Source organism: Zophobas morio, unplaced genomic scaffold (assembly GCF_036711695.1).
Source record: "Zophobas morio isolate AGI-343-1 ecotype UQ-CSIRO unplaced genomic scaffold, CSIRO_AGI_Zmor_V1 ptg000017l, whole genome shotgun sequence".
NCBI classification, from domain to species: domain Eukaryota; kingdom Metazoa; phylum Arthropoda; class Insecta; order Coleoptera; family Tenebrionidae; genus Zophobas; species Zophobas morio.
In genome coordinates this window covers 11,362,828-11,434,916 of record NW_026972122.1, presented here as the reverse complement: position 1 = coordinate 11,434,916, position 72,089 = coordinate 11,362,828, and the positions used below count along the sequence as shown (strand labels likewise).

The 72,089-nt window shown below is 35.3% G+C and overlaps 2 protein-coding genes across 2 annotated transcripts; both read right to left on the bottom strand.

The window, feature by feature from the left end:
• Positions 1 to 17,552: 17,552 nt before the first annotated feature.
• LOC135129847 (repetitive organellar protein-like) lies at positions 17,553 to 29,079 on the bottom strand. Its single transcript, XM_064057115.1, has 17 exons — positions 28,782 to 29,079; positions 28,491 to 28,688; positions 27,628 to 27,771; positions 27,419 to 27,574; positions 27,095 to 27,371; positions 26,858 to 27,042; positions 24,228 to 24,422; positions 23,920 to 24,129; positions 23,629 to 23,838; positions 23,282 to 23,491; positions 22,437 to 22,640; positions 21,876 to 22,079; positions 21,541 to 21,744; positions 20,293 to 20,496; positions 19,848 to 20,051; positions 17,989 to 18,192; positions 17,553 to 17,931 (listed from the first exon to the last, which is right to left on the bottom strand). Exons 1-17 carry the CDS (start codon positions 28,842 to 28,844, stop codon positions 17,668 to 17,670), a joined length of 3,336 nt encoding a protein of 1,111 aa, XP_063913185.1. The 5' UTR covers positions 28,845 to 29,079; the 3' UTR covers positions 17,553 to 17,667.
• A 17,407-nt stretch (positions 29,080 to 46,486) lies between these two features.
• Positions 46,487 to 58,777, bottom strand: LOC135129846 (uncharacterized). The gene is made up of 21 exons (XM_064057113.1): positions 58,511 to 58,777; positions 58,153 to 58,350; positions 57,317 to 57,460; positions 57,108 to 57,263; positions 56,784 to 57,060; positions 56,547 to 56,731; positions 56,304 to 56,498; positions 55,997 to 56,206; positions 54,391 to 54,600; positions 54,043 to 54,252; positions 53,702 to 53,905; positions 53,137 to 53,340; positions 52,812 to 53,015; positions 52,462 to 52,665; positions 51,897 to 52,100; positions 51,332 to 51,535; positions 51,007 to 51,210; positions 50,657 to 50,860; positions 47,263 to 47,466; positions 46,920 to 47,123; positions 46,487 to 46,862 (listed from the first exon to the last, which is right to left on the bottom strand). Exons 1-21 carry the CDS (start codon positions 58,571 to 58,573, stop codon positions 46,614 to 46,616), a joined length of 4,137 nt encoding a protein of 1,378 aa, XP_063913183.1. The 5' UTR covers positions 58,574 to 58,777; the 3' UTR covers positions 46,487 to 46,613.
• Between the last annotated feature and the right edge of the window lie 13,312 nt (positions 58,778 to 72,089).

Sequence of the window (72,089 nt, the reverse complement as noted above, 5' to 3'; positions counted from 1 at the left end):
GATAGGTAGACAAGTTAATAAAATGCTAGAGCAAGGGCTGATTGAAGCAGCTAGTGCAGAGTGGTCAGCTCCACTTCTGATAGTACCGAAAAAATGCGATCCCACGGGTAATAAAAAATGGAGGATTGTTATCGATTATAGACAGCTTAATAAAAAAAATCGAACATGATAGATTTCCGTTGCCATGCATTGAAGAAATATTAGATGCTTTGTCGGGTGCCATTTATTTCACTCATCTGGATTTGTATCAAGGATACTATCAAGTTGAGTTGGATCCAGATTCGAGGCCGTGTACTGCCTTTACAACAGATCGAGGGCAATATCAAATGACTAGATTGCCAATGGGATTAAAAATTAGTCCAAATTCATTTTCACGTGCCATGACGATTGCTATGTCAGGATTGAATTACCAAAACTGGTTCATTTATCTTGATGATCTTATTGTTTTCGGAAATAATCTTCAAAATCATAACAAAAATTTAATCAAAATTTTAGATCGTTTGAGGAAAGTAAATTTAAAGTTAAATCCAGCAAAGTGCGAATTTTTGAAAAAAGAAATTTTATATTTGGGTCATTTAATTTCGGCTAAGGGAGTCTCTCCAGATCCCGAGAACGTACGTGTTATGCGGGCGTATCCCGTACCGAAGGATTCCAGTGAGACGAAGCGATTCGTGGCGTTTGCAAATTATTATCGTAAATTCATAAAAAATTTTGCAGAAATCGCGAAGCCATTAAATAATTTATCCAAAAAAAGAGTTAAATTCGTATCATCTGAAGAATGCCAACAGGCTTTCGAAATACTCAAAACAGCTCTGATTAATCCACCTATTTTAGATTTTCCAGATTTTAGGTGCAGTTTTGTGTAATAGCAACGGTAGACCAGTCGCATTTGCTAGCAGAGTTTTAAATAATGCGGAGCAGAGATATTGTACGAGTACAATAGAGAAAGAGTTATTAGCTATTGTCTGGGCTATTACTCGTTTTAGGCCATATTTATTCGGTAGACATTTCCAAATTTTCACCGATCATCGGCCTTTAGTCTATTTATTTGGCATGAATAACCCTTCAAGTCGATTAACAAAATTCAGATTGAAATTAGAAGAATACGATTTTACCGTAACACATGTGAAAGGAAAAGACAATGTTGTAGCGGACGCATTATCTCGTGTAGAAATACATTCGAAAGATTTGGTCAGTTTATCTAACGATATAAACCAAAAAATGTTTGTAACCACCCGAGCTCAAACGAAAGCGCTACAAAACGAACAGAATTCGTCCGAAAGGTTGCCGAGTGCTAGGCTTGATCACCCTGGTATTGCGACGAAATTCCGGATGTGGAACGGACGGTCGGTCCGGTGACGGTCCGGAATCTCGCCGATAACGTATGGGGTGGCGGCGTACTTGAGTGCCAAGCTTTGGGTCGACTAGTATCGCTGATGTCAGAAACACGTCTGGTCGACCAAGCTTATGCGGCTACCTTCACGCCGCCGGGGGTGGCGCCTTCGCTCAGGAGCGACGGTCGCTCGGGCGCCAGCTCCCTCTCCGGGGGAGGGAGCGCCAGGGTGCTCTAAAGCCGGAGACACGGAATTCAGGTGATGAGCCGCCGCGAAAACCCGAGAATAAATAAAATAAAACGGCAAGAGATATTTTACAATAAAATAGGGTTTATTCCCTGGCACCAGCTACACGGTCTAAAATAATAAATCTTACGGCTAATCTTAATTTAACTACAAGACAAATAAATAAAAATAATTAAATGCCCGGCACGGTCGTTCCTCCTGGGCGGCGACTTCCTTCAGGCCGGGCTCCTCCGGGCTCTGGGGGCGGCGACCTTGAACCTGGAAATCGCGCGAAGACGGTACGGCGACCCGGGAGGGGAGCGCGGTGACGGTAACGACGCGTGCACGACGGTGTCGACTTTCGACGGTGACAAAAAAAACGCGGTGACGGTGACACGGTTTCTCGCTCGGGGGCGGCGGTTCCAAAACCGACGACCCAAAAAGGTACTTACGGTGGTCGGAGGGTCGAACTGCTCACTTCTCACTTCTCAAAAATACTCTTCTTCACTCAGAAAATCACCCCAGCACTTCCGCACTCCTTGGAGTTTTAGGCAAGAATCCTCTTCCTCCGCCGCGGCGGCGCGGCAAGCGCGAATTTACCCCCGGCTCTCGCGGTACGCGTCACGGTTTCCGGCCCGCGAAAATTCGCTTCGTTACAGTATGGTAGAACTTTTGAAGATGCCTGAGCGTTACATAGAGCTTCAGTTTGTTGATGAAATAACGTTTAACAAAATCTACAAAAAGTATCGCGATACGAGTACAAAAACAAATGCCAGTACAAATATAAATACAAGTTCAAGGTTGAATAAAAATAAAAGTGAAAGAAAAGCAACTGTAATATTTGATGACGAATCAAATATAGTTTATTGCAACTATCGGGATCCTCGATCGACGACGTACTTAGGTAACACGTTGAGAGAACTGATTAAGACTTGCAAATTAAATAAAATTCCGGAATTATTAATAATTAAGGGTAATATTGAAAAACAGTTGTTTGATTATATAGTAGGAAAGTTATACGTTTTTCGTGAAGGTGGAGTAAAAATTAATGTTATCAGAAACCAAATAAACGTGACAAATAAAGAAACTAGAGTATTAATTTTAAACGATTTTCACATGCTACCAACAGGTGGACACGCGGGAGTCAACAGAATGTATAATAATATCAAAAAATATTATTTTTGGTCAGGTTTAAAGAAAGATGTTGAGAAGTTCGTAGCAAAATGCGATGTGTGAAAGAGACATAAACATGCTGTCATAAAGAAACAACCACTAGAAATTACTACAACAGCATCCACTGCTTTTCAAAAAGTTTTTCTTGACTTGGTAGGTCCTTTACGTCCTGATAGTAATAATAATATATACATCTTAACTATTCAGTGCGAATTAACCAAATATGTAGAGTGCTATCCGATTCGAAATAAAGAAGCAGAGACCGTAGCCAAAGCTTTTGTTGAAAATTTTATTTTGCGAATTTATGTCGGGAATATTCAAAGAAACTTGTAGGTTACTTTGTATGCAGCAATTAAGCGCTACAGCTTATCACCATCAAACGCTAGGTGCTTTGGAAAACTCTCATAAACATCTAGGCGCGTATTTGAGAATTCAAGCATCAGAAAATTGGGACACTTGGGGTTCTTGGGAGCCATATTGGTGCTTTGCCTATAATAATACAGTTCACACAGAAACTCGTTACACGCCATACGAACTGGTATTTGGTAAAATCGCTCAACTGCCGTCTAATGTTACAACCAAAGTTGATCCTATCTATAATTTTGACGACTATCCGAAAGAATTAAAGTACAGGTTACAAGTTGCTTGGGATGATGCACGATACAATTTAATACAGTCGAAGAGTCGTAGAAAAGAAAAATGTGATTTAGTTAGGGCGGAATTTAGTTTTAAGGAAGGTGATAAAGTGTTAATGCGGAACCCTTTGAGTGACAAAAGTGATGCGGTATACAAGGGACCATATGAAGTGATCAGTGACGAAGGTTCTAATGCCATAGTGAAAGTGAAAGACAAACCAGTGCGTATTCACAAAGACAGACTGAAACTGTATCGTAGTTAAGAACTGTAAAAAGCAAGGAACTATATAGTCATTAGCAAATTTCAAAATAATGTTATCAAAAGAAAAAAAATTGTTTTGTAATTCTAATAATAGCTTCATGTTAAATAGTTAATAAGATTTAGCATAGGTTAGCTGGGTAGGTTAGGTTACTATTATTAGTAAACAAAATTTTTTTTTTTCGCCCACCGGGAGAGGTGTAAGGAATGCGGTAGTGTCGAAAACACAAACGAAATGTTGCAATGTTAGCAAACTGCCAACTTCCGTACATCCCTCTGGCGAAATCAGGTCGCATAATGTTTAGGTTAATGAAATAGTAGAGTTAGCAATATTTATATCATTATAAACGTAAGCATAAAAATAAAAGTAGAAATTGTATTTTTCTGTCTTTATATTAAGCATTAAGCTTATATACTTCCAATTTTTGTTCATATGTACCTACTTATTTTTGTATATATCTGCTCATTATTACTATCTATATCACAAATATGTTCCCTGCCTCCCCTGAATTTGTGAAATCCTCCCCTGAAATTTATTTCTGGCTACGGCTCTGTCTGCAAGGATTCCGGAAGTTGGCATCTTAGTAGTGCTAAAAGAAGACAATTTATCACCGTTGCAGTGGCAGTTGGGTAGAATTACTCAATTGCACCCCGGTGTCGGTGAAGTGCAAAAGTGGTTTGATAAAAAGAGCAATTTCGAAAGTGTGCGCTTTACCAATGGACTAATTGCGCTAAACTTAAAGACTGTGGTGGTGATCTTTCGAACTCTTAACTAGTTTTACGGTTTCATATCAATATTTCTTGTTTTTTTTTTACTTTCCATGTATACATATATTGGACATTCTTCTTTTAGTGTAAATTGTAACGCATTTATTTATTAATTTTTTTATCTTAAACCAATGTGATTGTTTCAAGGCAGGGGCTTATGTTAGCGCTCCTGGCGGGGACATCTGTTTCGTCCCGTCCACCCGCAAGGATGGGCCAGAGCCACCACCCACTTTGAAATAAGGGTGGTGAGAACCACCAGGTAGATTCAGGAATTCAATATTCAAAATTAAAATAGAGCACTGACTCAAACAGCTCTAGACCGTGAGGTCAAATATTCTCTTATTCTTTTTTGTATATACACTTATTACTATCAATACACTTCTATCCTACATGATCGCTGGTCTTATCATTATACAAAATCGACAATGTTATATTTAACTTTAATCACTGCTGATGTCATAAGTAAAAATCAAGGTCTAGATTACATGACACCACAGGCTTTTGGATGCTATAATAGTTATTTACGTGGCAAGCTTAGTAAATTAGCCTTTACGGGCGAGCCGGAATGTTTGCAGGACGAGCGACGTAGGAGCGAGCCCTGTAATCCGGTGAGCCCCAGTAAAGGCTAATTGCAAGCGAGCCGCGTACAACGTTTTACTTCCTCTTACTCAAAATTCTGAAAATTAACAACTTTGGCATAGAAATTTTACTTAAAATTACAGTCATAGAAATTATAAATGGTAACTATGGAAAATTAAATTGTTTGAAAATAACGCGACTGTCAATTCGTAAATTCGATTAATAATTTCAATAGTTTAATTTTGTTTTTGAGCTCTATTAATTATGGAATTTCGATGAAGATGAAGAGTTTGAAGCTCATTTTAACGTTAGTATTAGTAAGATTAAGAAAAAGGTGCTTGTAAAGCTGTCATGATAACGTTTTACAGGCACGGTGCCTGTAAAACTGCCATGGTAACGTTTTACAGGCAGGGTGCGTGTAAAGACTAATTTACCGGGTTAGTTCAAACGACAGTAAATGAGCTTTAACAAGACAAGAGGAAGTAAACGACATTTACACAGAACTTCGTCACATTTTTCATAATTAAATGCGTTTTACATTACTAGTTGAAAATAGGAAGCTTTTATCAAACTTATCTTAGGACTGCAATGGCCAATACATTAAAAGTAATCTTAAAATATTATCCTTTGAAAAATACAAAAATCGTACTATTAAGTAATAGGAAACTTTCTATAAGGTGTATTTTTTTGTTATCAAATTGCTATAAACTTCTTGGGAAGCACTAAGAAAACTACGTTTAGTAAGTAGAAAACATGTTATCATCATATAAAAAATTTAAAATTAACATATTCTTAAAAGTGCATTTTATGCATTCGCACCTTGATTTTTTCCCCAAAAATTGTGACGACGTGAGTGACGAACATGGAGAATGCTTTCATCTAGGCATTTTCTCGATAGAAAAACGTTACCAAGATCGATGGAACACCTAAATGCTCGCAGAATACTGCGGGACCATCAAGCGAGAGATCTCCAATGAAATCTATAGGAGGCAACCGAAAAAACGTCGGTCTTAGCTGTTTCTTTTGTTTTTTCGTTTTTTAAACTACAATCGTTGTTTTTACTTCCCGAGCGTAAGCAAAGGAAGTATTGTAATCGAGTCCGTCGGCCGACTCTCTACTTTTACGTTTCCTCGATCTTTCATGACTCCTAGAATACGAAAAAATAGATCTCCCATTTCCGTCTGTCTGTCCGTCCGTCTGTCCGTCCGTCTGTCCGTCTGCCGTCCCGGATTTTTATTAGACAGATAATCTCCGAAAGTACTGGACCGATTGTTGTGAAATTTTGTACTTATATTAGGAATATCATGTAGATGGTAAAACGCTAACCAAAATTTGTCTAATCATCCCCACCACTAATGCGATGACGTCACTTCAAAATTGTACATAGTAAATGGGTCTTAAATTATATAAAATAACATAGTCCTACACATATAGTTTACGACTCCGAATTCAGTTTTTACCGGAAACGTCCAGATTTTTGGAAAAAAAATCAAAATCATAAAACAACATTTTGCAATTTAATTTTGAATCTGCTAACCCGAATGTTTTAAAATGTTGCAGAAGTTTTAAGGCTCTAAAGAGCATCATAAATCTTTAGTCAAAATATATTTGGTTATCCCCTCCACAAACTTGATGACGTCAGCTCAAAAGTTTGCCGAATAAATCCTTTCTAAAATGTACAAAATATGATATCACTCCATTCATATTTTTTGGATTTGCATATACAGGGTGACTCAAAAAAATTAATGAATGCGCAAAATTTATTTTACTGATTTACTCAGGAACTACAAAACCGAATGCTTTGAAATCTTGAAGATGTTTTAAAATTATCATAAGCATGGTAAATTTTTGATCAAAATGTATTTGGTCGTCCCCTCCTAAAAAATTTATGACGTCACCACAAAATTTTGCTGAATAAATCCTATCTAAAATGTACAAAATATGGTGAGTCTCTTGTTGTGATTTATCATTCCATTCAAATTTTTTCGATTTGCATATACAGGGTGACTCAAAAAAATTAATGAATGCGTCAATTTATTTTATTGATTTAATCAGGAATTACACAACCGAATGCTTTGAAATCTTGGAGATGTTTTAAAGTTATCATAAACATGGTAAATTTTTTATCAAAATGTATTTGCTCATCCCAACTAAAAAATTGATGACGTCACCCCAAAATTTTGCTGAATAAATCCTATCTAAATTGTACAAAATATGGTGAGTCTCTTCTTGTGATTTATCATTCCATTCAAATTTTTTCGATTTGCATATACAGGGTGACCGAAAAAAATTAATGAATGCGTCAATTTATTTTATTGATTTAATCAGGAATTACAGAACCGAATGCTTTGAAATCTTGGAGATGTTTTAAAGTTATCATAAGCATGGTAAATTTTTTATCAAAATGTATTTGCTCATCCCCCTAAAAAATTGATGACGTCACCCCAAAATTTTGCTGAATAAATCCTATCTAAAATGTACAAAATATGATGAGTCTGTACTTGTGATTTATCATTCCATTCAAATTTTTTCGATTTGCATATACAGAGTGACTCAAAAAATTAATGAATGCGTGAATTTATTTTATTGAGTTAATCAGGAACAACAAAACCGAATGCTTTGAAACATAGGAGATGTATTAAAGCTATCATAAGCACGTTAACTTGTTTATCAAAATGTATTTGCTAATCCCCCCTCAAAAAATTTGATGACGTCAGCTCGAAAGTTTGCCCAATAAATCCTATCTAAAGCGTAAAAATATGATGAGTCTGTACTTGTGATTTATCACTTCATTCATATTGTTTAGATTTTCTTAAGAGGTGGCTCAAAAAAATTAATGAAGTCAATTTATTTTATTGATTAAATTAAAGGGAACACTTATTATTAGTATTACATTGGACCAACCCAATTTGGTAGACACAAAATTTTTTAAAGTAAAAACTCGGTTGAAACATAAGGGTAGCACGCTTATTTACATCGACTTTAACATTACAGACGTGTGCGCTGTCTAGGTTCCGCGAATGTGGAATAGACATGTTTATAATCAACCAATTGTGAATTTCACCGTCAAGAATTAAAATAAAACCCAACGTTTTATATAATAAGCGGAAGTCGAAGCAATAAAACCGATGGTCGTTTTGTTTACAGTTTCTCTGTTTGACTCTCACGTATGCTGTTACGCTTGTCATCTTAAATTAAGAATGTTTATACATAAACGATTTTCAGTTGCCTTTCATATTACTAGACAGCGGATTTTTGTCGGGCTACGTCACGATTATAGGTGGGGACGCGCTGGATCGCCGGGACTCAGTAGCGGGTGATAGCTAATCACTGAATTTAATTGGTACTAATTCCATAAATATAATTAACGATTTATTAATCAAACGGCTAAGTAAATGAGAACGGGAATTAACAGCAGAGTGCAACGAAACAGCGTTATTCTAATCTCAAATAAACGAAGTACAGTCCGTAACCGCAATGAATTCGCATCCCGTACGAGCCGTACCCAGTTTGGCCTTGCCTAGCCCGACAGAAATCCGCTCTCTAGATATTACACACCGGCGCCGTATACGTGAGTAAATTGTTTCGTTATTTTATTGATTATAAGAAATCAATATTCAAAACGACCCAATTCATTTTCCCGAAAATTTGGGAATACAATATTTTATTCTTAGTATTACACTACATCTATCCCAACTGATATACGTGTCCTTGCAAAAATGGTGATGACGTCATCACATTTTTTTTTAAATTCCCACTACAAAAATGTAATGAGAAAAAAAAACACAATAGGCATGCAGTCGTCAAGTTTCCGACAGCGAGGGAAGTACTGTCTAAACTCTTTAGACCAATTTTTTTCGTAATTATGGTTGTTCTTTTGTTAATACATCACTTTTTGCCGTTAAAGATACAAAAAGTAATTGTTTTACCTCATTTTGTGTTTCTAACATCAAATATGCGTATTTTTTTTAATTGAGCTAAATTATAAGATTTATGCTCTTTGTTACAAATACAGAGACAAATTAAACGAAAACATTACAATTATGTCAAAGTTAGAGAGAAAAAATTAAATTTTGTTGACCAGTGTTATTGCCATATTTTATATGTATATTAGAAATATCATGTAGATGGTTAAACGCTAACTAAAATTTGGCAAATCATCTCCACCACCAAGGGGATGACGTCATCTCCAAAATTTATAATACAAAGTTTTTTAAATTTGATAAAATAAAAAACTCCTGCTCTTGTGGTGTATAAATCCGTGTAGAATTTTCACCCTAGAGATCTAGAATTTTTGGAATAAGTTTTAACTTGTCCGGGTTCTTATAAAAAAATAAAATTCGCATAATCAAATTTTATAATTTTTCGAAAAAGCTGGGTTTGTTTTATTGTATTTCAGAGACGAGAGAAGTTCTGTCGAAATAACCTTCGACCATTTTGCTTCATTCAAAATACATTCCGAGAGGTAACTAGGTATGTACCTAGACTGGACTCAAACATATAAGGCGTTTATGACTTCACACCAATTTGACTCCCATTATAATTCAATAGGCCGTCACAACCGGATGTCTTAAACCCTCTCACCGATACCTACCTGCAAAGACCTTTTCTGGTAAAAGCACAGGGCAGGACTGAGTTTTGCATTTACCGACAACTGCGCCTTTCGATTTTTTATTTTAAGTCAAAACAAAGTAACTTTGTACTCAATCATTTTTTATTACGGCAAATTAGTTAGAATTTTGACATACACAACTATTTACTTATTAACTACTACTGCTTATTTATTGATCGAAATAGTCACTGTCATCATCACTCGACTCTTCTAAATTAACAATTAACGGTTTTATCAACCGTGTCCTGTACTGGTCTTTTCCTGAATTTATTCTTCAAGAAGGCACTGTGTTTTGTAGCTTCTGCTACAAACCGCATTTCTATTTACAAATATGTTTTCGGATCATCGTCAAAATTTTTTGCTACAATATTTCGAAAAGTATTTAAAAATAAATTGCTACAAAAATACTAATTAAATGGCCTATCATTATTAATTTTTATTTATTTGTCACTATTTAGTGTAAGACAATAATTTTTAAAAATTTTATTTATCTATGTATTTTTTATACCTTGATAAACCTGTTTTTATAATTTGTAAATAAATTTAGTTGTGTTATTACACTTCTTTTCAATTTTTGGAGGATATGCAACTGCATATCTCTGCATATATTAATAAAGTTACAGCATATTTGCATAAATTTCATGCATATTACATGATCATATTTCTCAAAATTTTGCTGCATACTTTTCGCTCTCTAGTCATGTATTATTTTTAATATAACAGCAATATGAATGTACCCTCTGGATTTGAAACAAAGGACGGTGACATCGTCAAAATTATTTGATTTATCAAAAAACTTTGTGGACCAGTTTTCTACGATTGCGATCGTACTTATTAAAGATTTTATGTTTTTTGCTTTCATTATCTTAATAATATTTTCAAATGTGCAGAATAATGATTAAATAATTAAGGTACGGAAGAAACGTTAAAAACAAAATTACTCTTAGTCCGGTCCTTCGCGTCTCGGCTGTCCCTGGCACGTGGCATGGTTTACATTTACTAAGCTTTATGAAGGGTCGGCTGTAAAGTACTTTAAACGCCAAAGCCATAAACGCCTTATAGGTTTGAGGAAACTATAGTTGGGTACAATAATCCTTTTTTCTAGAAAATCTTCAACGGTCTTGCCGCAAAATGCCGAAAAAGAACATCTGGTTAAAAGCTTTAATTCATTATCAACGGAAGTAAGGATTTAAAGTCATAAAATCTATGGAGTATTTTTCCAATCCTATAATAAAATTTTATTACCCAAACGACCGAAACCTATTCACAGAAAGGGTCTTGAGTAAGTGTACTTCAATGGTCAAGTCCAGGTAAAATGCATACGATCCGATACGCCTAACTAACAAGTATTTGTCATCCCGACAAGGCCGGCATTTGAAGAAAATATGCATTAAAACTCATATTCGTCGAAAAAAGCATTAAATAAGCATATACGTTTTAATATGCATAAAACTGAAAAAAAAGTAAATAAGCATTAAAAAAATGTGTCAAATAACTCCAAATTGTATCATAGTTACAGATATAAAAAAGTTTTGAAGTGCTTACATTTTTCACAAAAAGCATTAAACCTAGAAATCCGCTCTCTAAATATTACTTTAAATTTAAACCCAAGAAACAAAAATTAGAAAATATTTTTAAAAGTTGTTTTAATCGTACAATACTTCATCTTCTTCCTAAGACAATGCAAAAAGAAATTGAGAAGAAAAGATTTGCCGGTTCTGTTTTTAGTAACTCTAGTTGATCTTCGTAAAGTATCATTTTTCCCGTCTTTGTATCGATTTTGAATATTCGGATGGCATCTTGTCCGTTACTCTGAAAATAATCCAAAAAATCGTGGTGTGTTGATTTTATAAATGTCTGATAAAGCTGTTTTAATTTAAGTCGGTCCCTGATTGGACGACTGTTATCAAAGATAATTTATTTGTGTAATCTTTGGACTTCTGTTATTTTAAATCATAAGGATACCTCTTAATACTTACATTTTTTGGACGGATGGACACACTTTTAAATGAACGCTTTATAATAGCTGAACGTGAAGCCATTCTGAAGCACTTTATTTACATTTGCTCATTAAATTTATTAGTTACTGCAAGAAATACAGTACATGGGAACGACCTGACTATAATTTTAAATTTGTTGTACTATTTACATCTTGCATCGAATGTTGCTGCTGGTCTCTTTTCTTTCGGACTTTCCAGCAACATAGAAATCAGACGTAATTATAAATACACTAATGTGGTATTTTGCCTTAAAATTTTTTTTTTGTGGAGGGGAAATGTCTACGCAGACCACCGTAATGGTTCTTGGCCTCTTCTGCGGCCTACGGTGGTACTGGGGGAATGGTTACCGCCCTAAAACCCCTCCTTCTTCTGCTCGGGTACCAGGACATTGTCCCTTACACCCATGACGCGCATCTCGGTAGACACAGCGGGAGCTGCGCTACCGAGCTCGGTTGAGCTATTGATTGCCTAGGAGTTGGCCCCCATCATCGGCTCTTCCTCGCGGTCCTGCGGCCGGTGGAGATCTGAAACAGAAAAAATGCGCTATGCTCTGGCGTTAGATGTGCAACACCTTGGAGGCGATGCGGTCGGGCAGTTGGGAAGGCTGGGAAGGGCCGGTCGGTGGAGACGGCAGGTGGTGTTACTTGCCGACTTGGTCTTCAAGCAGCGCCCTACGGGGCCGCTTGCGACTGGGGGGGGCTTCCTCGTCGAACTCGTAGTCGACGGCTTCTCGCACCAGGGGGTTGGGGTGTTCTTCAGCTTTCCTGAAGGCTCGGAGGGGGATTTCGTGCAGGAACTCCTTCAGCGGCGGGAGGTTGGCCTCTCGGAGCAGTTGGGCGTTTCTGACGAACCATGGGGCTTGGAAAACCTGTCGGAGGGTTTTCGTCTGGATGACTTCCAGACGGTGAAACTGGGTTTTGGAGGGTTCATAGCTCCAGGCCACTGAAGCATAGGACATGGTGGGGCGAATGATGGCGCCATACAGCAACAACTTGTTCCTGATCGACACCTTACTGCGCTTACCGATCAGCGCAGACAACGAACCCTTTATCTTGTTCGTATTGGCCACGATGTAGTCAAAATGAGGGATAAAGGACAGCCGTTTGTCAACGATGACACCTAGGTATTTTGCTTGGCTCCGCCAAGGGATGACCCGGTTAAACATCGTGACGTCTCCTGCTGGCCCTTTTCGAGATAAGAAGCGCAGTGCTCTTTTCTGGATTGACTGTAATGAGCCATCGTTTGCACCACTCCTCCAGCGCATCCACGGCCTCCTGTAAGTAGGAGGTTACGAGATGCGGCATTTTGGAGCGCGTCAGGATAGCCGTGTCGTCTGCGTAGATGGCAAGGCTAGTTCGGGGGGATTTGGGTATGTCCGCGGTGAAAACCGCGTACAGGAGCGGGGAGAGCGCCGAGCCCTGGGGGACTCCAGCGCTAATTGGATGCTCCGCAGATAAAGCGTGCCCAATGCGTGCTTTAAACGTGCGGGAATCCAGGAAGGATTGGATGAGCTGCACCATCGCCAACGGCACGCCTGCTTGGTGAAGCTTGTAAACAAGTCCATCATGCCAGACGGTGTCGACGGCCTTCGCAACACCGCGCCAGTCAATTGTTTCCATTCAATTGATTTTGCGGCGAATTCGACTACTCGGAGGTGTTGTTCGGATGTTGAGTGTTGGGGGCGAAAACCGAACTGTTCATCGGGGACTACGCCTCGTTCGTTGACGAACTCGGCTAGCCGTTTCCGAATCACACGTTCAGCGATCTTCCCCACGGACGAGAGGAGACTGATGGGTCGGTGATTTTCCGGGAAAATGTGATTTTTCCCCGGTTTCGGGATGAAAATGACATGGGCTTCTTTCCACCTAGCTGGAAAAAGTCGGAATTTGAACATTGCATCAATGATACCTGCTAGTGCGACGATGGCTTCGTCGGAGAGGTTCTTCAATGCTTTGTTCGGGATGCCATCTGGGCCTGGGGCTTTCCTGGGCTTGAGGAGTCGGATGATTTCCCGGATTTCGTCAGGCTGGACTTCGCGGATCTGGGCGTCTTCGTCGGGTTCTGCCATTCGAATTTCTTCGACGGTTTCCTCGACGAGGTCCAGATGCTCGTCATCTGCATCAGGGTCGATGTTCGTCTGGCATTGGTTTTCCAGACTGTGAGCGAAGGCGGCGGCTTTGTCCTCTTCTGTGAAGACGATGCCGTTGTTCGCGCTGTGGATCGGTGGAAGTGGCCGCTTGTCGCTTCTCAGCGCTTTGGCCATTTTCCAGGTCGATCCGTCCACGGTGTTCAGGGATTCTAGTCTTTGTTCCCACTGCTCGCTCCTAAGATTGAGCAGTGCTCGCCGGACGTCCCATTGGAGGCGGTTCGCTGCAGTCCGGTCGTCCTGTTCTCCAGTTCGTCGTGCTGTTCGTCTGGCTCTGTTCTTTTCCTTGATGAGATTCGCGATACGCTGTGGTATCGCGGGCCGTTTGAATGGCCGCACAGGGCGTCGAACTGAGGTCACGTCGATGGAGGCCCGGATACGATTTTCGTAGTCCAGGGTTGCTCTTTCGACTTGCTCGCTGTCCTGGAAATTCGTTACGAACTCACCAAAGTTGCCCTTGATATGTTCGGCGAATTTCGTCCAATCCGTGGTCGTGATTATGTTGGCCACGGGATCGTTGGGTTCGTTCCCGATGTGCATAATCACAGGGAGGTGGTCGGAGTGGAGCTCGTCGACGACGTTGACGTCCACTTCGTGTCGGAGGTTTTTGACGAGGGCAATGTCCAAGACATCACCTGGTGCATCTGGTCGGGCTCGGTGGTAGATCGTCGGTTCTTCGGTGGAGATGACGTCTACTTCCGCGGTGTTTTGGAGGAAGGTTAGGAGGCGCCTTCCGTTCGCGTTGTTCTGGCGGCTGTGCCAGTCCGAATGCTTGGCGTTGAAGTCGCCAGCTACGATGGTGGCCTCGTCACCTGCGACGAGGTCAGCGTTGTTGGAGATCGGGGACGTAAGAAGAAGAGTGTTTAATCTCTTTTCTTACGTAGACGGCCGTTCCTCTCCCGTTTCCGTCCCGGCGTTCCGTTCGGTGCAGGGTGTAACCCGGCATCTTGGGATCTCGGGAATTCCACAGGAGGTTCGTCTCGTTGACGAGGATGGCATCGAGTTGGTGGTCTTCCATGAACTCTTCGAGTTCATAACGCCCGCTCCGGAGTCCGTTGGCATTCCAGAAGGCGATCTGTAACTGCCTGAAAAGCGGTCGCGTTGGGCCTTATATAGGCAGGGTTGAGTTGCGTGGGAGTACCTGTATAATGACGTAGCTTCAGGTGGGGTGCGTTCCAGTGGGGGTGAGCTTGGTGGGGTTGATACTGGCGCTGCCGAGGACAGCGCCCTCGAGAGGGTACTAGCGGAGCGCTTTGAAAGCTCCGCTACACTAGTTTCTTTAAAGGACGCTTCTCGTAAACTATTTTTTTACGCTCAAGAGATTTTTTTATCAGCTATTAGTTATCTTTAAATTAAAGTATCATCGTATGAAGCAACTTTTAGGTAACGGTTCCATGTGAAAATAAACGTCAACTCTTCGTTTTAATGCCTGAGCAATATCTAAGGGCAGTTATGTTCGTTAAATACAATTTTTTATGATATTACTTTAAAGTTCAAGAAATCTGTTTTAATGAAACGAAAATGTGTTTTTTGTTATGGAATAATTTTAAAAAACAATTATTTTGAAAATTAAAACTCACTATTCTTAATTCCTACATCTGAAAGTATAGACAGTCGCAATTTGTTAATGGAAGGAAATTTTTCCCATCACAGAATGGTTTCTTTTGTTTTTATGATTTTTTTTTGCAAAATTTTATAAAATTTTTCTTCGGATATCATCAGGTATTTTAGATCGTCACAAAACTAGAACTGCAACAAATATGGTTAATTTCTAATCCAACTTCTTCAACTACTTTCTTCTATATCTTTTGATATTTTGGAATTACATTTTTGTCTAATCCCTGAGAAAAATGTATCCTCTTTTTATTAAAAAGTTTCTTGGGAATTTTTTTATGACTCCCTGTGTGATTGGTTTCTAAGAGAATTCAAAAGTCAGTTTGTCGTCTCGACCTGTTCATTTTTGTATTTTTGTTGTTGATAATGATTAGGCGAGTTGTAACTGAAGTTTTACGATTTTCAAGGTAATGATAAAAAACCATTCGGAATTTCCAAATCAGATAAAAATCATAATTAAACAATTCCTAATTTTAAAAAAGGTCAGATTATTTATTGATACATGATTAAACAACAATAGCGAAGATAAAAATATCTATTAAAATTCTGTTCGCAAATTAAACAAATGTAGGGACTGCTTCATGTAATTTTTGGTAATTTTAGAACTAATGGTAGTTATATTTGTTCCCCACAGTATTTAAAAACTGTGATAATCAAGTCTTCTTATGTTCTTTCATCACGGAAGTATCAAGAGGTACCACAGAAATAATATTATATGGAAGTACCTTAGAGAGAGACGCGCGTTGTCAACACAGTGGGACAGAGATAGGGCTCTCTGGGTGGCAAAACATTGACACGAAACTGTAGAGCACTGTGTTTCTGGAGGTTTCTTTCGTACTGTCGCATAGTGTTTGAAGGTGTATTTTTGCACATGTACGTTTTTTAGGCTCAAGTTACCTTATTTAAATGTCTACAGTCTTCTTAAGTTGTATTTTATGGGACTATTTGTTAAACATCATGAAATCGTGTTGTGCGTATAATTGAATAGAACGTGCAAAGAAAGCAATCCTGTTTCATTTCATAGGTAATAATCACATACACAGACGAAGGATTTCGTAAATAATTTAAAATGTTTGTTAGATTCCCTAAACATTTATATCTATTGATTATTGTTTTAGTTATTTGTACGTGGATTTAGAAAATAGTAGATTTTAGTAGAATATTTCACACAATTTAATATGTTTAATATAATTAGGCACCCTGTCGCTTTTATCGAAAGTTTAATTACTTTTATCCTAAAAATTTCAGAATTACCAATGAACATACACAACTGAATTCGTAATATATTGTAGATTCTCTATTCATTTAATTCTATTAATAGAGTATCTCCACCACTTAACATGATTTTTGTTGTTTCACATTACACATAATTTTAAACTGTAAAAATATAGATTTCATTAACAGACGTTTTTTTATAATTGATTGTTTGAACAAACTCGTAAGAAAACGTATTAATTCCCGTTCAAAAGAAGCGTTTCTTGCCACCCAGCACGTGATACGTGGTCAGCCATTCTTTCCCCACTGATGCACGCTCTACCTATTTCTTTCTTATGTTGATTACACTCACTCACGTATGGAAACGTATACAAGGCTCCATCCATTCCTTTATTAGATCAATGAGAGGTACTTACTTCAAGGCAAAATCAATATTTTATGTATTATGTTACATAACTTTAATCAATGCTGATGTCATAAGTAAAAATCGAGATCTAGATTACACAATTTACACAACACCATAGGCTCTTGGATGCTAAGGTATAATTGTTATATTATTAGGACAATGCATATCATTACTTGGTCTCTGTACTCGTAACGATAGAAGCCTTGCCTGAGTGCTAATCATTTCCGGGTTAGTGTTAGGTCTAAAAAAAAGTAATAATTTGCGCCATAACAAGGGCAGTCTTGAACTCCACACACCCTTAAATCTATCTAATACTAGATATAAGTGGGCTGAAATAAAAACAACTGCACAGAAACTTCTTCAAAGACCTAGATGAAACACACATCAACAAGAAAACATGATTGATTTGGGTCAACAAATCAAGCTTGTGTCCCGAAACAAAAGAGCTTTTGTTTTTGTTTTCTGTAATTTCGTAGCACAAATTGATTACAAAGCTAGACCGCAATAATTATTAGCATTTTTTTCTGCGTCGTAAAAATTCTCCAACTATGGGCAACATGCACCCAAAAAAAATTAAACTCAATACTCTGTGATCTAATGTGTAGTAAACGGTTTAATAATATGTGAGATAATATAACAAATTTCACAAATTAAAAAAGCTGTGAAATATTATTTTATGTCTTATGACTAGAATACGAAGGTTATTCAGGATTATTATTATCCGTGTTTTTTCCTTTAACTATGAGTGTTCCAATTCCACGTGCACCTGCACCGAGTCCATCTCCCACAGCTTTACCGGCTCCTGACAGTAAACTACCCAACGCGGGGCTGCCTCTTATTCCACCAAAAACTCCCCCAGCTGCTCCTAAAATGTTTGAAGTCCATTTACCAATACCTTCAGAAACATCATTGACATGGCTCATTTCAATTTCAGTTTTGTTATTTTCATATATCTGGGAACATTCCTACAATTGCAATTTATTAAATTACTATAACATTTACATTAAAAAAAAATTACTTACTTCCGTCAAATATTCCCCAAATATGTTTCGCAATTCATCCTCGCAGTTCAACTTCTTTTTTTCAAATGTCACCACAATTCCCTGCATCTTTTCCTTCGCATCTGCTAAAGTTCTGCATTCTTTAACAAGCGTGGAGTATTCAACTATCAGTTCATTGACATAGACGCAAGGTATGCGAAAATTACTATACACCTTATGAAGTGCCTGAAAATACAAGTGTCAAGACTATTTGTTATGAAATAAGTACATTCCGTATAATTTTGTTTAACATAAATTCCCTTTATGTCCAACTGCATGATAATATAATCGTTATGGAAATATTTTGCGGCCGAAATTTGTTACATTGCGCTAGATTAAATGAGCACTCATATCAACTCCAGAATTTGCCAAAAAACTAACAGATGTCATGCGGAAACAGCGGCCGGTGAGTAAATCAGAATTAGATAAACCCAAAAATTATTCTTGGTCTTAACACCATGTATTTTCTAATTACAAAATGACAAAGCATTTTCCCTTGGAAGAATGACAAAAAAATTCTCTTTTGTAGACTAGGCGAACTAAAAAATATTTTTTTCACTAGCAGCCTGGACGCATGCAAATGTCAACTCATTTAGTGGTAGCAAATTCAACTTTTGCTACCACGGGTTCAAAAAGAAAAATTGAGGTTATGTACGCAATGTTTGATGTGATTATTTCTTAAAAAATGAACAAATGTGTGCTACAAACATTACTTGAGTATACGCATGGTAGTTGGTAGACGGTAGAAGATAAAATGATTAACTCAGCGACAAGTATAAACGATTTTCTTTGTGTTGAAGATTTAGATCAAGTTTGATTAGAAATCAAAACAAAATCACGTTGCGTCAAAAAATTTAACGTTTATTTTTCAGTTTATTGTCTTATGGTTTCTACTAGTGAAAAAAATAGTATATTAACCACGGTTGCAAAGCCACTTCTAGACCTCGCACTTAGAGCCCTCGACGCTGCGCGTCTCGGGTTCTAATTTGCGCTCGGTCTAGAATGCTTGGCTCTGCAACCTTGGCTAATAATATACTATGTCTTGGTCTTTTACAATGTTAACTGTTAAAGAGACTAATTTCGTACATTTACAGACCTCTGCTAGACCAAAAAGAAGGATAACTTTGAAAATGGAGCTCTTCTGTAATTATTCCATATAATAAAATAAACTTCCTAACATAGAGTAACTCAGATAAAGAATAATGTTGGGAAAATTGGTAAGATCTGTACCTTCTTTTAAATTAATTGTACTTCGCTTCATAGACTAGACAGTTCCAAAGAAGCGAGTTCAGTATTCAGAAAAGCCAATGTAGTATCTTCTGTTGTTTTTTGGATTTTCTGCTTGTAGCAACCATTTTTTACATGCGGCGTAAATTTCTTCGTTTAAATCTCTTTACTTTATTGGGAGGAGTGTTTCTTTTGTTTCCCTGGTTATTATTGTTATTTCCTCCATTATTTTTCACAAATAAAGAACAATTTCACGATTTTCAATACAACTTGCGAAAACAGTTTTTCGAAATAAATGAAAATTTACACAAATTTGTCACGTTTGGCATCCTTATAGAATGACTAGGTGTTTAGTTTTTTTTTGCATTTTTACATTTTTATAAAAGATATAATTGCTGCAGTGGGACATAAAGCTTTGTATGTATAATTCGTACATAAACCGACTTTATTGACTCGCTTACTTTATCGACTGAGTCGCTGCGCTCTCTCGTCTATTAAAATCGGCTGGTCAATTATGCCCTGGTTTTTTTTTTTAATATATATTTATTACATAAATACCTATTCTTCAAATGCTCCAGATAAATTATGTAATTATTTACAGTGAAAAAACTTACTTCATTTAGGCGCTGCTTAAAATGATCTCTTAATTCAATATCGCAGTTCAAGTTCTCTTCTTCCACGGTCTTCAAAATTCTCTGCCTCTCTTCTTCGGCTTCCTCTAAAGTACTACATCCTTTAACGCGTTCGGAGTATTCCTCTACTAGTTGATTTACATGGTTGAAAAGTATACGAAAATCTTTATACACTTTATCAAGTGGCTAAAAATATTTTCGTTATAGTCACTTTATACAAAAAAGTCAAAATTATTTCTTGTGTAAGATTATAATTGAGTGTGCGTTTATGTTGAACATAAATTCCCTTTCTTCAAGTGTTCTAGATTAAATTAAATGAAATTTAACTTGCTAATTAAAAAAAGTTGTTGATTTTGATGAGGTCTATAACTGCTTAAAGTTAATGTACTTATTTCTAAGTATAATTATTTACACTGAAAAAACTTACTGCATTTAGGCGCTTCTTAAAATGATCTCCTAATTCCTTCTCGCCGTTCAAGTTCTCTTCTTCAAATGTCACCAAAATTCTCTGCCTCTCTACCTCGGCTTCCTCTAAAGTTCTGTATTTTTTAACGCATTCCGAGTATTCGTTTATTAGTTGATTTACATGATTGGAATGTAGACAAAAACCATCATAAACCTTATCAAGAAACTAAAAATACTTCTGTTGTGAAAAATTATATATTCTGTATACTTTGATGTTTAACTTAAATTCTTATTTTTTAAGTGTTTTAGATTAAATTATATAAGGTAACTGAACTCAATATGGTCTAGTACCCAATATAGCATATTGGCTGTTTCTCATATGTTTCCAACAAAATGTGCTAGATCCGAACTGGGATATATTCTGGAAAGTTTTTATACCATATAGAAGCAATCAGTAAAGTAATAGGTACACCGTTTCGTTTAGTTATTTGTGAAGTTGATTTGACGAGTCGATATCCGCTCTATTTTATCCCGGTAAGTTTTCTCTGGATAGTTTTAATCTCAATTAAGTTATCAATTTCATATTTCTATAATTGTGTAGCTCCTTTTTTCCGCTTTTAAATGATGTGCATTAGTTGTACTTTCTTAACAGATTTTCAGTTGGAATTACTGATAACATGTTCGCTTGTGATGTCTAATCAATATGGCCTAGGCGGGCTATTGGCCTGTTGGGTACATGCTGCAGTTCCCGTTTGATTGTTTTTGTGAATAAGGTGATTTAAATTACTATGAGGAAAAAGCAAACTCAAGGAAGAAGCAAGAAAATTCTTTTTGCGAAATGTACCAAGAAGATATTGTAAAAGATATGAGAATATGCTCCACATGATGTAAGAAATATATACGTACACGAAGAGTGCGTGGGTCTCACTAAAAATTGATAAAGATATTTTTATTTCTCCTTATTGTGAAAATTAACAATTTGTTTGTAAATAAACTTTTTTGCGTGCTTTTTTTTTCGATTTTTTAAAGCAGGCCATATTGGTATCTAGTACTCAATTTGGCCTAAAGACACGCTTTAACTAAACCGGGTACTGTTGGGCTCTATAATTTTAAAAATGTCTGAAATTTGAAAATTATGTACAAAAATGTAATCTCTTTCAACTTCCACGATTCCATTTCAAGTTCTTACAAAAATTTAAAAAATTCTCAAAACTTAGGCAGGCCATATAGGGTCCAGTTACCTTAATTATTTACCCCCAAAATAACTTACTGCATTTAAACGCTGCTTAAACTGATCTCGTAATTCATTATCACAGCTTAAATTCTCTTCTTCAAATGTCTCCAAAATTCTCTTCTTCTTTTTCTGGGCTTGCTTTAAAGTTCTGCATTCTTCAACATGTTTTGAATATTCCTCTTTTAGTTGATTTGCATGGTTGAAAGGTATGCGAAAATCATTATATCCGTTATCAAGTGGCTAAAAATATTTTTGTTACAGTCGCTTTATGATTGTACAAGTGTATTCCGCATGTTTTTGTGTTTAAAATAAACTCCGTTTCTTCAATTCCAGATTAAATTATATAATTACTTATACTGAAAAAAACTTACTGTACTTAGGCGCTGCTTCAGCTGATTTCGTAATTCCTTGTCGCAGTTCAAGGTCTCTTCTTCAAATGTCACCAAAATTCTCTTAATCCTTCCCTGGACGTCTTCTAAAGTTCTACATTCTTTCACAAGGTTGAAGTACTTGTCTGTTAGTTGATTTACATGGTTGAAAAGTATGCGAAAATCATCGCATACCTTATCAAGCGACTAAAAATACGTTTGTTGCAGTCGCTTTATGCACAATTGTCAAAATTATTTATCATAACAGAGCATACATTTCGCTGTTACGTTTAACAAAAATTCCCTTTCTTCAAGTGTTTCAGGTTAAATTATAATGGATGTTCAATTGAAAAATCACTCCGAGTAGGCGTTGGAATTCCATTTGACACAAACGGCATGTCTGCTCTTCTTAACATCCGTTTGACATAAATATAACATGTTATATGCTATTATGTTATAAGAATAGGCATATCATTAGTGTTGAATGAAATTCCAACGACTACTATGAGTGATTTTCCAATTGAACATCCATTATAAATATATATTTACACTGAAAAAACTTACTGCTTTTAGGCGCTTCTTAAAATGATGTCGTAATTCTTTCTCACAGTTCAAATTCTCTTCCTCAATCGTCACCAAAATTATCTGTATCTCTGCCTGGGCTTCCTCCAAAGTTCTAAATCCTTTAACGCGTTCGGAGTATTCCTCTATTAGTTGATTTACATGATCGAAAAGTATATGAAAATCATTATACACCTTATCAAGTTGCTAAAAATATTTTCGTTATAGTCATTTTAAATACAATTGTGAAATAGTATATTATTAGCCAAGGTTGCAGAGTCAAGCATTCTAGACCGAGCGCAAATTAGAACCCGAGACGCGCAGCGTCGAGGGCTCTGAAGCGCGAGGTCTAGAAGTGGCTTTGCAACCGTGGTTAATATACTATTTTTTTCACTAGTAGAAACCATAAGACAATAAACTGAAAAAATAAACGTTCAATTTTTTGACGCAATATGAATTTGTTTTGATTTCTAATCAAACTTAATCTAAATTTTCAACACAAAGAAAACCGTTTATACGTGTCGCTGAGTTAATCATTTTACCTTCTACCGTCTACCAACTACCATGCGTATACTCAAGTAATGTTTGTAGCACACATTCGTTCATTTTTTAAGAAATAATCACATCAAATATTGCGTACATAACCTCAATTTTTCTTTTTGAACCGGTGGTCGCAAAAATTGAATTTGCTACCTCTAAATGAGTCGACATTTGCATGCGGCATGGCTGCTAGTGAAAAAATTATTTTTTGTGAAAGGTTATGCTTTTATGTTTGAACTAAATTCTTTTTTTTCAAGTTTTTCAAGATTATCTTATAGGTATAATTATTTATACTGACAAAAACTTACTACACTTAACCGTCGCTTGAAATTATCAAGTAGTTCCTTCCCACAATGTATGTCCTCGCCTTTTTCTTGAAATTCACCCAAAATTTCACTCATCACTTCCTGGGCTTGCTTTAAAGTTCGACATTTTTTGACAGCTTTTGTGTATTTCTCTATTAACTGATTCATGAGATCAAAAAGTGTGTAAAACTTCTTACACATTTTATCGAGCAGCTAAAAGCCAGTTTTGTATACAGATATTAAAATTATTTGTTAACGAATATTATACATTCCATCTACTTCTTATTTAAAATAAGTTTCCTTTTTTCAAATGTTAAAAATTAAATTATGTTATTATTTAAAAAACTTACTTTGGTTAACCGCTGCTTAAAACAGTCTCGCAATTGTTCGTTGCAATCCATGTTTTTGGTATTGTACAGAAATTTCTTCAGAATTGTCTCCTTTACTTTCGAGGTCTGCTTTAAAGTTATACATTCCTTAACGTGTTCTATGTATTCCATTTTTAATTCAATCACATGGTCGAAAAGCATGAGAAAATCTGTATACACATTATCAAGCAGCTAAAAGGAGTTTTATACACAGGTGTCAAAACTATCTGTTATGCAATTTATATACATAAATTATAAAATATTATAACTTACTCCTGTTAACCGTTGCTTAGGTACTTCTTGTGCCCCGTTTAGGTAGTTAAAACTTTTGAGCATTTTCAGGAATTTCTTCAAAATTCGATGCTTTATCTTTTCGGCCTGCTCTAAAGTTGAACATTCTTGTAGCTGCTCGATATATTCGTTTCCTAGTTCATCTTCATAGTCTAAAATTGTGTGAAACTCATTGAATAGTGCATCAAGCAGCTAAAAAAAAATTTTGATATCATTTTAAACATATCTCGAAACTATTTGTTGGGTTTTAACGCAGAAATTGGCTTGAAATGTTATTGAAAAATATTTACCTCTACAAGTTGTTGTTTAAAACTTCCTCGCAATTTTTTTGTGCCCAACTTCATCTCCCGTGCCTTTTCAAATTCTTTCAGAATTTTACTTTCTTCATTTTCAGCTTGTGTTAGATCTGTACAGCTGCCTAAACGCTTCTTGTATTCGTCTACCTTTCTATTCACGAGATGTTGAAGAGAAATCTCAGCAGTTGCCTAAAAGTACCTAATGACTAGAGCTTGGATTATATGCAAAATGCATATTAAGTGCATATCAGCATATTTTTGAGGTTTAGAATAAATGCATATGCAAAATAAAAAAATGCATATTTCGCAAGTTTTGCCATGAATCACTGGTAATTTCCGGATCTACCTAAAATAATCCTCTTTTCTAAAGATTAGGTATCCCCAAATTTGTCGGCGACTGTTTACTTCAAGAAAAAGGCACTACCTGGAATTTCTAATCTCTTTAAATATGCGGCATCGTTCAATTTTGTCAGATTTACATAAGTAGTAAATTTTAAAATTGTATATTTATGGTTAAAATTGAGAACCATAAATCAACCTATAACTAAGCTGACCATTTCTTGGGAATGTTTTGGGTTCGACTCCCCCTTCCCCCTTTTCGTTTACTAATATTAAGGAAGCAACTTCGTACCTCGTAACGTATTATTTTATCTGCCTTGAGTTAGTGTTGTTTTGTGTATAACGAGTGGAATTTTTGCGATGCCTAAACAAGCAGCCAATAGGTCGGAACTTTTAAAAAAGTGGATTGCAAATAGAACTGAATTAAAAATAATGGACTCTACTCATATTTACTGTACTATTTGTGAAAAAAGGGTAAGCCAAAAATATTGTGCATGAAACATTTTCTTTAACTTTTATTTTTAGTAAAATTGAATCATTACTTTTTTTATAATTCAATAAGCGTTAATATCGCTTTAATACCAAGATACATATAAATTAGAAAATTATTAAAGATAGTTTTTTTATTCTATTTGTTTCTTGCAGATTACTTGTGAAAAAAAGTTTCAAATTGATCAACATCTGAATACGACCAGTCACAAGAACAAGAAACAAAGTCCTCAACAATTTGTTCAGCAATTAATGACAGATAGAAATGAAAACAGCTCCAATGATAATTTTTCACGGGACTTATGCAAACTTTTTATTGGCTTAAACATTCCTGTGTTTAAATTAGACCAACCACTTTTCCAAACTTTTTTAAAGAGTTACTGCCCAGACGTAACTATCCCAAGTTCGTCAACACTGAGAAAAAAATATGTTGGAATAAATTACGAATCGACACTGAAACACATTCGCGAAGACATTGGTGACTCCCCCATTTGGTTTTCAGTTGATGAAACGACTGATGTGAAAGGACGATATATCGCAAATTTAATCATAGGTAGCTTAAAACAAGACGCACTGGGTAGAGGATATTTGCTAAATGTCAAAGAACTTGAAAAAACGAACAATGTAACAATCGCTAGATTTATTAATGATTGCTTAATGAATTTTTATTTGCCAAAGCAGCTTGTTACAGATAACGTTTTATTAATGGTTACTGACGCTGCTTCTTACATGATTAAAGCAGCAACAAATTTAAAAATTTTTTTCCCAAATTTAATTCATTGTACCTGTTTGGCGCACGGTCTTAATAGAGTAGCGGAAAGTGTCCGAATTCAATTTCCTCTTGTTAACACTCTAGTTACAAATGTTAAAAAGGTATTTGTAAAAGCACCACTTCGTGTGCAAGTTTACAAAGAAAAAATGCCCGGCATACCATTACCACCGGAACCCATTTTAACGAGATGGGGAACATGGTTGGAATCGGCAGAATTTATATGCAAATATTTTGACGAAATCAAAGATGTTGTGTGTCAGTTCGACAGTACTAATTCTACTGCTATTAAAAAATGTATTGACACATTTAATAATCCTCTTGTTAAAAATCAGTTAGCATATATTCAGGGTAATTTTGTTTGCATTGCACATGCAATAAAAAAATTAGAAACCACAGATTTTCTTTTGAGTGAAAGCATAGACGTGGTCAATAATTTATATAACAAAATATCTCTTTCATGTGAAGAATTTGACAAGATAAGATGCAAGTTTGATACAATATTAGAAAAAAATGAAGGTTTTCAAACACTTAAAAAAATTAATAATGTGTTGAAGGGTAGTTTTGAAGAGGAAATTGATTTAGCACCAGGAATTATATCAAGGTTTAAATACGCACCTATTACTTCCTGTGATGTTGAAAGAAGTTTTTCTCAATACAAACTGATTTTAACTGATCGCAGGCAAAGTTTAACGATTGACAACTTGGAAAAATATTTAATTACATATTGTTTTAATTTAAATAAAAATAATTGATGATATTATATTTTAAACATTCTTAGTAACTTATTCAAATAAACAATTATATTGTGTATGTATTTTATTTTTTGTATAAAACTTCGCAATACATCGTAAAAAATATTTATGCATTATGCATAAGAGCATAAATATGTTCATAAAAGCATATTTAAGTGCATATTTTGACATTTTTTACTGCATATTTGCATGCATATTTTGAGAGTTTTTTAGTGCATATTTTCCAAGCTCTACTAATGACTATTGAAAAAGCACTGGTTTCAAACGCAAACCATGTAAATTGATTCAGTGCACAACTCTTCAGTTTCATTAATACATCTCCAGTAACCATCAATAAATCTAAATAGCTCCTCGACCGTAACGAAATTATTATTGATTTTTTTCGGTACCAAATTCTTACAGGTTAAAAGTTTTTCAACAAAGGTTTTCACATGATTGCGAAATATTTTCCTAATATCTAAAAAATCGGTTCAGAAAAAATTTCTCCGACAAACGAAAACAAGAATTACCATTAAAATTGCCTTTAAATCCCTTTGTCTCAACTTGATTTCCAGGCTTTGGCATCAAAAAGCACTGGACTTTCTCAAAATTATCTTTAATAGTTTTTTGTATTACACTTAGGTTGGATTGTTGATGTGCTTTGAAGGTAGAAGTTAATAATTCCTTGCCGCCCTCAAAACCAAAATCATATTCTTCAAAATTTACCCAATCTCGAACCAGAATGTACAAATCTTGGAAAGGTTTCTTTTCGTTGTCGCTAAACATCGCTCCATATCCCGCAAATAACTAAAAATAAATAAATAAATTCGCGCAAGAAAAAATAAACGCTTTACTTGTAGAACTCCAAGCTGCTCTAAATCAAGTTTATTCTGGATGTTGTAAATGTGAACTGAGCTAATTAATGCACTAAGGGCAAAAATCTTAGTGCACTCAGCGTAAGAGGTTTGATGATCAGACGTTCCTTGAGTATCCATCAAAATTATAGCGATCTAAAACATAGAACCACATATTCTTTTTTGTTAACCATAATGAAGGATTCTACTTTTTCGCCTTCTTTTGTTTTCGTTAAAAATATTTCGGGATATATAAGTATACCATCTGTAACTCTCTGCGCACTTTTTTCCCAAAAAAATCCACGAGTCAGGGTGTCGTTAACATCCATCCATTCTCGTTGTACACTTTGGCACTGAGAAATATACAAATTCAAGAAAAGCACTAGATGTAAAAAAATCCACAGTTTAATTTTTTAATAGACAAAACAATACGATAGTAAGATAGACGCTTTTGAGGTAAACATCAAGTGGTTGCAAAATTAGTTGAATTCCAACATTGATTCAGAAGATTTTTGATCGTACCACTTTAATTTCACTGGATCATAGAAAATTGCTCTAACGACTTTACACAGAATTTCTCGCGCTCCTGAAGTACAGTCTAACAAACACAATTTCATCGAAAACTAAGTTATTTAGTTCATATTTTTTTTAAGTCGTCCTGTATAAGCAATTTAAAAATTTGGCTCATGAAACCAACCCAAACACAACTTCACAAGTATGTGATTTTATAAAATGTAAATAGCATCTAGCATGCAAAATTTTGAAATAACGTTATTAAATCATTGGTGGCTATGATTAGACAAATTTCGAATACATTACACGATATTCCTAAAATACATATAAAAATTTCACAACAATCGGTTGGGTAGTTTCGGAGATTATCTATCTAATAATACAGACAACAAAAGACAGACATCAGACAGAAACGAGAGACTTATTTCAAGAAAGATCGAGAAAATATGAAAGTAACTGTTCGCCAAACGGACTCTCATACAATACTACTTTAATTAAACCCGAAAAACAAAAATTAGAAAATATTTTTAAAAGGTGTTTTAATGAAACAATACTTCACCTTCTTCTTAAGACAATGCAGAAAGAAATTGAGAAGAAAAGATTTGCCGGTTCTGTAACTTCCATTGACTGAAATGACGCAAACTTTGTAATCCTTGAACTTATCGCTTTTTAGTAACTGCAGTTGATCTTCGTAAAGTATCATTTTTCCAGTCTTTGTATCGATTTTGAATATTCGGATGGCATCTTGTTGGTTACTCTGAAAAAATCCAAAAAATCGTGAGTTGTAATCAAAGATAATATATCTACGTAATCTTTATACTTCTATTATACGATATCTCTCAATACTTACTTTTTTTGGAACGATGGACACACTTTTAAATGAACACTTTATAGTACCTGAACTTGAAGCCATTCTGAAGCACTTTATTTAGATTTGCTCATTAAATGTAGTTACTGCAAGAAATGCAGCACATGAGAACAATCTGACTTTAATTTTAAATTTGTTTCATTGTTTACGACTTGCACCGAATACTGGTTGCTGGTGTCTTTTCTTTCGCGCATTTCCACAACAAGGAAATCGGGCGCAGTTATGTATACACTGGTTTCTTTAGAGAAGGCATCTCGTGAACTATTTTTTTACGCTCGAGAATTCATTTTATCAGTTTTTGTTATCTTTAATAGTTATTTATGTACCAAGTCAGTAAAGTGATTCTTTATCTTTTTTATGAGCTTATGAGCCCAGTGAGCAAAGCGAGCGAGGCGAGTAACAGGCGAGTTCGATGAAAATCCTTTACTGACTTGGTGCATACAAATTTGTATCGCCAACCTTTAAAATTGATAATAATTAAAAATAATGGAAATATTATGACTTACCACATTTTATTATAACAAAGTAAACAGATAATAACAATGAACACAAATGAAATCTAAGACTTTCATCTTGTGAAAGAGTTTTAGACTTTTTTGGAATATGATTTCTTCTTTTTGTGTTAAAAAAACCGTAAGTTTCTTGTATTTACTAATGTTGACATTTTTTGGTGAAAGGGTTGCTTCCACCTGTAACGAAGCGAATTTTCGCGGGCCGGAAACCGTGACGCGCACCGCGAGAGCCGGGGGTAAAGCCGCGATCGCCGCGCCGCCGCGGCGGAAGAGGATTCTTACCTGAAGTCTTCATGAGAGAAGTGCTGTGGTTGAGGTGTGAGTTTTTTGGAAGTGTGAAATTTCTAACTGCAGTTCGACCCTTCGACCTCCGTAAGTAGCTTTTGGGTCGTCTGCCCGTTTTTGTACCGGCTTTGGAATCGCCACCCCCGAGCGTAAAACCGTACCACCGTTACCGGTTTTTTTTTGTGATCGCCGCCACAAGTCGAAACCGTCGTGCACGCGTCGTTACGGCCACCGCGCTCCGCTCCCGGGTCGCCGTACCGTCCTCGCGCGATTTCCAGCATCAAGGTCGCTGCCCCCAAGTGCAGGAGGAACCCGTCCTGAAGGAAGTCGCCGTCCAGGAGGATTGACCGTGCCGGACGTTTAATTCTTTTTGTTTAAATTTGTTGTAGTTAATTAAGACTTAGGCGTAAGATTATTATTTTAGCCGTGTAGCTGGTGGCAGGGAATAAACCCTATTTATTGTTTAAATCCTTGCCATTTTATTTTTATTCTTGTGTTTTCGCGGGCGCTCACTACATGATATCCGTGTCTCCGGCTTTAGAGGGAGCTGGCGCCCGAGCGACCGCCGCTCCTGACCGAAGGCGCCACCCCCGGCGGCGTGAAGGTCGCCGCATAAGCTAGGTCGGCCAGACGTGTTTGTTATATCAGCGACACTAGTGGGCCCTAAGCTTGGCACCCAGGTACGCCGCCACCACACGTTATCGGCGAGATTCCGGACCGTCACTGTTCGTCCCAACCGGAATTTCGTCGCACACCATGAAATAATACGATCAGATTGAAGAAGGAGAACATTTTTTTAGATAATCGGAAAAATATGCCAGTAAAACGTTTTCACTGTACAGGGTGTTTTTGAAATACGTTACCAAAAATTAATGAAGGTCTTTGGCATCCTTAAGGAATCGAATCGAGTAAGTCTCAATTTTTTTTTAATGATGAAAAAAATCACCTCTAACCACCTGCTTAGAACACCACTGATGAAAATATCCACGTAAATTGATTGCATTTAATTTGAATACAAACCTAGCAACGAATTTAAAATTATTTTGAATCAAAATGCCGTCGTCTTCGTTGATTCATTATTAGTAGTGAATCAACGAAGACGACGCAAAATGCATAGTAAGTAAAAGTAAAGTCAGGTTTGACAAGCCGAAAATCCTTGGATTTTGAAAAGTAATCTCGCCTTTTAAATTAAGATTGAATAATTACAGCAGCGAGTAGTGAAAACGATCTATTTTTTATAGAAATTGCTCAAAATGCCGACCATCATTCGCAATGCATGCCCGAGCTCGACGAACTAATGATTCTTGCGCTCTTCTTATCATGTCTGGATTTACTCTCATAGTAGCCGCAACATCATGAATCCTATTTGTCAATTCTTCAATGGAATTAATAGGTGCCGCATAGACTTAATTGCTTCATATGTCCCCATAAAAAATAATCACAAGAATTTAGATCTGGTGACCTAGAAGGCCACCGTACTACTGGACCGTTTGTTCCTATCCATTTTCTTGGAAATGTTTGATTTAACCATTCCCGCACGTCATGTGTATAGTGGGCAGGGGCTCCATCATGTAAATACCACATATTCCTCCGGGTAGCTAAAGGTACATCCTCTAAAATATTTTCCAACGTATTGTTCAAAAGATTAAGATATGCAGCGCCAGTTAACCGTGGAGGTAAAACATATGGACCTATCAAATGATGTTCTACCATACCTGCCCACACGTTGATTTACGCTAAATCGTTGTTGAAAATGACCCATGATTTTCATGAGGGTTTTCATCACATCAAACGTTGTATTATGACAATTACGAGTAAATACCCCGTCTCTCGTAAATGTTGTTTCATCCGTCGACAGCAAGTTTCCAATAAACTGTTGATCTTCATCATTTTTTTGTAATAACCCCTCACAGAACCTAATCCGACGAGGTAAATCTGCTTCTTTGAAAGCTTGTACTCGTTGCAAATGATACGGATGGAGTCCTTGCTCTCTTAATGTACGCCAAACGGCAAATGGGGAAACACCAACTCTGTAGGACAGCCTTCTGACACTGATACTTGGGTTTTCTTCTACCATATTTAAGATCTCAGGTTCAGCAGCTAATGTCCCTCCAGTTCTCTGTCGGCCACGATTTGTCATTTGGGGACGATATTCACCGTTGTCTCTAAGATGCTGAACGGTAGCGGTAAATGTGTGATGATCGGGCACAATTCGTCCACGAAAATGTGTCCCTATAAAGACGTCATGCTTCACGAGCGTTTCCAAGGGCCCTTCCATACAGTAGGACCCATAGAAATAATATTATATGTCCGGTAAGCGGTCCAGAAACGCAAGTCTGGAGCGGCTTACCGGAAATCTCGATTCCGGGCCCAGAAAACTATCGCAGCAGCGTTCTGGATCTATCGAAAGGCACACATAGGTTTAAACAGAGGGAACGGAAGAGCATCTAGTTAGTTGAGTCAAGAGCGTCCAGTGAAATTCACCGGAATAATGTTTGTACATAATCGCTGCAATAGTTAGTCGTGTAATTCGAGTTATTAGGAAATATATTCTTGAGTTTTACGATACCGATTTTACTCGCCCGCGCAACATGATACTGGCGTCAGAAGTGAGATTTGAAATTAATAACTGGTTTTACGACGACTTCCGGTCAGATTGGACAAGAATTCTGAGGAATTTGTGCCTGTCGAGACGAGAGCTCAAACTGCGAAAATGGAGGAAAAGATCATGGCCATGCTTGCAGAAATGGGCGCAAGAATGAAAAAAGTGGGCGCAAACATGGAAGAAATGAACCAAAAAATTGATGCAAGAAGCGAACAAATGAACGCGAAAATGGAAAAAATGGACGAGAAAATGGAAGCAAGGGAAAAGAAATGTATAGAAGATCACGTGGAGAGTAAAATGAAGAAATTTGAACACATAATGAAAAATGCAGCAACCACTGGTTCATATATAGAGAAAGATGATATTTGAGATTAATGACTCGTTTTCGACGGCTTCCTGTCGGATTGGACAAGAATTTGGAGGAATTTATGTCTGTCGAGACGAGAGCTCAAGCTGCGAAAAAAAGCTAGTGTGTAATAAACGGTTTAATATAAGAAACAAGAATAATAATAATAATAATATAACAAGTTTCACAAATCAAAAAAGCTCCGTAATATTATTTTATGTCTTATGGCTAGAATACGAAGATTATTCAGGATTATTATTTATTAGTGTTTCTACTGTTTACTACGAGTGTTCCAATTCCACGTGCAGCTGCACTAAGTGCATCTCCCCCAAATTGACTGGTTGCTGACAGTAGAATACCCAACTTGTGGTTGTTTGTTATTACGCCATAAGCTTGCCCAGCTGCTCCTAAAATATGTGAACTCCATTTACCAATCTTTGCAGGAACGTCTTTCACATGCCTCATTTCAATTTCAGTTTTGTTATTTTTATATATCTGAGAACATTGCTACAATTGCAATTTATTAAATTACTATATCATTTCCATTAACGAAAAAAGTTACTTACTTCCGTCAGATGTTTCTCAAATTTATTTCGTGATTCGTCCTCGCTGTTCAACTCCTTTTTTTTTAAATGTCACTAAAATTTCCCCCATCCTTTCTTCGGCTTCTGCTAAAGTTCTGCATTCTTTAACAAACGTGGAATATTTAACGATTAGATCATTGACGTAGTCGCAAGGTATGCGAAAATTACTATACACCTTATCAAGTGCCTAAAATAATGTTGTTGCAATGGCTTTATACACAAGTTAGTGTCAAAGTTATTTGTTGTGGAAGATTATAGATTTCGTATGGTTTTATGTTTAACATAAATTCATTTTTTTTTCAAGTGTTCCATATTAAAATATATAATTATTACAATAAAAACAACTTACACTTTTTAGGCGCTTCCTAAAATGATCTGATAATTTCTTCTGGCAGTGGAAGTTCTTTTCATCAAATATTTCCAAAATTCTCAGGCTCCCTGTCAAAGCTTCTTCCGAGGTTGTGCATTTTTTAACGTTCTCGAAGTATTCCTTCCTCAATTGCTCCATACGATTGAAAAGTAGGCAAAAATCGTCATAAACCTTATTAAGAAGCTAAAAATAATTTTGTTACAGTCTTTTTATGCATGGGTGTCAAAATTATTTGTTATGAAAGATTATACATTCCGTATAATTTTATGTTTAACATAATAGATATTTATTTTATTAGAAGTTTAAGTAATACTTTATGTGGCAAGTATGGACGATTAAACGCCGAGCGATAGCGAGGCGAATTAAGTCCATACGAGTCACATGAAGTCACTTAAACTCCGAATGAAATACAATATTTTATTTTCAAACGATTAATCTTCTTTTGAAATGATTATTTCCTATCTTCTTGCTTCATTAACGAATTGCCTTGATTTCACTTACCATGGTTACTATGGTTGACAACCACTATGATTTTCACATATTTATACTCCGGCGGAGTATAAATGTTTTATTTATACGCCGGCGGAGTATAAGTTCTATTTATACGCCGCTCAGAAACGCTGTCATAGAAATGGCACTTAAACCCCGGTAAGAACGTCATATAAGTGTCAGTTATATGACGTTTGAAAATAAAATCCCTTTATTTTCAAACGTCATATAACTGACACTTATATGACGCTTTTACCGGGGTTTAAGTGTCATTTCTATGACACCGTGTTTGAGCGGCGTATAACTACTACTTATACTCCGCCGGCGTATAAATAATAGTATATCTTATACTATTAAACGAGCAAAGTTTGTATATGTATATATCTATATATATAATGGGTTTCTCGAAAACGGCTCTAACGATTTCGATGAAATTTGCAGGTTGGGGGTTTTTTGGGTCAAGAAATCGATTCATCATAGTTTTAACTTCTGAAAATTACAGCTTCATACATTTTCAGCAATTTTCAGGCAGTGAATTATTTTTGTTGCTAGGCAACATCAGATGACACTACACGAACACGAGACTGTTTTATAAGAGAAGTTTGGGTGACAGTCTGACAGTACGTTTGACGTACCCTTTTATCTTCAATTCTACGTACCGAAACATACTCCACTGTATAGAGGACGTTAAAATTCACCTTCTGAGGTGAGAAAATTTGCGGAAAACTAAACAGTGAGCGGATAAAAGGCACACGAAAGAGCGTTGAATTGAGGTTATTGTCAAGCATTCATTTCAGAGGTTCCACGGTCGGAGTCAAAATGTGATCGTTTTCCGGGATGGGACCGTGTTATTTGAGTTTTTGGGCTCAACGTTTCGCACACTTTCGTAAATGGCATCTTCGAGAGCAGGGCTGAGATTGAGAAATTAGGAATAACGCAAAAGAGCACGGTAACTCAGTATGTTAACCACACCAGAGGCGAAACTCTTCTGGCAGTAAGAATGTGGTTGTGACCTTTTTCTAGAGTCGATAGAGAGAACTAGGAAAAAGAAAAAAACGACATAGAGAGAACTTAGGTAACAAATGAGATTTTAATAATTGTCAAACAATAATTCCAGTTTTCTATTCTTTAATCTCTACATGTCACTCATCAGTATTTAAAGCAAAGACTGCTTATGGAATTTCTTTTTTAATGTGTATTTTTAAGTAGCGCGTGTACTTCAAAATGCATACTATACGCATATTTATCTGTCCTAATCTGATCGAATACTACCAAACGAGCCGAGTGAAGCTCGGTTAACCAGATATTAAGTATTAAGAACGGTAAGGGGTGTTTACTGGCCGAAGACAAAAGTCGCTTCGCTCCGTCTCCAATTTGTCTGAGACCAGTAAACCCCCTTAACGTTCGTGATGCTTATACCATTTTTTGTACGACCATCAAAAGATTTGCGTCTTTTTATCAAATTCATAAATTGAAAGAATTTATATCAAACATCAACACGGTCTTTTTTTTTATTTAAAATTTGTTACTATGGTTTCGATTAATATAAACAACAATTTTAAAAATCAGTTTCCATTTTGACCGCTGTCGATTTAGATTTGATCTGGCTTGATTTCGAGTTAATTTTCTTTCCGCGACTATTAGTGAGTGATATATTTGCTTAAAATATCAATCATGAGTGATTCTGAAAGCGAAAATATCGAAGTCGAACAAGCATGGAATTTAAAATTTAAAAAATCTTGAATGCGTGATTACTTACCGTTCAGCTGAACAGTAAGTAATTTGCTTACCGTTCGCCTCTTGGTTGTTAGTCGTAGCATTGATTAAATACATATGCACAGATTGGAAATATAGTAAATGGGGTAGTACCTACATATGTATGTATGCGTAATATGTCGTTAGACATTAAGTATTTTGCAAATAAAATTTATTTCATTGAAAACAGAAGCATTAAAAAACATATCTGTACAAGTTTGGTATCGATATGGCCAGTTGTTTAGAATGTGCAAATATGTTTTTGTTCGTATTTACAATCATTACGAAACAGGTTATCAAATAATCTATTTTCACAAGGCTGGACTTTCAAGCGGCAGAAGAGTTAAAAACCATAAATTTTCATTGAAGAAACAAACTCTTCCAAGAAAATTTACCAAATACCTATTTTAGTTTACGCACTATTGGACGAGCACTCCTTAAAACGGTCAGTATACCTAATCGCATTATTGCATTTAAGGCCTAAGGTTCTGGTAAATAAATGGGATTATTATAATGAACAAATAATTGTATTTACATCATAAAATTTATTTATTTTACTTCATACTATGTCAAGTTTGACGTTTTACTGGATTCGAACGAGTCCGGTAAAATCAAAAAAACGGACAAGTCCGATAAAATTGAGCCAAAAAGGACAAGTGTTCCATTTCCGGAAGCGGCCACTGACCCTTTTGGGTCTCTTTTGCTTTGCCTGTTATTGTAAATACAAATGTAAATTTAGTACTTCTGTAACCGTCCTGTATTAAACATCGAAACCGAACGCTGTCTATTATTTCGCACGCAACAAAACAAAGGTCCTTCGAGCAATATCAAAGTACAATTCGTTATTACATTGTCGTATCAACCAGATTACAAAAAACACTGGTAGGACGAGCCGAGTTGCACAAACATTGGTCCTTCGAGACGGATTGCACAAAACATTGGTCCATCGAGTCGGATTATCCAAAACAATAAGTCCTGTAACGTGTTATACTATGTGTTTAATCATATGATGCTGACTTGCACGAATAAACAAATTAAAACATTTGCCAAACAGCGGTTGCTAACGATGTCACAAAAAGTGACTCGATTTGAACTTTTTCTCAAAATAGTAATAATTTTATCGAATAAAAAAATATGTTGACAGTATGAAATAAAATCCATAACGACAAACGTCCGGTAACTCTTTTCGCAGTACTCGTTTCGAAATTAAAGACTCGGCTACCTACTCGTCCTGAAACATCCCACTCGTACTGTAAAATTTGAGCCATTTAGAATAACTTTAATAACTATTTATGTTTTCATCAACACTAACAAGTATTTAAAATATCAAGTAATAATTTGTTTGTATTGTTTATTCATTATAATAATTCCATTTATTTACCAGAAACTTTTAAACGAAATAAAATCTAATCGAATAGAAATAACGGCAAAGTTGTGTTAGACTCATCTGGCAACGTTGTAAATTATCTAAATGCTGACTATGAGATTTTTACACATTTTTTTCGTCGCCCTCTATCGAGTGGTAGATTTATTAAATGTATTGTTGGTGTGATTTGTGTTACCTATGCGCGTGATTGGTGTCCAAGCTTTTCGCCGGCGTTTGACGGCCGACTGTTGGTGCGCCATCTCTTGTTCGCCGGCCGTTGGCCTGTTCGCTCCAAACAATAGCATGGGTCTATCTATATGTATTTAATCAATGGTCGTAGCAACCCGTAAACTGAACTTACTGCTATGGAAACCTGTACGGTAAATGATCGAAAAAGCAATGGTCGTACAAAAAACATTTATACTCCGCCGGAGTATAAATATGTGAAAATCATAGTGGTTGTCAACCATAGTAACCATGGTAAGTGAAATCAAGGCAATTCCTTAATGAAGTAAGAAGATGGGAAATAATCATTTCAAAAGAAGATTAATCGTTTGAAAATAAAATATTGTATTTCATTCGGAGTTTAAGGGGTCTATTTTGTAATTTATCGCTCCGGAACGATCTCGTTCCCAAACGATAATCGTTAGAAGCAATCGTAAAATCAGTTTAGCGAGATTGTACAAATTTCCAATTTTATAAACACTATCGTAATCGTAAAGCTTTGAAATCGTTAGCGGAACGATGAATCTAATGTTTTTAGAATCGGTAGTATTTAAATTTGTGTAGCGTCTAGATTACGTTGTTCTCTGTTGTGACATATGACATTTGTTTTGCTACTGATTGAAGTTTGGACAAATTTTTGAACTTATAGCATGTAAGTAAACAATAATTATAAAAGAAAAACATCAAAATAATCACACTAACACGAAATTAAGTTTACAATACGTTCACGGGAGCAATGGAAAAACGTAAAAGGGCCCAGCGTATTACCCAAGAGTAACATGAGTTGTATGTGGAGGAGTTAGAAGGTAATGTAGATTTTAGGGCCCAAAAGTTCGTAGCGGACAAGCCAGATCTTTTAGAAAAGATATGGGAAGGGTTGGTAGCAAAACTAAATTCTGTGGGAGGACCACAAAAGTGTTCAGCAGTTCAGAGAGGTATGTGTAATTAATGAATCTCCCGAACACTCTTTTTAAAAATGTGTACTTTACTATAATTTATCGTACAACTATTAGCAATTATTCTGCTTACATCAACACTTTGGTTATGACAAAGTGAACATCTTGTTTAGTCATGACCAATCAATTATGAGAACTGAGATGTTTAATCTTTATAAATACTGTTACACAATAAACCATAACCTCTGTGTTTTTTAGTACACCAAGAATATAACATAGGGCACTCTAATTACAATGTACTGCCTGGTAAGTAAACGTCACTGTGTGTTCCAGAGATTTGTAGATTGGAAATTCAATGTTTGAAAGAAGGCCAGAAATTTAAGACTATGTGAAAGAGGAACTGTTTAATAATTTCATTATGTTGTAAAAAAAATAATAAATACATTATTGAAAATGCTGTATTATTAAATTATTTCTTGTGATATGCCATTCATGTAGTAAATTGTGTTCTTCATATTCAAGTTCTTCATTATTATCGTTCTCCTTGTCATAGACAATATTGATCTCGTCATTTTCGATATTTCTTATGCGTAAGATTGTGTGAAACAGCACATGAGTATGTAATTTTTCCTGCAACTTCTGGTGAATAATACAGAACTCTGAGGCAGTATTTCTGGAAATGTGTCTCTCGCCGCTTCCCATTACAGTTGGTAGGTCTTCCTAAAGGTTTCTTCTCGAACGATCAAGGGGTGGTTTACATTTCTTAAGACCCGAGACAAATTTCTGATTCTGTCTCTGCAGTAAAAAAAATATATAATAAGTTATCAACCTAATCCAAACATACATTAATTACTTACATTTACCTTCTCTACCCATATTTGCACCAAAACGTTCCTCTTCATTGTATAAATACTTTTCTAACGTGTTCTGACACTTCTAACGGTGAGCTGAAACCTATCGTTCCGGAACGATGACATTCTAACGATACGATCGCTATGTAACGAGACGATAGATGTTACAAAATCGCTATCAGTCCCAAAATCGTTATGGGAACGATTATCGTAAGTTAACGATGCTCTAGCGAGATCGTTAAGAGTTACAAAATAGACCCCTAAGTGACTTTATGTGACTCGTATGGACTTAATTCGCCTCGCTATTGCTCGGCGTTTAATCTTCCATACTCCGTCACATTAAGTATCACTTAAACTCCTAATAAAATAAATATCTATTATTCTATTTTAGAAACAGAATCTTATTTATAAGCACTCAAATGCGGGCCTAAATGGCACAGATCAGTCAAAAATTGCTAAGCAACAACTGATTATTGATTTACATTAGGTAATTAATTATTATTCAAACTAGCTTGGATATGCAACATTTTTATTAAAGTTGAGAAAATAATATTTCATCAAATTATTCCCTTGCACCCATTATAAATATTTACACTAAAAAAACTTACTGCTTTTAGGCGTTTCTTAAAATGATGTCGTATTTCTTTCTCACAGTTCAAATTCTCTTTTTCAATCATCACCAACATGATCTCCATCTCTGCTTCGGCTTTCTTCAAAGTTTGGCATCCTTCAACACGTTTTGAATATTCCTCTTTTAATTGATTTGCACGGTTGAAAAGTATATCAAAATCGTTATACAACTTATCAAGTTGCTAAAAATATATCGTTATAGTCATTTTATACACAATTGTGAAAATTATTTTTTGTGAAAGGTTATGCTTTTATGTTTGAACTAAATTCTTTTTTTTTCAAGTTTTTCAAGATTAACTTGTATAATTATTATTTATACTGACAAAAACTTACTGCACTTAACCGTCGCTCGAAATCATCTAGTAATTCCTTCCCACAATCTATGTTCTCGCCTTTCTCGCCTAATTCATCAGGTCGAAAAATGTACAAAACTTCTTATATATTTCATCGAACAGCTAAAAAGGTATTATGTTACAGCCGCTTTGTATACAGATATTAAAATTATTTGTCAAGGAATATTATATATTCCGTCTACTTCTTATTTAACATAAGTTTCCTTTCTTCAAACGTTAAACATTAAATTATGTTATTATTTAAAAAACTTACTTTGGGTAACCACTGCTCAAAACGATCTCGCAATTGGTCGTTGCAATCCATGTCAAATCGAAATTTCTTCAGAATTGTCTCCTTTGCGTTCGAGGCCTGCTTTAAAGTTATATAGTCCCTAACGTGTTCTATGTGTGAAAATCTGTATACACCTTATTAAGTAGCTAAAAAGGAGTTTTGTCATCGGCGGTTTATGTACAGTTGTCAAAATTGTCTATTTTGAGATTTATATACATAAATGTCCATTTTTTTCAAGTGTCACGCAGATCAAATAAATATTATAACTTACTCGTGTTAACCGTTCCTTAGACAGCTTTTGTGCCTCCTTTAGGCAGTTAAAATTTTTGGTTGTTTCCAGGAATTTCTTCAAAATTCGGTTCTTTATCTCCTCAGCCTTCTCTAAAGTTATATATTCTTGTAGCTGCTCGGTATTGTCGTTTACTAGTTGATCTTCATGGTCTAAAATTCTGTGAAACTCATTGTATAGTGCATTAATCAGCTAAAAAGAAATTTTGATGTCATTTTAAACAAATCTCGAGACTATTTGTTGGGTTTACCTCTACAAGTTGTTGTTTAAAACTTCCTCTCATTTTTTTTGTGCCCAACTTCATCTCCCTTGCTTTTTCAAATTCTTTCAAAATTTCACTTTTCTCATTGCTGGCTTGTGTTCGATCCCTGCAACTCCCTAAACGCTTCTTGTATTCTTCTACTTTTCCATTCACGAGATGTTGAAGCGAAATATTAGCAGTTGCCTAAAAATACAAAGTGACTATTGAAAAAGCACGCGCACCATGTCAATTGATTCAATGCATGACTTATCCTTCTCGTTAATAGTTTAATACATCTCCCGTAACCATTAAAAAATCCAAGTAACTCTCCGAGCGTAACGAATTTATTACCAATCTTTTTCGGTACCAAATTCTCGGGCGTTAAAATATTTTCAACAAAGATTTTCACATGATCGCGAAATTTTGTTTTAATAGCTGAAAGCTCGATTCAGAAAATAATTTCTGCGACGTACAAAAACTATAATTACCATTAAAATCGCCTTTAAATTCCCTTGCTTCAACTTTACTTCCAGGCTTTGGCATCAGAAAGCACTGAATTTTCTGAAAATTGTCTCCAATAGTTTTTTGTATTTCACTTAGATTGGATTGTTGATGTGCTTTGAAAGTAAAAGATAACAATTTCTTGCTGCCGTCAAAACCGTAATCATATTCTTCAAAATTTACCCAATCTCAAACCAAAATGTGCAAATCTTGGAAAGGTTTCTTTTTGCTGTCGCTAAACATCGCTCCAAATACCGCAAATAACTAAAAATAAATAAATAAATTCGCGTAAGTAAAAATAAAAACTTTACTTGTAGAACTCCAAGCTGCTCTAAATCAAGTTTATTCTGGATGTTGTAAATGTGAACTGAGCTAATTAATGCACTAAGGGCAAAAATCTTAGTGCACTCAGCGTAAGAGGTTTGGTGATCAGACGTTCCTTGAGTATCCATCAAAATTATAGCAATCTAAAACATAGAACCACATGTTCTTTTTTGTTAACCATAATCAAGGATTCTACTTTTTTGCCTTCTTTTGTTTTCGTTAAAAATATTTCGGGATATATAAGTATACCATCTGTAACTCTCTGCGGACTTTTTTCCCATAAAAATCCATGAGTCAGGGTATCGCCAACATCCATCCATTCTTGTTCACTTTGACACTGAGAAATATACAAATTCAAGAAAAGCAACACATGTAAAATATCTACTGTTTATTTTTTTAATAAACATAACAATACTAAGACGTTTTTGAGGTAAACATCACGTGGTACCGAAATTAATTGAATGCCAACTGTGGAAACTGTAGTGATTATTATTTGTGGAAAGACGTGTACTTTTAACAACGATTTATTGATATTATGCACATGTCATTATATATACTTGAGAATAAAATTATTTATGTATTTTTGCGACGCGTGCCCGTTGACGGGTTGTTGGTGACTCTCCGTCCGCCGGCCGTTCGTCCAGGAGGGCGGTGATGAATAATTTTGGGGGTGGTACCGAACACCCGACGAGAGCCGAGCAGCCGAGAACTCCGGGTGGTACCACACACCAACTCTGATTCAAAAGGTTTTTGATCGTATACTATCCTCAAAGATATTTGGCGTTTATGACTTCACACCAATTTGACTCCCATTATAATTCAATAGGCCGTCACAACCGGATGTCTTAAACCCGCTCACCGATACCTACCTGAAAAGACCTTTTCTGGTAAAAGCACAGGGCAGGACTGAGTTTTGCATTTACCGACAACTGCGCCTTTCGAGTTTTTTATTTTAAGTAAAAACAAAGTAACTTTGTACTCAATCATTTTTTATTACAGCACAACTATTTACTTATTAACTACTACTGCTTATTTATTGATCGAAATAGTCACTGTCATCATCACTCGACTCTTCTAAATTAATAATTAACGGTGTTATCAACCGTGCCCTGTACTGGTCTTCTTCTTTTGTGGAATGTCGTACACAATTGGCCCACATTTCGGCAGTTATTTTGGAAGCTTCTTCCCTAATTATGTCAATTGTTGCACTACTAAATTTTGGTGCCGTATTATTCCTTCTTATATTATTTTTCATTTGCGACCAGATTAGTTCGATGGGGTTAAATATACAATGGTACGGCGGAAGTGTGATGTAGAGAGCGGATTTCGGTCGGGCTAGACAAGGCCAAACTCGGTACGGCTCGTACGGGAGGGGAATTCATTGCAGTTACGGGCTGCACTTCGTTTATTTGAGATTAGAATACCGCTGCTTCGTTGCACTCTGTTGTTAATTCCAGTTCTCATTTACTTAGCCGTTTGATTAATAAATCGTTAATTGTACTTATGGAATAAGTGATATTCAAATTCAGTGATTATCTATCACCCGCTACTGAGTCCCGGCGATCCAGCGCGTCCCCATCTATAATCGTGACGTAGCCCGACAGAAATCCGCTGTCTACTAATCACCCTAAATCCACGATCTCGCGCCATAGCATCTATTTTATATTGTTTCTCAAATTTTCGAGTGTGTAACACTTCTAATAATTGTGTCTTTGTGTAATTTTCTTCAAAGTATAAATCATGTTCCGTAAGGAAATTTTGAAATTTGAAAATTTTAACAAACAAAATTACTCTGAGTCCGGTCCTTCGCGTCTCGACCGTCCCTGGCACGTCGAAAAGGTCTTTTCAGGTAGGTATCGGTGAGCGGGTTTAAGACATCCGGTTGTGACGGCCTATTGAATTATAATGGGAGTCAAATTGGTGTGAAGTCATAAACGCCAAATATCTTTGAGGATAGTATACCACTTTAATCCCATCATAGAAAATTAGTCGAACGACTTTATACAAAACTTCCCTCGCTCCTAAAGTACAGTGTGACAAACATAACTTGCTCGAAAAATAATTTATGTAATTCATTATTTTTTTAAATCATCCTGTTTAAGCAATTTAAGAAAACAAGTATCTTATGTCATAAAATGTAGATAGTACTTAGCATGCAAAATTTTGAAATCATTCGTAACTATAATTAGACAAATTTCGATTACCATTTTATCATCTACACGATATTCCTAAAATACATATAAAATCTGACAACAATCGGTTGTGGTGGGTAGTTTCGGAAATTATCTATCTAAGACAGATGGAACCTATTACAATATTACTTTAACGTAAACCCGAGAAACAAAAATTAGAAAATATTTTTAAAAGCGTACAACACTTCACCTTTTTCCTAAGACAATGCAAAAAGAAATTGAGAAGAAAAGATTTGCCGGTTCTATAGCTTCCATTGACGGAAATTACGCAAACTTTGTAATCCTTGAACTTATCGTTTTTTAGTCACTCTTAGTGATCTTCGTAAAGTATCATTTTTCCCGTCTTTGTATCGATTTTGAATATTCGGATGGCATCTTGTCCGTTACTCTGAAAACAATCCAAAAAATCGTGGTGTGTTGATTTTGTAAAGGTCTGATAAAGCTGTTTTAATTTAAGTCGGTCCCGGATTGGATGACTGTAATCAAAGATAATTTATTTGTGTAATCTTTAGACTTCTATTATTTTAAATGATACGGATACCTTTTAATACTTCCATTTTTTGGACGGATGGACACACTTTTAAATGAACGCTTTATAATAATAGCTGAACGTGAAGCCATTCTGAAGCACTTTATTTACATTTCAGCTTTTAGTTATCTTTAAATTAAAGCATCATCATATGATTCCACTGTTCAAGGAAGCAACTTTTCTGTAACGGTTCCATGTGAAAATAAGCATCAACTCTACGTTTTAATGCCTGAGCAATATCTAAGGGCAGTTATGTTCGTTAAATACAAATTTTTTTATGATACTACTTTGATGTTGAAGAAACCTGTTTTATTGAAACGAAAATGTGTTGTTTGTTATGGAATAATTTTAAAAATAATTATTTTGAAAATTAAAACTCACTATTCTTAATTCCTACATCTGAAAGTATAGACAGTCGCAATTTGTTAATGGAAGAAAATTTTTCCCATCACAGAATGGTTTCTTTTGTTTCATGATTTTTTTTTGCAAAATTTTATAAAATTTATCTTCGGATATCAAATATAGCTACTGTTATAGAACTAATTTAATTTCTAATCTGTTCAAAATTTCTTCAACTCCTTTCTTCTATATCTTTTGATATTTTGGAATTACATTTTTGTCTAATCCCTGAGAAAAATTTCTCCTCTTTTTATTAAAACGTTTCTTGGGAATTTTTTCTACGACTCCCTGTGCGATTGGTTTCTAAGAGAATTCAAAAGTCAGTTTGTCGTCTAGATCTGTTCATTTTTGTATCTTTGTTGTTGATGATGATTAAGCGAGTTTTAACTGAAGTTTTACGATTTTCAAGTTAATGATAAAAAACCATCCAGAATTTCCAAATCAGATAAAAATCATAATTAAACAATTCCTAATTTTAAAAAAGGTCAGATTATTTATTGATACATGGTTAAACAACAATAGGGAAGATAAAAATCACTATTAAAATTCTGTTCGCAAAATTAAACAAATGGGGGGACTACTTTATTTAATTTTTGGTAATTTTAGAACTAATGGTAGTTATGTTTGTTCCCCACAGTATTTAAAAACTGTGATAATCAAGTCTTCTTATGTTCTTTCATCACGGACGTATCAAGAGGTACTTACTTCAAGGCAAAATAAATATTTTATATATTATGTTACATAACTTTAATCAACGCTGATGTCATAAGTAAAAATCGAGATCTAGATTACACAATTTACACAACACCATAGGCACTTGGATGCTATAATCGTTATTTAGGGTGTTATTGAAAGGTACGTACAAAATAAAATCGGCAATTGGTCTCGAAGTATAGGTGCTATAAGTTACAAAAAGTTCAGGTAAAAGTGTTCTCCTTTTAGAGATAAAAATTATTAAAATTGATGTCCAAATTCGTTGTACCCCTCTGATAAAAAGATCATCTTTCGTTTCTATAGCAGCTTTTAGTCTTGACAAAAGTTTTATTGTTACAGTTGCTAGGATTTACTAAAATAAATTAATTTTACCTATTTATCCTTCACTAGCGACTAAAAAGGTTGGATAAGGGTTAATTTTCCCCTTATAATTTTGATAACACAAAATAAGTTTTTCAAATTTCTTAGACTTTGCGCGAAGAACTGTCCATTTTGTTGTACGTACCTTTAAATAACACCCTGTATTATTAAGACAATGCATATCATTACTTGGTCTCTATACCCGTAATGATAGAAGCCTTGCCTGAGTGCTAATCCGGGTCAGTATTGGGTCTAAAAAAATAATAATAATTTGCGCCATAACAAGGGCAGTCTTGAACTCCACACACCCTGAAATCTATATAATACTAGATATAAGTGGCCTGAAATAAAAACAACTGCATAGAAACTTCTTCAAAGACCTAAACGAAGCACACATCAACAAGAAAACGTGATTGATTTGGGTCAAAAAATCAAGCTTGTGTCTCGAAACAGAAGAATTTTTGTTATTGTTTTCTGTAATTTCGTAGCACAAATTGATTACAAAGCTAGACCGCAATAATTATTATTAGCATTTTTTTCTGCGTCGTAAAAATTCTCCAACTATGGGCAACATGCACCCAAAAAAATTAAACTCAATACTCTGTGGTCGAATCTGTAGTAAACGGTTTAATACTAAGATAATATAACAAGTTTCACAAATGAAAACAGCTGTGAAATATTATTTTATGTCTTATGACTAGAATACGAAGATTATTCAGGATTATTATTATCCGTTTTTTTTTCTTTTTACTATGAGTGTTCCAATTCCACGTGCAGCTGCACCAAGTCCAATTCCCACCAATCCACCGGCTCCTGTCAGTATAACACTCAAACCGGCGCCGCCTTTCATTCTACCAACAACTGCCCCAGCTGCTCCTAAAATGTTTGAAGTCCATTTACCAATACCTTCAGAAACATCATCGACATGGCGCATTCCAATTTCAGTTTTGTTATTTTCATATATCTGGGAACATTCCTACAATTGCAATTTATTAAAATACTATAACATTTACATTAAAAAAAAGTTACTGACTTCCTTCAAATATGTTCCAAATATGTTTCGTAATTCATCCTCGCAGTTCAACTCCTTTTCTTCAAATGTCACCACAATTCCCTGCATCTTTTTCTTCGCATCTGCTAAAGTTCTGCATTCTTTAACAAACGTGGAGTATTCAACTATCAGTTTCTTGACGTACTCGCAAGGTATGCGAAAATTAGTATATACCTTTTGAAGTGCCTGAAAATATATACAAGTGTCAGAATGATTTGTTGTGAAAGATTATAAATTCCGTATGGTTTTTGTGTTTGGCATATATTCCTTTTCTTCAAGCGTTCCATATTAAAATATGTAATTATTTACACTGAAAAAAACTTACTGCATCTAGGCGCTTCCTAAAATGATCTTGTAATTTCTTCTTGCAGTTGAATTTCTGTTCGTCAAATATCACTGAAATTCTCAGCCTCTCTGCAAGAGCTTCGTCTAAGGTCCTGTATTGTTTAATGCTTTCTAAGTATTCATCTATCAGTTGCTTCACATAATTGAAAATAACGCAAAAATCATCATAAACCTTATCAAGAAGCTAAAAATAATTTTGTTACAGTCGCTTTATTCATAGGTGTCAAGATTATTTGTTATGAAATAAGTAGATTCCGTATAATTTTGTTTAACATAAATTCCCTTTATGTCCGACTTCATAATATAGTCGCTACGGAAATATTTTGCGGCCGAAATTTGTTAAATTGCGCTATATTAGCTGAGCGCTTATATCAACTCTAGAATTTGCCAAAAAACTAACAGATGTCTTGTGGAAGCAGTGGCCAGTGAGGGAATCAAAATTAGGCGACAATACAGAGGACGCTACCAATTTTGTGGATTCCGACAGATTGACTTGTACATTTTTCTTTCTGATAATTTACAAAAAGTCTGTTGTGGGACGTTATTCATTTTCCCCTGGAAGAATAACCAAAGAACTCCCTTTTTTAAACTAGCTGAACTAATAAATATTTTTCTTGGTCCTTTACAATGTTAGCAGTTAAAGAGACTAATTTCTATATTCTATAATTATTCCATATAATAAACTTCGTAGCATACTTTTTTCAATAAATGCATTTTGTCATCACAATTCAACAAAAAAGAATCTACATTTTCTGGACATAATATAAGATACTGTTACGTTTGACGGGCGAATAATTAATCGGGCGTAGGTAAAAACTCAACAATTTATTTCTTTAACTGGTATTTACACGACTAACTGCGATTACGCACAAAACAACTTCGCAACTTAAATGCACTCTACTCTTGACTGAATAATGAAAGTCTGGTTCCCGACGGTGGCCTCTATTTAAATCCCCGCGTGCCTCTCGATGGATCCAGAACGTCGCATCGGAGTTTTCTGGACGCCGCAATCGAGACTTCTTCTCGGCTCGTCGCGACTTCCGCTTGCATTCGCGCGGCCGATGAGTCAGACTACATACGAGAAGCAACGCGTAGATGCTAGAAGACGCATAGGCGTCGTACCGGGGCGACGTATGGGCTTATTTCGTAACAATACTTTTTTGTCGTATATCCTTCTCCGTTTCTTTTCAAGTAGAAAATAGTGGTGGGAAATTGGCTAATATCTGTACTTTCTTTTCAATTAATTGTACTTCGCAACATAGAGTATTTCGTCCATAGACTGGACAATTCCAAAGAAGCGAGTTCAATATTCAGATAAGCCAATGTAGTAGGGGTATTCCATACCAAATCGACCACTTTTTAACCCGACCCCTTTTGATATGCCTGAAAGTTTTTCTTCCTTTTCTATCCTATAAAAGACGTTTCTCAGAATTTTTTCAATTTTTTTTACCCGACTCAAAAAAAGTTATGAATTTTTGAAAAAAACCGCTCATTTTTTTTTGAACTGCTAGAACTTTTTCAAAAATTGACCGTTTGGGACCGTTTTTTTTTCAAAATTTTTGTTTTTAAATGTACTTTTCGGAAAAAAATACACCAAAATTTTTAAAGTTCATCTTATAAGAAATTTTTCAGTTTTTTGAGAAAAACCATCAAATTTTCGAAGTTCGCCATTTTTTATTTTTTTTTTTTTTTTCTCATAAAAAACTTCAATCAATTCTCCAATTATCCCCACTAATCCCGGAGTGGGCCGATTCTTTTTTCTATTTTTTTTATTTAATTGAAAAAAAAATTGTTTATTTTCAAAAGAAAAAATTTTTTTTTATTTATATTATTTATATTATAAAAGAAATAAAATTAAAAGATTTTTAGGTAATATATTTTTTATTTATAATCTTAATCTACGATTAATATGACTGAGATTCAAATCTTAATAATACGTCAATCGGATCGATAAACTAGGGTATGACAATTACAGACTTACATATAGCCAGTTTATTCGATACACGCAAGTATGTTTTAATCCATAAATCTATACGGTTGTCTTAAATTGAGAGTTAGAACATAACCTATCCGAATATCTTAGATTAAGATTATAAATAAAAAATATATTACCTGAAAATCATTTAATTATGTTTCTTTTGTAATATAAATAATATAGATAAAAAAAAAATTGTTTACTATTGAAAATGAAAGGATTTTTTTTTCAATTAAATAAAAAAATAGAAAAAAGAATCGGCCCACTCCGGGATTAGTGGGGATAATTGGAGAATTGATTGAAGTTTTTTATGAGAAAAAAAAATAAAAAATAAAAAATGGCGAACTTCGAAAATTTGATGGTTTTTCTCAAAAAACTGAAAAATTTCTTATAAGATGAACTTTAAAAATTTTGGTGTATTTTTTTCCGAAAAGTACATTTAAAAACAAAAATTTTGAAAAAAAAACGGTCCCAAACGGTCAATTTTTGAAAAAGTTCTAGCAGTTCAAAAAAAAATGAGCGGTTTTTTTTCAAAAATTCATAACTTTTTTTGAGTCGGGTAAAAAAAATTGAAAAAATTCTGAGAAACGTCTTTTATAGGATAGAAAAGGAAGAAAAACTTTCAGGCATATCAAAAGGGGTCGGGTTAAAAAGTGGTCGATTTGGTATGGAATACCCCATTATCTTCTGTTGTTTTTCCGATTTTCTGCTTTCCGCGACCATTTTTTGTACGCGTCGTAAATTTCTTCGTATAAATCTCTTGACTGTATTCGGAGGAGTGTTTCTTTTGGTTTCCAGGTTATTTTTGTTATTTCCACCATTATTTTTCGCAAATAAAGAACAATTTCACGATTTTCAATACAACTTGCGAAAACAGTTTTTCGAAATAAACGAAAATTTACACAAATTTGTCACTTTTGAAATCCCTATAGAATGACTAAGGGTTTCGATTTGTTTGCATTTTTACCTTTTTATAAAAGATATAATTGCTGGAGTCGGACATAAAGCTTTGTATGTATAATTCGTACATAAACTGACTATATTGACTCGCCTTCTGGATCGCTGCGCTCCCTCGTCTATTACTTAAAATCGGCTTGTCAATTATGCCCTGTTTGTTTATATACTTATTATAAGAAAGAACACTACAACAGTACCTAGTAAAATTTTATAGGCATTTCAGAGTTAACCATGAAGGTTGGACCCACAAAACCATAAATCACTAATTCAATGCTACCCTGGATGTTTCTAGCCCACTATACACTGGCGGCACGCTCCCTTGATTGGCGTCATTTTCCACCTGCATTGTCTGACTATTCCTCAAAGTAGCAGTTGTAAAATTTTACTACTGTTGTAGTGTTCTTTCTTTACATAAATATCTATTCTTAGTGAAAAATCTTACTTCATATAGGCGCTGCTGAAAATGATCTCCTAATTGAATGTCGCCGTTCAAGTTTTCTTCTTCAGCGGTCTCCAAAATTCTCTGCTTCTCTGTTTTGGCTGTCCTTAAAGTTCTACACCCTTTAACGTGTTCGAAATATTCCTCTACTAGTCGATTTACATGGTTGAAACGTATACGAAAATCGTTATACACTTTATCAAGGAGCTAAAAATATTTTAGTTATACAAAAGAGTCAAAATTATTTCTTGTGAAAGATTATAATTGAGTGTGCGTTTATGTTTAACATAAATTCCCTTCCTTCAAGTGTTCCAGATTAAATTAGATAATTATTTACACTGAAAAAAGCTTACTGTATTTAGGCGTTTCTTAAAATGATCTCGTAATTCCTTCTCGCCGTTCAAGTTCTCTTCTTCAAATCTCACCAAAATTCTCTGCCTCTCTACCTCGGCTTCCTCTAAAGTTCTGTATTGTTTAATGCATTCTGAGTATTCGTTTATTAGTTGATTTACATTATTGGAATGTAGGCAAAAATCATCATAAACCTTATCAAGAAGCTAAAAATACTTTTGTTATGAAAGATTATATATTCTGTATGCTTTTATGTTTAACTTAAATTCCTATTTCTTAAGTGTTTCAGATTAAATTATATAATTATTTACCCCGAAAATAACTTACTGCATTTAGACGCTGCTTAAAATGATCTCGTAATTCATTATCGCAATTCAAGTTCTCTTCTTCAAATGTCACCAAAATTCTCTTAATCGATTCCTGGGCGTCCTCTAAAGTTCTACATTCTTTCACAAGGTTGAAGTATTTGTCTGTTAGATGATTTACACGGTTGAAAAGTATGCGAAAATCATCGCAAACCTTATCAAGTGACTAAAAATATGTTTGTTGCAGTCGCTTTATACACAAATATGAAAATTATTTGTTGTGAAAGATTATATATTTCGTGTGCCTCTATGTTTAACATAATTCCCTTTCTTCCAGTTCCAGTGTTTCAGATTAAATTATAACGGATGTTCAATGAAAAATCACTCCGAGTAGGCACTGGAATTCCATTTAACACAAACGGCATGTCTACTCTTCTTAACATCCGTTTAACAGAAACATGACATGCTATATGCTATTATGTTATAAGAATAGACATGTCATTAATGTCAAATGATATTCCAACGACTACTGTGAGGCATTTTCCAATTGAACATCCATTATAGATATTTACGCTGAAAAAACTTACTGCTTTTAGGCGGTTCTTAAAATGATCTCGTAATTCCATATCGCAGTTCAACGTCTCTTCTTCAAATGTCACCAAAATTCTCTTAATCGTTTCCTGGGCGTCCTCTAAAGTTCTACATCCTTTCACAAGGTTGAAGTATTTGTGTGTTAGATAATTTATATGGTTGAAAAGTATGCGAAAATCATCGCAAACCTTATCAAGTGACTAAAAATATGTTTGTTGCAGTCGCTTTATACACAAATATGAAAATTATTTGTTGTGAAAGATTATATATTTCGTGTGCCTCTATGTTTAACATAATTCCCTTTCTTCCAGTTCCAGTGTTTCAGATTAAATTATAACGGATGTTCAATGAAAAATCACTCCGAGTAGGCACTGGAATTCCATTTAACACAAACGGCATGTCTACTCTTCTTAACATCCGTTTGACAGAAACAGGACATGCTATATGCTATTATGTTATAAGAATAGACATGTCATTAATGTCAAATGATATTCCAACGACTACTGTGAGTCATTTTCCAATTGAACATCCATTATAGATATTTACGCTGAAAAAACTTACTGCTTTTAGGCGTTCCTTAAAATGATCTCGTAATTCCATATCGCAGTTCAACGTGTCTTCTTCAAATGTCACCAAAATTCTCGTAATCGTTTCCTGGGCGTCCTCTAAAGTTCTACATCCTTTCACAAAGTTGAAGTATTTGTCTGTTAGATGATTTACATGGTTGAAACGTATACGAAAATCGTTATACACTTTATCAAGGAGCTAAAAATATTTTAGTTATACAAAAGAGTCAAAATTATTTCTTGTGAAAGATTATAATTGAGTGTGCGTTTATGTTTAACATAAATTCCCTTCCTTCAAGTGTTCCAGATTAAATTAGATAATTATTTACACTCAAAAGAGCTTACTGTATTTAGGCGTTTCTTAAAATGATCTCGTAATTCCTTCTCGCCGTTCAAGTTCTCTTCTTCAAATCTCACCAAAATTCTCTGCCTCTCTACCTCGGCTTCCTCTAAAGTTCTGTATTGTTTAATGCATTCTGAGTATTCGTTTATTAGTTGATTTACATTATTGGAATGTAGGCAAAAATCATCATAAACCTTATCAAGAAGCTAAAAATACTTTTGTTATGAAAGATTATATATTCTGTATGCTTTTATGTTTAACTTAAATTCCTATTTCTTAAGTGTTTCAGATTAAATTATATAATTATTTACCCCGAAAATAACTTACTGCATTTAGGCGCTGCTTAAAATGATCTCGTAATTCATTATCGCAATTCAAGTTCTCTTCTTCAAATGTCACCAAAATTCTCTTAATCGTTTCCTGGGCGTCCTCTAAAGTTCTACATTCTTTTACAAGGTTGAAGTATTTGTCTGTTAGATGATTTACATGGTTGAAAAGTATGCGAAAATCATCGCAAACCTTGTCAAGTGACTAAAAATATGTTTGTTGCAGTCGCTTTATACACAAATATGAAAATTATTTGTTGTTAAAGATTATATATTTCGTGTGCCTCTATGTTTAACATAATTCCCTTTCTTCCAGTTCCAATGTTTCAGATTAAATTATAATGGATGTTTCATGAAAAATCACTCCGAGTAGGCACTGGAATTCCATTTGACACAAACGGCATGTCTACTCTTCTTAACATCCGTTTGACAGAAACATGACATGCTATATGCTATTATGTTATAAGAATAGACATGTCATTAATGTCAAATGATATTCCAACGACTACTGTGAGTGATTTTCCAATTGAACATCCATTATAGATATTTACACTGAAAAAACTTACTGCTTTTAGGCGTTTCTTAAAATGATGTCGTAATTCTTTCTCACAGTTCAAATTCTCTTCTTCAATTGTCACCAAAATTATCTGTATCTCTGCCTGGGCTTCCTCCAAAGTTCTAAATCCTTTAACGCGTTCGGAGTATTCCTCTATTAGTTGATTTACATGGTCGAAAAGTATATGAAAATCATTATACACCTTTTCAAGTTGCTAAAAAGTCATTTTATACACAATTGTGAAAATTATTTTTTATGGAAGGTTATGCTTTTATGTTTAAACTAAATTCTTTTTTTTTTCAAGTTTTTCAAGATTAACTTATATAATTATTTATACTGACAAAAACTTACTGCACTTAACCGTCGCTTGAAATGATCTTGTAATTCCTTCCCACAATGTATGTTCTCGCCTTTTTCTTGAAATTCACCCAAAATTCCACTCATCACTTCCTGGGCTTGCTCTAAAGTTCGACATTTTTTGACAGTTGTTGTGTATTTCTCTATTAACTGATCCATGAGATCGAGAAGTGTGTAAAACTGCTTATACATTTCATCGAGCAGCTAAAAGCCAGTTTTGTATACAGATATCAAAATTATGTGTTAAGGAATATTATACATTCCATCTACTTCTTGTTTAAGATAAGTTTCCTTTTTTCAAATGTTAAAGATTAAATTGTGTTATTATTTAAAAAAACTTACTTTGGTTAACCGCTGCTTAAAACAGTCTCGCAATTGTTCGTTGCAATCCATGTTGTTGGTATCGTGTTGAAATTTCTTCAGAATTGTCTCCTTTGCTTTCGGGGTCTCCTTTAAAGTTATACATTCCTTAACGTGTTCTATGTATTCCATTTTAAATTCATTCACATGGTCCAAAAGCATGAGAAAATCTGTATACACCTTATCAACTAGCTAAAAGGAGTTTTGTGCACAGGTATCAAAACTATCTGTTATGAGATTTATATACATAAATTATAAAATATACTAAGTGACTTAAAAACTGCAACACCCAGTAAAAATGATTTTTTGGTGATATATTAAATAACATACAAGAAGTAAACGATAAAATTTTCAACCAAAAAAGAAACACAAAATATTGATAAAATATTAATAATGAGTTGCACCTCCCCTGTTCCTTAAGCACTCAGCTACTGGCCTTGACATTGGCAATATTAAATTGTGTATATCACCTTGAGTTAAGTTTGAAGTTTATGGAGGCGGGGTTTGGGGGGGGGGGAGTAACTAGGATATTCTTACACCCATCATATCCCACATATGTTCAATGGGCGATAGATCGGGAGATCTGGGAGGCCATGCCAAGAGGTTTACATGGGAATTTGCAAAAAAGTTTATTGTTCCGCGTGCGATATGAGGACGGGCGTTGTCCTGCTGGAAAAGAGCTTCTAGAAGCTCTTGAATGCATGGTAGTAGAGACGGTCGAAGAATATCGTCAACGTAACGAAGAGATGTCATGTTGTCCCTAACAAAGACAACGGACGATCGGCTACCATACCCAATGGCGCCCCATACCATTACCCCTACAGTGCAGTGTACATGTCGTTCGACTGCAAACTGCATATGCTGCCGTTCTCCTCTCCTTTTTCTCACCCTCTTACAACCATCATGTGTCCCCAAATAGAAGCGAGATTCGCAGCTGAAGACGACATTTTTCCATTCGTCATTCCACTGCTGAGGTTCTCTACACCATTCTAGGCGCTGGCTTTTGTGCTCTGGAGTCAACGGCAACACCAGCTGTGGACGGCAACTCCGTAGTCCGAATTCTTGGATACGACGGTAGCAGATCACATTCCAATATTCCTCCCATCCTCAGCAAACCATTGATCTGCAACCTGCCTGGTCCCGAAGAGGTGACTGTCCTCGTACGTCCAGTGTTTTTCTTCCTCCCACAAACCAGGCCCGACAAATCCGTAAAACAGTTGAGGGGTCGCGATTCAAAATTCGACCAATTTCACAGAAAGACTTTCTCACTTCTCTCATGGCAACTATTCGACCCTGCTCAAATGCATCAGACTGGTAGTACTGTTGAAGCCTTCGTACACCAGGCGTGGTGTTTTATACGAAGATTGTCAGAACAAGCATAAATTGATGACAAAAGTGTTGCTAATAAACAATATTCACTTAAGAAAAATAAAACAAACGACCTCAAAAAGACGGTAACCACATTTGATAAAATTATGAAAACTTTATCATACGTTGTTTTATTGATATCAAATTCGTATACCGAATTTAAGCAAAATATTTCAACCCCTTTTAGGTTTATGTCACTTAGTATATATATGTAACTTACTCGTGTTAACCGTTGCTTAGATATTTCTTGTGCCTCCTTTAGGTAGTTAAAATGTTTGATCATTTTCAGGAATTTCTTCAAAATTCCATTCTTTATCTTCTCGACCTGCTCTAAAGTGGTACATTCTTGTACCTGCTCGATATATTCGTTTCCTAGTTCATCTTCATGGTCTAAAATTGTACGGAACTCATTCAATAGTGCATAAAGCAGCTAAAAAGAAATTTTGATGTCATTTTAAACAGATTTCGAGACTATTTGTTGGGTTTTAACGCAGAAATTGGCTTGAAATTTTATTAAAAAATTATACCTCTGTAAGTTGTTGTTTAAAACTTCCTCGCGTTTGTTCTGTGCCCAACTTCATCTCCCGTGCCTTTTCAAATTCGTTCAGAATTTTACTTTCCTCATTTTTAGCTTGTGTTGTATCTGTACAGCTGCCTAAACGCTTTTTGTATTCGTCTACCTTTCTATTCACGAGATGTCGAAGAGAAATCTCAGCAGTTGCCTAAAAATACCTAATGACTATTGAAAAGCACTGGTTTCAAACGCAAACCATGTAAATTGATTCAGTGCATAACTCTTCAGTTTCATTAATACATCTCCAGTAACCATCAATAAATCTAAATAGCTCCTCGACCGTAACGAATTTATTATTGATCTTTTTCGGCACCAAATTCTTAGAGCTTAAAAGTTTTTCTACAAAGGTTTGCACATGATCCCGAAATATTTTGTTAATATCTAAAAACTCGGTTCAGAAAAAAATTCTCCTACCAATGAAAACCAAAATTACCATTAAAATCGCCTTTAAATTCCCTTGTCTCAACTTGATTTCCAGGCTTTGGCATCAAAAAGCACTGAACTTTCTCAAAGTTATCTTTAATAGTTTTTTGTATTCCACTTAGGTTGGATTGTTGATGTCCTTTGAAAGTAAAAGTTAATAATTCCTTGCCGCCCTCAAAACCAAAATCATAATCTTCAAAATTTATCCAATCTCGAACCAAAATGTACAAATCTTGGAAAGGTTTCTTTTCGTTGTCACTAAACATCGCTCCGTATCCCGCAAATAACTAAAAATAAATAAATAAATTCGCGTAAGTAAAAATAAAAACTTTACTTGTAGAACTCCAAGCTGCTCTAAATCAAGTTTGTTCTGGATGTTGTAAATGTGAACAGAACTAATTAATGCACTGAGGGCAAAAATCTTAATGCATTCATTGTAAGAGGTTTGGTGATCAGACATTCCTTGAGTGTCCATCAAAATTATAGCCATCTAAAACATAGAGCCATATGTTATTTTTTGTTAATCATAATAAAGGGTTCTACTTTTTCGCCTTCTTTTGTTGTCGTTAAAAAAATTTCAGGATATATAAGTATACCATCTGTAACTCTCTGCGCACTTTTTTTCCATAAAAATCCATGAGTCAGGGTGTCGTTCACATCCATCCATTCTCCTTGTACACTTTGGCACTGAGAATTATACAAATTCAAGAAAGGCACTAGATGTAAAAAAAATCACAGTTTAATTTTTTAATAGACATTTTTGAGTTAAACATCACGTGGTTGCAAAATTAGTTGAATTCCAACTTTGATTCAAAAGGTTTTTGATCGTACCACTTTAATCTCATTGCATCATAGAAAATTGGTCTAACGACTTTACACAGAACTTCTCTCGCTCCTGAAGTACAGTCTAACAAACAAAATTTCTTCGAAAAATAAGTTGTTTAGTTCATATTTTTTTTAAGTCGTCCTGTATAAGCAGTTTAAAAATTTGGCTCATGAAACCAACCCAAACACAACTTCATAAGTATGCTATTTTATAAAATGCAAATAACATTTAGCATGCAAAATTGGTGGCTATGATTAGACAAATTTCGATTATCTTTCTATCATCTACACGATATTCCTGAAATACTTTAATTTTTTAAATTTGACAACAATCGGTTGGGTAGTTTCTGAGATTATCTATCGAATAAAAACTGACACAGACGACAGAAGACAGTCTTTAGACAGAAACAAGGGACCTATTTCAAGAAAGATCGAGAAAATATGAAAGTAACTGTTCGCCAAACGGACTCTCATACAATACTACTTTAATTAAATCCGAAAAACAAAAATTAGAAAATATTTTTAAAAGTTGTTTTAATGATACAATACTTCACCTTCTTCTTAAGACAATGCAGAAAGAAATTGAGAAGAAAAGATTTGCCGGTTCTGTAGCTTCCATTGACTGAAATGACGCAAACTTTGTAATCCTTGAACTTATCGTTTTTTAGTAACTCTAGTTGATCTTCGTAAAGTATCATTTTTCCAGTCTTTGTATCGAATTTGAATATTCCGATGGCATCTTGTTGGTTACTCTGAAAAAATCCAAAAAAATCGTGCTGTGTTGATATTGTAAAGATCTTATAGAGCTGTTTTAATTTAAATTGGGCACTGATTGGACGATTGTAATCAAAGATAATATATCTATGTAATCTTTATACTTCTATTATACGATATCTCTCAATACCTACTTACTTTTTTTGGAAGGATGGACACACTTTTAAATGAACGCTTTATAGTACCTGAATCTGAAGCCATTCTGAAGCACTTTATTTAGATTTGCTCATTAAATTTAGTTACTGTAAGAAATACAGTATATGAGAACAACCTGACTTTAACTTTAAATTTGTTTCACTCTTTACTTCTTGCACCGAATGCTGATTGATGCTGGTGTCTTTTCTTTCGGGCATTCCCGCAAGAAGGAAATCGGGCGCAATTATATATACACTGGTTTCTTTAGAGGAGACATCTCCTGAACTATTTTTTTTTAGACTCAAGAATTCATTTTATCAGTTTTTGTTATCTTTAAATTAGATTATCGCGGATCGATTATTCGGTAAAGTTTGGTGAAAATAGATGTCAACTACTGCTTGAGCGATATCTAAGGACAATTATGTTTGTTAAATACAACTCCTTTTTATAATACCAATGTTTATTGAAACGAAACTGTGTATGTGTTGCTTGATATGTAATAATTTTAAAAAGTAATTATTTTGAAAATTAAAACTTACTACTCTTAATTCCTACAGCTGTCAGCATTGATAGTCATAGTCATGTTAATGGAAGGAGATTATTCCCATCACAGAATGGTTTCTTTTTTTATGATTTTTTTGCAAAATTTTTTAAATTATATCTTCGAATATTATCATATTGTGGTGACCGAATTTGAATTAAAATTTCGCACTGAAAAAAAATAACAGCTGCGCGAAATCACGTTTGAATAATTTAAATTTGAAAAAAAATGCAATCAAAAACTCGATAAACATAGGCAACATGTGCACATTGGCGCTTTTTGGGTAGTGCGTAGTTCTGCTTGGAATTTTAGTTAGAGAGAAGAGGGTAGTTTGGTAGATGTGTCATTCTGTTCGGTGGTTTGGTTTGTTGTTGTGAGTGAAGACCACGTGGTGAGTAAGCTAGGTTAAGTTTAGCTGGTTTGGTAGTCAATAGAAAAGGGAGAGCCTTTGTTTAACGGAAATTAATTGTAACGACGACGATGCCACAGTTCCCCAAACACGAGCAGCTAATTCTTGCGTTTTTTAAAGCGGAAATATGCGAAATATTATTGTTTGTAAATTCACAGTTCATGTTAGGAGTTTAATCGTTAGCTAGTTCTAACACAATTTAACAATCAGGAATTTATTTAAATAAGCACTTGCAGGAATTTCCATGAAATTCACTTAGTCAGAACTCGTTGATTTTGTTTGTCTAATTATGAATAAGGTTTCTGGATGCTTATAGTTAAGTGTTACATTATAACACTTCTTAATTCTTCATACAAGATTGCTAATAGTTCATTTACGGCAGTTAAAATTAACCTAACGTTATCCCACTCTGGGAAAAGGACCGAAGAAAAATGCGGCAGAATTCATGATATTGTAGCGGCACAATAACACATGGGTAAGCAGAGCAAAGATAAGTTGTCTTGTGGTGCAGCGGTTAGCATACCAGCCCGGAGTGCTTGGAGACGTGGGTTCGAATCCCACCGAGGCACAACATTTTTCTCTGCTTACCTATATTGGTGACCTCCGACAGGCAACGCGCACGCAACATCCTTCTGCCACCGCCCTGTGCCCGCTGTGTTCGGGGTCCGCAGCACCGCCAGGGTTCGAACAACGACCGTAAGAGTGGTAGGGGCGACGCCAGCATTTATCTCCTTCGCACCCCAGCACGACCGCGCGCTGTGTCGCTGGGGGGGGAGTACTGTAGCGGCACAATAACACATGGGTAAGCAGAGCAAAGATAAGTTGTCTTGTGGTGCAGCGGTTAGCATACCAGCCCGGAATGCTTGGAGACGTGGGTTCGAATCCCACCGAGGCACAACATTTTTCTCTGCTTACCTATAATATCGTGGACTGAGGGACTGAGGGATTAATTTTCACCCTTAGGCCCACTTTTACCAACCAGGGATAAACCAAGGATAACTCTATTCCTTAGATAAACGTCGGATAGCGATTTTACAATCATAGGATAACTACGGAATAGATAAAATTAGGGATAAACAACGGTATTTCTTAACCCCCGCTGTGGACATGGGATTTATCCAAGGAATAGTAATTAATAATAACACTATCCCACATCATTTTCATAACTGATTTGAAACTATTGACTCTATTTTTTCTTTTAGAAGGTGTAGATCCACATTATTCTCTCGTTTCTTCAGTTTTGTCAAAATGAACAACATAACCTCCAAAAAGTTAACCTACGATGGTTGCATGTACATAAATTGCTTTTTTCACGAATTTAGATTTATAATATTCCTATTCACTCTAATCAGCATAATAAAAAATCGAGACACACTCTGAAAAAGTCGTATTATAATCGCTAATGCACATTATTTATTATTAACCCATTAGCCCTTGCTACGTGACCCAACCATAGCTGTCGATTGCCGCTGCAAAGATGATAGAATGAGAAACTTCTACATTGTTGAGGAAAATTGTGAGAGTAATGTTGTCACAAAGCAGATCCAAGGAAAAATTTCTGCATCATAGAAAAATTGCTTTGGTAATGTTACTGTAAAGAAGATCCAGGAGGAGATGAACATTGTGGGCGTAATTCACATTCACGCATGAATCTCATCACCGAGAAAAAAATGGGAATAAAATTGTAATTTTGATTACTAACGTTAATGTTAATGTCAATGTCCCTTTGGACGTCCCATTCGTCCTACCTGGCTCCTGATCTCTTCATTACTACCGGAATCAAAAACTTCCACCTGTTCTCCCCATATTTATTAAAATTTCTGTAAACTTTTGGATAACACACTTCTGTTGTGTCAATATTTTTGACATTTTACGTATCATTTTGTTACCAACATCACAACAAAATTAGGTAAACCGAGGGATAACTAACGATCAGATAAAAAGTATTGTAAAAGCAGTACCGATTTATCCAAGGGCTAAATGACAGGATATATTTATACCTTGGATAACTATTCCCATGTTTATCCACGATTTGTAAAAGTGAGCCTTAGTCAGTTATTATCATCATATATCATCGTCACATCACCGAGATATTGCCTCGCAACATCGAAAATTACATCACCGAGAGGCATATTTCCTCGCAACGCAGGACGCATTTTGTGTTTATTTATTATGTGTTTTGTTTGGGATAAACAGTACACGATATAAACTCTCAACGCTAATTATTTTAAATAACGAATCACTTGGATCAAGGGATCATTTAACATAATGCAAATTTTTTGCTTGAATCGTTGATCAAGTGTGGTATAATTTAACATCAGGTAAATTATTTGTTCTGGCAGCGGCCAAGTTGAAAGAGTGTTTTCGAACCGAGCACATGTTTGAACTTAAAATCTCATTGAACAAATTAACAACATTGTGGGTCATGTGAGACGCGCATTTTATTCCTTTGATTTAGACCATTATTTGCACAACACCACAGGATGAATCACATTTCTAGGAAACATAATTTTGAGCCTCCAGATTGTCTGCTATGTTTATGTTTTATGTGTTTGTTTGGGGAAATGTAAAACGATGGCCCACAATGCAGCTGAATAACTTCACTTAAAAATCGATCAATAACTCGAAAGGACATAAAATATTAAGCTCATGTAATTTTGTAAGCTTTGCAATTTTTCACATAATACAATTTTTCTCTATCTCACAATTTTAGTCTCAGTAAATTTCTTTGCGATATAATTTAAACTGAATGTAAATTTCCATGCGCTGCAATTTCTAGCCTCATGTAATGTTTTTGTCTGCGCAAGCTTTATTTCACACCGGATCTTTTTTTGTTTTGATAAATCTTTACTGGTTTTTGTTTAGTAAATCTTTTGTTGATGAATGTTTCCATCATGTAAATTGTCTGATGTCCAGTCTTAATCTCAGATAAGAATTCTTTGCTGTTTAAAACTTCACGACAGTGTATGGCGAATTTAAATGTTGTTTATTGCTCCTTTTGAAACCTTAACACTTGTTCAGTTGTAGTTTAATATCAGAGTCGTAGAAATCGAACGTTTAAATGGAATTGAGGTTAAATAACATAGAAACACGTGCTGGAAGCGGAGTGCGCGGTTCCTTGTCGAGCTGTCAGTCGCGGCATCTGCACGAAGGACGTAGAGTTATGATAGAAGTCAGGGGAACGGTCGGGAACACGTGATTTTGTCCGACGTTTAGTGTTTTGCGACTTCCTGAGGGCTCAATTACGGGACAATCAAGATTTTTTATTTAACGTTTTGTTTATGGATGAAGCCACATTTACCAATAACGGGTGTGTAAACAGACACACCTCACATTACTATGCCCAGCAAAATCCCTATTGATATCAGGAAAAGCACTTCCAAGAAGTTTTCAAAGTTAATGCTTGGTGTGGAATTGTTGGTAACCACGTCATTACTAAAATACTTAATAATTGCAAGTTCGCAATTTATCGAGTGTTTTGTTATGCGTATTTTGTGATTATATCTGCGATTATAATCGATGTTAATTATAGAATTTGACACTATCCGATCGCGTGTCTCATCATTGTACATATGGTAAAGTTTCATAAAAGTATTTTTGTCTTGTCGTATAAAAAATTAATTTCCATTGCAATTGCAATTAAATGTTAAAAATGAGCTGACAGGGTTTTTGCTGTTTTTGCGAATCTTTTTCCACATCTACGCCTCTTCGTCACCTGGGGTGCGATTTTGTTTCTCGATCGAAAAAAACTCGATAGTGATAAAATCTCGTTTGCTGATAGATTGAGAGGCTGAGTTGGTGAGACACTTCTGTCACATTTCTCGATTCTGTCACGAAATCAAGGGTGCGATTTTGTTTCTCGATCAAAGTGATAAATTATCACTGGCGATAAATGTCATTGCGTAGCTTTTAAATGCAAAGTTTGCATTTATTCTTTGCATATAAGCTTATTAAATGCTCAAAAGTTTACAATTACCTTAATTTTAAGAACTTATAACTCAGAATTACGATTTTGAACTTCTATTTTAACATAAATTTCGAGGTTATGTCTCCAAAATTTATCACTTTACTCAGAGCTACCGAGAAAATATTCGTTTGAGCGTGATCAATCGTCAGTAAAGAATATTTTAAAATTTATTAACCCCAGCTTTGATGACGATAATATTAAAATTCAACGATTGGGTCGACGATCCGATACTAAGGCCAGACCTATAAAAATCATTCTACGTAATGACCTGGAGGTTCTAAGTTTTATAAAGAATGCCAAGACTTTACGGAATTCACCTGAGCACAAAAAGGTATCCATTTCTTTTGACAAAACCCCACAACAAATGGACTATTATAATAAACAAGTTAAAAACGACATGATTATTAAGTTGAACAATGGTGAAAACAACTTGAGAATTCGACATGTCAATGGCATTCCAAAAATAGTTAAGGCTTTAAACTAACGTCAACACCCAGTTGCAAGTCTTTAAACATCCTTTATCAAAATGTAAGCGAATCATCCACAGATATATTTACTATTTATCGAAAAGATCGCGCCTTATTAGAATTTCTAGGGGGTGGGGTGCTTTTTGCTGTGAGGAGCTCTATCACTGCCACTGAATTGGATCTATCGAGCATCAAAGACGTTGTTTCTTCCATAGAGATTATTGGCGTCAAAATTACTAGTTACAACAACCGTAAATTACTAGGTTTCGTCTTATTATATATTCCACCTCACACTTCTTCTCAGGACTATGAATTATTCTTCGACGCTTTTACGTCTCTTGAAATACTAATGCAAAACCACCAAACGTTGATTATAGGTGATTTCAATTCGCTTGGCTTCTCCTCCAATTCAAACGATAAATTCTGTTAAATATTAATTTTTTTTAAAGAATTACATTCATTACAACAATATAATCATATTGAAACTGCCAATGGTCGTTGTCTAGATCTAATTTTTTCAAATAACTTTTATTGTGTTGTCGATAGAGCCAAATATTCTTTAGTTAAGGATGATTCATCCGGCTGTCTGCATTAATTGTTCTAATATGTTCACTCAAGGCATACCTTCGTTTCACATGATGAATTGTAACAATTGATATAATTTTAAACGAGCCAATTACCCTTGACTTTATGAAAGTCTTTCATCCATCGATTGGACTCCTCTACAGAATGTAGACAACGTTGAAAAAGCTTGTCTTCATTTTTATAACAAGCTTTACGAAGTGTTTAATTTAGCTATACCAAAATACTCTTCACCTAGGCATAGAGCATACTATCCCCCGTGGTTCACGAGTGAAATAATACGTTGCGTTCAACAAAAAACTTTAGCTTATAAAAATTTCAAAAAATACAGAACGATCCAGTATGAGGAGTTGTTTAAGCTTCATCGGTCACGATCTAAATATCTTATAGAGAAAGCGTATAAGAGGTACATATCAAACATCGGTGAGTCTATTTCTGCAGACCCTAAAAAGTTTTGGGCTTTTATTCAATCCAGAAAAGGGACTACCAGAATTCCTGGTCTTATGGTGTATGACGGTACCGAACTCTCTACCCCTTCAGACATCGTTAATGCTTTTGGCGAATATTTCAACAGTGTCTTTATTTGTTCTACTCCTAGAGACCACACACAACCACCCTCTAAACTTAGTTCTTCTACACAAATTATCGCTTCTCCGACCTCATCATAGAAGGTGTTGGAAATTTTGAAACGATCAAAGGACTCCCTCACAGTAGGAATTGATGGCGTTCCTTCTTTCATACTTAAAGACTGTGGCATTGTCGCTAATGCATCTGTTAACTGTATTATTTTAATCTTATACTTAAGCACTCAGTTTTCCCTTGTTTATGGAAACATGCGTATATGTATATATCCGATCCTAAAAAAAGGAAATCCAAATGATGTTACAGGTATTTCTCTACTCTGCAATTTCGCCAAAATATTTGAAACAACTTTATATTCTGATATTTATAATCAAACTAAGCAGTCAATTTCTATACATCAACATGGCTTTACTCAGAAAAGATCGACGATTACGAATTTGGCCACTTTTTCTCAGTATGTATCAGAAGTCATAGATAAAAAAAGGCAATGCGATGTGATATATACCAATTTCACAAAGTAATGTAATGTTAATAACTGTTCTTTATATTAAAATAATTTCTGGGCGTTTGAGAATTTCATCTAAGAGAATTCAAAAGTTTGTTTGTTTTCTAGATCTGTTCATTTTTATACTTTTTATAACTACATTATTTAAATGACATTTACTGTTGAATTTTGAACACTTTTGTTTAAAAGCACTGTTTCATCTCCTCCTGTTCCCTTGATAAAATTTGTGGCATACAAATTGGCCACGATTGCAATCTCATTTTTCTGATTTTGCTGTTATTGATGATTTGCAAATCAGCAACAAACAACAAATAAGTTGTAACAATACAAATGACTTCATTTCTCAAGATAATGATAAGATATGTTTGGAATTTCCATGTCAGATAAAAATCATAATTAAATGCCTAATTCAAAAAAAATATATCAGATAATTTATTGCTACATAATTTTTGTTCATGATAAAAGGAGCAATAGCGATAATAAAAATTAAATTAAAAATCTGTTTGCAATTAAAAAAAACTGGACTATTTCAGTCAATTTTCGGTCATTTAAGAACTAATAGGAACTATCTTTACCCCACAGCATTTAGGAACTGGGGTCTTCAAGTCTTATGTTCTTTTATCACGCACATGTGGCAAGTACTTTTATGTACTATTATAGCTTTATACTGCACAACGTTTATATATTAGAAACATATACAGAGTGATTCAGCGTAATTGACGAATTGGACTTGGCCCTATAGGTACTCCAAAATACATTTTTCTTCTGTTCCTTGATTCATAGTAGAATTTAAAAAATATCATGAATCCAAGTTTGCATTCTTACGTCACTAACAATTTTGAGCAGAATGTCAAAAAAATGTTCCAGTGGCGACAAATTTGTACACCCAGAAATATTCCAAACGTAGACATCCAACAGATAAAACTTTCAGAAGACTTTAAATTAAATTACGAAACGTTTGGTCGAAAAAGTGTTTTAACCTCTACACATCTGGAAAACGAAATCTAAGTTTTGGAAACTGTTTTTCACATTGTGCAACGGTCAATCGCGGGAGAAATTGGCGTAAGTCAATCTTCTGTTTGTCGGATGTTAAAGACTAACACGTTCTATCCGTATCATATGCAGTTAGTTCATGAACTACGACTTTTCATAAAGATTAGCATATTTTGCAATTTTATCAGGAAGATTTTATTTAGGTAGTGATAAACTAAATTTTCCAACAATGGCATTGTAAACGAACACAATTACATTACGCACAATAATAGATATTGTAGTATCCTCCCTTGTTCGAGGCCCCGCGTTAGGGCGCCAGATTTGTGGTAGCTCAGCGGTTTATTAATAATAAGGACAATATAAATCAAAAGTACGGTATAGGTTCTCGAAGTGGCGGCAATTCTCGTCGGGGATGGTGGCGGCTCCCGGAACTCGGAGCGTCATAGGGGATGACGACGGCGATGTATGTACCACAGGTGACCTGGACAGTGCTACCATGGAGATGACGTGGTCGGCGATGCGGCACAGGGGACCTGGACAGTGCGACCCTGGAGATGACGACGTCGGCGATGCGGCACAGGGGGACCTGGACGGTGCGACCCTGGAGATGACGACGTCGGCGATGCGGCACAGGGGACCGTAAAACAGTGCAGCCCTGGAGATGACGTCGTTGAAGCGGCGCAGGGGACCGTAAAACAGTGCAGCCCTGGAGATGACGTCGAAGCAGCGCAGGGGACCGTAAAACAGTGCAGCCCTGGTGACGACCAGAAGGGGACTTTGACAGTGCAGCCCTTAAGGTGTAGATGGTGGAGTTCCATCTGCCTGAAAAGCAGTCGCGTTGGGCCTTATACATATAGGCAAGGTTGAGTTGCGTGGGAGTACGGTCGTGGACAGTGAATTTCGTTCACACAATTTCTTTGACAGAAAAAAACTCTAAATCAGCCCCTAGATCTTTCTAACCTTTTTTTGTCATTTTGACATAAAGGAACAAACATTTTTTTATACGATAACTAACACTAGTCCGCGATAAGCCCAAAAGTGTAGCGACATCCCGCCTTGGAAAAGGGATATTAGTTTACCTTCATTAAAATAACTAATCGATGGCAGGTTCGAAGCTAAATTAAATTTGACAATACTTACGTCAGTCATCATGACAATAAAGCACCGACTACAGTGAATTTTTGTGAATTCGCGTGAATTGTATGAACGAAATTCACTGTCCGCGACTGTACCTGTATAATGACGCAGCTTCAGATGGGGTGCGTTCCAGTGGGGGTGAGCTTGGTGGGGTTGATACTGGCGCTGCCGAGGACAGCGCCCTCGAGAAGGTACAGTCGCGGACAGTGAATTTCGTTCACACAATTCACGCGAATTCACAAAAATTCACTGTAGTCGGTGCTTTATTGTCATGATGACTGACGTAAGTATTGTCAAATTTAATTTAGCTTCGAACCTGCCATCGATTAGTTATTTTAATGAAGGTAAACTAATATCCCTTTTCCAAAGGCGGGATGTCGCTACACTTTTGGGCTTATCGCGGACTAGTGTTAGTTATCGTATAAAAAAATGTTTGCCCCTTTATGTCAAAATGACAAAAAAAGGTTAGAAAGATCTAAGGGCTGATTTAGACTTTTTTTCTGTCAAAGAAATTGTGTGAACGAAATTCACTGTCCACGACCGTCCTAGCGAAGCGCTTTGAAAGCTCCGCTACAATATTTATTTTATTAGGGGTTAAAGTGATACTTTATGTGATGGAGTATGGAAGATTAAACGCCGAGCGATAGCGAGGCGAATTAAGTCCATATGAGTCACATATAGTCACTTAAACTCCGAATGAAATACAGTATTTTATTTTCAAACGATTAATATTCTTTTGAAATGATTAGTTCCTATCTCCTTGCTTCATTAAGGAATTGCCTTGATTTCACTTACCATGGTTACTATGGTTGACAACAACTATGATTTTCGCATAAGTATTTATACTCCGGCGGAGTATAAATGTTTTATTTATACGCCGGAGGAGTATAAGTAGTATGTACTTATGCGCCGCTCAAACACGCTGTCATAGAAATGACACTTAAACTCCGGTAACAACGTCATATAAGTGTCAATTATATGATGTTTGAACATAAAAATTCATTATGGATTCGTGAAAGTCATTTTCAGAGAATTATTTACATCAACTTTTATTTTAAAGGTAATGCGTTACAGAGACACATGAGTGACACTTTGTTTTGACGTTTTTAAACCATAGACTTCATGGATTTGTGATATTTTTGGAATTCTGGTGTTAATCAAAGAATAAATGAATAATGTATTTTAGGTTGCCGCTAACCATAAATCACATTTGTCATTTAGGCCGAATCACCCTGTATATCCCCAATACTACGATTTCAAAAACATATCTCTACTCAAAGCTATAACTTTTTTTCCTACTTTATCAACAATAAGGCATCATTCTGTAAGCTCTGTATGCCTCGCTCCAGACATAAAACGATGGTGCACCGAAGAGAGATTTTTCACTTTTGGCAGAGTAAAAACTACAGAAACACCATCATCACCTAAATGAATATTAACAAGAAAACATATATATTGTCAGTTGATGTTACAAAGCGTATAAAACCCGTCGATTTGCAAGAGAATTACGATTGCCCCTCGTATAAGTTGGAAGTGCTGTTTTAAAAATGGCCGTGGGCAGCGGGGCGATATGTGGCTGCACTTATCGAATCTAGGTAATCTGAACCGACCATGCATATATTCCATGCACCCAGATAACTTCGTTTATTTATTATAGCCTTATGCAAATGATTCCCGTATCTCGGTAAAAATGCACGAGCGGTCTGCGATAGCGCGCGATATAGCTAATATTTTGCAACGACACGATAAAGCAAATAGAACTAAACCCACACATACAAAGATAGAAATAACCTGTTTCAGACACCAATTTTCAATTTATTGATAAAATATTTCGGTTGTTTATAATACGAAGAATGTGCGCACGTTAGAGACGTTTAGTTGCATTTCAATGGCAAATCGATAAATAAAATGCAAAAAATTGGTCCAAAGACTTTAGACAGTACTTCCCTCGCTGTCGGAAACGTGACGACTGCAAGCCTATTATGTTTTTTTTTCGCAGTGGATTTCAAATAATTCGGTTTTATAGTTCCTGAGCAAATCAATAAAATAAATTTACGCATTCATTATTTTTTTTAGTCACCCTGTATATGCAAATCCAAAAAATATGAATGAAGTGATAGATCACAAGTACAGACTCATCATATTTTGCACAGTTTAGATAGAATTTATTCGGCAAACTTTCGAGCTGAGGTCATCAATTTTTTGGAGGAAATAAGCAAATGTATTTTGACTAAACATTTATTATGCTCTTTATAACCTTAAAACATCTGCAAGATTTCAAAGCATTCGGTTTTGTAGTTCCCAATTAACTCAATAAGATAAATTCACGCATTCATTAATTTTTTGAGTCACTCTGTATATTCAAATCGAAAAAATTTGAATGGAATGATAAATCACAAGAAGAGACTCACCATATTTTGTACATTTTAGATAGGATTTATTTAGCAAAATTTTGTGGTGACGTCATAAATTTTTTAGGGGGGACGACCATATACATTTTGATCAAAAATTTACCATGCTTATGATAATTTTAAAACATCTTCAAGATTTCAAAGCATTCGGTTTTGTAGTTCCTGAGTAAATCAGTAAAATAAATTTACGCATTCATTAATTTTTTTGAGTCACCCTGTATATGCAAATCCAAAAAATATGAATAGAGTGATAAATCACAAGTACAGACTCATCATATTTTGTACATTTTAGATATGATTTATTCGGCAAACTTTTGAGCTGACGTCATCAAGTTTTTGGAGGGGATAAGCAAATATATTTTGACTAAACGTTTATTATGCTCTTTATAACCTTAAAACATCTGCAAGATTTCAAAGCATTCGGTTTTGTAGTTCCTGAGTAAATCAGTAAAATAAATTTACGCATTCATTAATTTTTTTGAGTCACCCTGCATATGCAAATCCAAAAATATGAATGAAATAATAAATCACAAGTACAGACTCATCATATTTTGTACATTTTAGATTCGATTTATTCGGCAAACTTTTGAGCTGACGTCATCAGTTTTTTGTAGAAGATAACCAAATATATTTTGACTAAAAATTTATTATGCTCTTTATAACCTTAAAACATCTGCAAGATGTCAGAGCATTCCGTTTTGTAGTTCCTGATTAAATCAATAAAATAAATTTACGCATTCATTAATTTTTTTGAGTCACCCTGTATATGCAAATCCAAAAAAAATCAATGGAGTGATAAATCAGAAGTACTAACTCATCATATTTTGTACATTTTAGATAGGATTTATTCGGCAAACTTTCGAGCTGACGTCATCAATTTTTTGGAGGGGATAAGCAAATATATTTCGACTAAACATTTATTATGCTCTTTATAACCTTAAAACATCTGCAAGATTTCAAAGCATTCGGTTTTGTAGTTTCTGAGTAAATCAGTAAAACAAATTTACGCATTCATTAATTTTTTTGAGTCACCCTGTATATGCAAATCCAAAAAATATGAATGGAGTGATAGATCACAAGTACAGACTCATCATATTTTGTACATTTTAGATATGATTTATTCCACAAACTTTTGAGCTGACGTCATCAAGTTTTTGGAGGGGATAAGCAAATATTTTTTGACTAAAGATTTATGATGCTCTTTATAGCCTTAAAACATCTGCAACATTTCAAAGCATTCTGGTTAGCAGATTAAAAATTAAATTTCAAAATGTTGTTATATAATTTTGATTTTTTTTCCAAAAATCTGGACGTTTCGGGTGAAAAGTCGATTCGGAGTTGTAAATTACATGTGTGGGACTATGTTATTTTATACAATTGAAAACCCATTTACTATGTACAATTTTGAAGTGACGTCATCGCATTAGTGGTGGGGATGATTAGACAAATTTTGGTTACCGTTTTACCATCTACATGATATTCTTAATATAAGTACAAAATTTCACAACAATCGGTCGAGTACTTTCGGAGATTATCTGTCTAATAAAAATCCGGGACGGCAGACGGACAGATGGACAGACGGACAGACGGACAGACGGACAGACGGACAGACGGACAGACGGACAGACGGACAGACGGACAGACGGACAGACAGACGGAAATGGGAGACCTATTTCTTCGTCTTCTAGGGGTCATGAAAGATCGAGAAAACGTAAAAGTAGAGAGTCGGCCGACGGACTCGATTACAATACTTCCTTTGCTTACGCTCGGGAAGTAATAATAGGCATGCAGTAGTCACGTTTCCGACAGCGAGGGAAGTACTGTCTAAACTCTATAGACCAATTTTTTACTTCCGACGAAGAAATAGGTCTCCCATTTCCGTCCGTCTGTCCGTCTGTCCGTCTGTCCGTCCGTCTGTCCGTCTGTCCGTCCGTCTGTCCGTCTGCCGTCCCGGATTTTTATTAGACAGATAATCTCCGAAAGTACTC

Coding starts and splice junctions, on each gene's coding strand:
- LOC135129846 (XM_064057113.1), bottom strand. CDS start 58,573: ATGGCTTCAGATTCAGGTACTATAAAGCGTTCATTTAAAAGTGTGTCC. Junction 52,666..52,811: donor TTAAGAAACGCCTAAATACA/GTAAGCTCTTTT, acceptor AAATATTTTTAG/CTCCTTGATAAAGTGTATAA. Junction 47,124..47,262: donor TTAGGAAGCGCCTAGATGCA/GTAAGTTTTTTT, acceptor ATATATTTTCAG/GCACTTCAAAAGGTATATAC.
- LOC135129847 (XM_064057115.1), bottom strand. CDS start 28,844: ATGGCTTCAAGTTCAGGTACTATAAAGTGTTCATTTAAAAGTGTGTCC. Junction 27,043..27,094: donor ATTTAAAGGCAATTTTAATG/GTAATTCTTGTT, acceptor CCGATTTTTTAG/ATATTAGGAAAATATTTCGC. Junction 17,932..17,988: donor TTGGGGAATATTTGACGGAA/GTAAGTAATTTT, acceptor TTGCAATTGTAG/GAATGTTCCCAGATATATGA.